Genomic DNA, 72,089 nt, shown 5'->3' with positions numbered 1-72,089 from the left:
CTTGCAATCCATTATTCTGACAACTGGTGGATCTGCATCTGGCGATAATATTACCTGCATTAGTAACAACAGAAATATAATCAAATAAACTCAAGCACAATGCCACATGAGAAGCTCAAAAGGCAAACACTTTCCACAACTGCACAAAATAAATATAAAAAAAATACAGAATAGTTAAACATTTGACAAAACCATTGATTGGGAAAAATGAGCTCCAAGACAACGGCTACTGATAGCGAAATTACTAGAGTCAAAGAAGAGTATCACCTTGGGTAGAGCACTAAGAAAATCAAAAAACGGTGAAGGAGATCCTCAGCCTGACGGATGGAAGTAAAAAATGCTCAGCATCTTCACAGAGATGAAGTTAAGGAAGAACTAACGACCACAGATGTCAGAAAAGGGGAAAACCTAACAAAAGAGGAACACCTAAAATTGAGAGGTAAGATAATGGTTAAAAATAAGGCAAAGACCAAAAACCAAACTTCCAAAGCAATACCTGTACAAGACCATGAAGGGTCAATTTTGCCTCGTTATCAACATAAATTTCCATTGGCTGAAAGGAAGAAATGTCACAGTAAAGCATATTAGGAGCCTTCCTGAAGGTAATGGAATCCAGCACGAAATGAATGATGGATGAACATCCCTTCAATTGAGATTCCGGTCCATTTGATGCCTCCTTGCAGATATTCTAACTCACAAGAAGCAAGTCCACTGTTGCTCAACATATATACTATTATGTAACCAAAAGGAGCCACAGGTAAGACATCCAGCATCAACCCCATTAAAAACCCACACTCAAGGCCTAAAGTAAACAAGAAAATAACTAGGGATGTGAACAAAAGAAAAAATAAGGTACCGAAGAACGAAGAAACTATCCCCACACATCAGACCTAAAGACCGATCTTTCTTCTGCCACTACCCATCCCCTATCACATTACATACTTAGGTAGAATATTGAATAATGGGCATAAACAAAATGCTTTTGTAGATGTACTTACAATATGTATATATTTATTGCTTTACATTTGTCACTTTGTTCAAATTATGTTAAAGACTAAACTATTTTTCTATTTTTGATATGGATCAATTGATAGTTTTATGAAGAACTTAAGTTTAGGTCAAGTAGTTGAGATCCTTGGGTTTCATTTTTTTTTTCAAACATTCAAGTGATTATACTCCTTGATTTCTAAGAAATAAATTGGGGGAGATTCTGAGTTTGAATTTATGGTGAAGCATCGAATGTTTATAAGTAGTAATTTAACTTACTACTAACTAATTAACTAACCCACTAATTTTGACACCCGGAAAAAAAAAATGTAATTTGATATTTTTAATTTTTAATTTTTAATATTAGTTTGGTGGTGTGTGTGATTTTGCAGCGGTTCCATTGCCATCTTCATCTTCATCTTCATCTTCATCACCTGGAAGGTAGCTGTAGGGCAGGTGGGAAGCTATGGTGGGTATGGATCTGTGACTATGGAGAAAAGTTTTAGGGTAAGTTACACTATACTATACTACTCTCTAATCTAATACTAGTTACTGACTCACTCACTGAATACAGGTTGCCGTCGTTATGTAGTTGGGTAGCCAGTGAACACAAAATCATGGTCTACTTATTGTCTTCCTCTCTCAACCTTTACAATTTCCTGGTTTGGCAAAAAGCCAACATGAAATTTGTACATCTAGTGTAGTTTATATGCATCATTAAAATAAAACTTTGTCTCTCCAACCAAGATTTGTGATCATCAAGAAGCAGAAGATCAACATATTTCTTCAGCAAACACGATATCAAATATGGATTGCACTGCAACGAAAACATAGCAATTAGATGAGAAATATTGTGAATTTGCAGAAAATCAATTAACAGTAAGATGGTGCTAAAGACTGCAGTTAAATAAAATAAAATAAAAAAAGATATTTGTCACCAGATAAATTTCACCATTTTTTTCACCTACGTGGATCTACACAACAAACACCATATGAACACGTACGACACACCCCAAAATAAAATGGTACCCCCATATACGCATGGCGTTTGTTGTATGGATCCAAATAGGAGGTTAAAAAAAAGTTTATTTTGGTGGGTGGGGGGGGTTTGTGGGGGGAACAAGAAGAAAATAACTACATAGTTCCTCAGCTTTAATGACAAATTTCAACAAAGGCCAGCATAGGTGATATGCAAATTATAACTGGAACCAGTTGTTTTATATGTATAGAAACCCGTAGGCCAAGAAAATTCTCTAGGAATCAGCATAGTGGGACAAATCAAATTTCTAGTCATTAAATCAAGTTGCTATAAAGTTTCCCAACTCAAATGAATTGCTAAAAACAATCCAAGAAATTATGAATACAAAAAGGTAATTGAAGCAAAAACTCAATCCAACATATCGAGATTTTCTAGGTTTGATAATTTTCAAAATCACGAACTTTGACTTCACCTGATTTTATTATCATAATACTAGATGAACTGATGTAATCTTAACAGACTCAATGTCAAGCCTAGAGTTCCACTAGTGGACCATGAAAAGTAGTACATCAGTTTATTCTTTTGTTTCATCCCCATTTCTTCTGATTATCTTACTTCCCATATCTTTTAGTTTATTTCTCAATTTAATCAATTTCATGATGGCTTTAAATCTGAATTGTTTCTTGCAAACAGAGTTACATAATCTTTTGCTATTGATATTCCAACTCGTGGACATTCTTGACACTGAAGTTCAGTTCAGTTATGGTTTTATATAATTTTCATTGCTTCGTTATTAAATAGTCTGCATACCTTCCTCTTTGGGGATGTTTGGTTGATCAACCAAGAGTTGCTGGAGAGCACCTAGATCACTGCCACTGCAGTGATAAAAATTCAAGATATAGCACACTAAAAAAACAAAACAAAACATACTCCATTGAGAATAGATGGTGGAATGAGAAGAAAGAAACCCTAGTCTCTCGCTGGCATGAAATAAATAGAGGTTATGAACAATGAGATAGTAGTAGTGCATGTGATGAATGTTATAAAAAAATCAATTACATTTCTCAATTTAAGTGATGTGCAACCCATACTAGCAACAATCCAGGAATGGAGAAAAGAATATGAAATGGCTTTTTAATTATAAATGTGCACTGAATCCAAATCAATTTAACTAAAACAAAAGAATACAAAAGTCTTTGTTTCAACTCAATGTTCTGCCTACCCAAAAACTATCCATAGCCATCCTAAATTCCTACTTGCAGTGGGGAGGGGGAAAATGTAAGACATTGAGTAGTGAGTAGTTTCCATACTCTGATTGGTGCATCTCGTAAATAAGGCTTAGCCCATCCAGACAATCTGCTAGAGATGGTTTTATACCAATTCGTTGTTGTAGCTGTTTTGGGGCCGCCTGAATAGATCCTGCTTTAACCAGCTGTCTACCATCACAAAGAATTTTATTGAGAAAGAAAACGATACCATGAAACTCTTCCCTGGAATAGTTCACAATAAACTAAAAAATTCATACATTTGTCGATGAACCCAATAACTTGAGTACTTCAGAAGTCAATGAGCAAAATCGCTCTTGGTTGCAAAACAATATGATCAACATTATCATGATCAAGAATACATAAAATATTTGAAATGTATCACATATCGTGAAATACATCTACTCTCTAAAAACAATGACGATTTTATTCAAGAGTTGATTTGAGAGCATTAAATCATTTCTCCATTTACAAAGCCTTCAAGGAGAGTATGCAACCATTAAAAATTTTGTTCCTATCATTTCAAAAAAAATGCTAAAACTAAAAGCCCCAATCCCAACTTGCTATGCTTACTTTCACAAAATAAAAACAAAATCATCACCATAAGTTCAAAAGTTGCGATTTTTTTTTCTTATCCAAAATTTTCTCAATAAATTGCACAAAGCAAAAGATAGAAACCCAATAACTTACATAGTCTTATTCATGGAAAGCAAGATAATGCTATACTCGCTTTACCAAAATATAAACAAAATAATCACCATAAGTTCAAAAGTTGAGATTTTTTTTCTTATCCAAGATTTTCTCAACAAATTGCACAGAGCAAAAGACAGAAACTCAAAAACTTACAGAGTCTGATTCATGGAAAGCAAGATAGATTCCAAAGATTCCATCTGCTTTCTCAAGACCAAATCTTCAATGCCAGCAATACATTTCAAGGCACCATAGTTCTTGAGATTTTGGATAACCTGTAATCAAACAAAAACAAAAAACAAAACACAAATTATAATATGAAGAACAATTCATAAGCTATTTCATATTATAAGTATGTTGTGGTGAATTAGAAGGGGCATGTAACCTCTGAATGTTAAAAGATGAGTTCCGGAACTGGGAAAGCAACCTAGATTGAAGTTCATCCCATCGACTCATCTCTTCTTTCACTTTTCTAAATTTTTGCTGATATTTCTTCACCATACCTTCCATCCTCACCTACCCAAAATTGTAAATCTTCAATTGTTTCCTCTGCAAACATCCAGATGATACTGAAAATTCGATCATATTACAAACATAATTATTAATTAATAAAATGGGTTCCACATTAATAATTAATCAAAAAAAATTAAATCAAATCAAACAAATGAAAAATAACATTAAATGAAGCATGCATCAAATGCAATTGCAATTAAATTTTTATTTATTTTTTATCCAATATTTTTTCAAACCACTCATGCTAAGCATAATAAAAAATGTTTGAGAATCTAAAAAATAAAAAATTAATAGGAAATGAGACCAATCAGAACCAGATTTTATAGAAGAAGATATTAATCAAAAAAGGAAAATGTAAAAAACAACATTTTGAAAAGAAAATGGAAAGAGAAATTACATGGAGAGCAAGTTGACTGGAAAGAGAAATTAATGCCTTTCTTCGTCCCTCATTCTGAGAATAGAAGTTCCAGAGCGAGAAACAGAGATAGAGATATTCGCGGAAGTCAAACTGGAAGTAGAGCATGAGGGGAGAGAGGGGTTGAAGAAAGATTAGGGCTTGGTCAACGAAGTTGGTGAAGAGACGACGGGTGTCGGAGGGAAAGTTGGAGGGAGGAAAGAGAGGGTAGTCGAAGTTGAGAGAGGAGAGAGAGAACCAGAGGTTTCGCCATTTGTGAGAGAGACAGGTGGTTCGAATGGCATCAAGAGTGGAGAGAAATGAGAGGATGAGGAGGAGGATGAGGTCCAGGAAGTCATTCAGGTTAGGAACGGTGGTGGAGTCACCGGTTGTCTCCGCCGCTCGCCGTCTATCTCTCGAGAGGGGGGGTAAAGAACAGATAAGGGATTTTTGGGTTTGAGAGATTGGGGATTTTTTTGCTTTTGGGGGCGGGGGAGCGGGAAAGCTAAAAAAAAGGGGCGGGAACCAAAAAAAATAATATATATATATATATATATTTTTAAGGGTTAAAAATGAAATTTAAATAACAAAATAACACCATCTAATTTTTTATTTTATTTTTTTTTGAGATTGGGGTTGCTATCGTCAAAAAATTTTATTTTTTGTTAAAATATATATTTTTTCTAGTTAATGAATTTTTAAAAAAAAAATTTCTTTTTTTTTTTAGTTATGAAGATTGAAAATTTATTTGTTTCATTTTTATTTTAATGAAAAAAAAATATTATTATTTTTTATTTGGTAGAAGTAGGGGCAATATTTTAATGAAAAATATTTTCCACTAAAATAAAAATTAATTTTCTGTGGTCAATGAAAAATATTTTTCTGCTGCCCATTTTTTTTGGTTATTAATAATTATGAACTAATTTTTTGTGGTAGAGGAGAGGGAGCGGCAGTAGTGGTGTAGGTGGTGGACAAGAGATGATGGTGTTGGTGGTGGTGGTGGTGGTGGTGATGGCGAAGGAGATTAGTGGTAAAGTTGTGGTAGTGGTAGAGTAGATGGAGTAGCAAGGGTGAAGGAGAGGTAATGGTAGTAGTAATGGCAGTAGTTGTAGTAGAGTGGTGGCAATGGTAGTAGTAATAATGGTAGTCGCAGAGGTGAAGTGGTGGCAGTGGTAGTAAGGTGGTAATGGAATGACGTTTGCAGTAGTGGTGAATGTGGTAAAGGAGATAGGTGGTGAGAGAGAGAGAGATGAGTGAGAGACAGATAGAGGAGAGAGAGAGAGACAAAGACAGTAGAGAGATAGAGAGAAGAGAGATGAGTGAGAGAGATATAGAGAGATGAGTGAGAGAGACATAGAGAGAAGAGAGATGAACAAGAGAGATAGAGAGAAAAGAGACAGAGAGAGATGAGAGAGATAGAGAGACAGAGAGATGAGCGAAAGAGACAAAGAGAGAAAAGAGATAGATGAGTGAGAGACACAGAGAGAGAGAGAGAGACAGACAGATAGACAAACAGACAAAGAGAGAAGAGTGATGAGTGAGAGAGAGAAAGAGAAGAAAGAAAGGAAGATGAAAAAATGGATGAAAAGATATAGACAAAGAGAGAGAGAGGGAGAGAGAGAAAGAGCGAAAAGAAATAAACGAGAGAGAGAGACAGAGAGAGATGAGTAAGAGAGATAAAGAGAAGAGAGAGAAAAGAGAGACAAAGAGAAAAGAGATATGAGAGAGATAAAGAGAAGAAAGATGGACGAGAAACACAGAGAGAAAGAGAGATAGACAGACAGACAGACAGAGAAGAGTGATGAGTGAGAGAGAGAAAGAGAAGAGAGACAGAGACATAGAGAGAAATAAAGAGACAGACAGACAAAGAAGAGTGATGAGTGAGAGAGAGAGATAAGAGAGACAGAGACACATAGAGAGAGAGAGAGAGACAGAAAGAGAAGAGCAAGAGAGAGAGAGAAAAAAAGAGCGAAAAGAGATAAACGAGAGAGAGACAGAAAGAGAAGAGCGAGAGAGAGAGAGAAAAAAAGAGCGAAAAGAGATAAACGAGAGAGAGACAGAAAGAGAAGAGCGAGAGAGAGAGAGAAAAAAAGAGCGAAAAGAGATAAACAAGAGAGAGACAGAAAGAGATGAGCGAGAGAGCGAGAGAGAAAAAAAAAGAGAGAGAAGAGAGACAGAGAGATAATTTTTATTTTCTTTCCATTATTAAGGTTGATTTGTTTCATATATATTTTAATGAAAAATATTTTTACTAAAATAAAAGTTAATTTTCTGTAGTCAATGAAAAATATTTTTCTGCAGCCTATTTTTTTTTATTACTAAAAATCATGAACTAATTTTTTGTGGTAGAGGAAAAGGAGCGGCAGCAGTAGTGAAGGTGGTGGATAAGAGATGATGGTGGTGGTGGTGGTGATGGTGATGGCGAAAGAGATTAGTGGTGAAGTTGTGGTAGTGGTAGTGTAAATGGAGTGGCATGGGTGAAAGAGAGGCAATGGTAGTAGTAGTGGTAGTGGTGGTAGTGGAGTGGTGGCGATAGTAGTAGTAATGGTAGTCGTAGAGGTGAAGTGGCTACAGTAGAAGTAATGGTGGTGGTGGAATGATGTTTGCAGTAGTGGTGAAGGTGGTAGAGAAGATGGGTGGTGAGAGAGAGAAATGAGTGAGAGACAGATAGAGGAGAGAGAGAAAGACAGAGTGATGAGCGAGAGAGAGATAAAGAGAGAAAGAGATATAGAGAGAGACAGAGAGAGAAATAGATAGAGAGAGACATATAGAAAAATAGAGATAAACAAGAGATGAGAGAGACGTATAGAAAGAGAGCGAAAAGAGATGAACGATAGAGAGAATAGAAAAATAGAGAGATAGACAGAAGAGAGATGAGCGAGAGAGACAGAGAGAGAAAAGAGATGAGAGAGATAGAGAGAAGAGAGATGAACGAGGGAGACATAGAGAGAAGACAAATGAGAGAGATAGAGAGAAGAAAGATGAACGAAAGACACACAGACAAACAGACAAACAGATAGAGAAATAAGAGTGATGAGTGAAAGAGAGAAATAGAAGAGTGGTGGTAGTTGAATGGCATTTGCAGTAGTGGTAAATGTGGTAGAGAAGATGGGTAGTGAGAGAGAAAGATGAGTGAGAGACGAATAGAGAAAAGTGATAGAGAGATAGAGTAATGAGTGAGAAAGAGACAAAGTGGTCGCTAAAAGTGCATTTTCTTGTAGTGGATCGATAAATCGATAGAGAGCTCAATAAATAAAGAAGACAGATAATTCAAAACTCTGTTCAAAACTTAATTCAAATCAATTTTTTAAAAATTTTAAATATTTAAAAATTTTAAATATTTAAATATTTTAAAAATATTTTAATTTTGTGAGAGACAGATAAAGAAGAGAAATAGAGAGAGAGAGAGAGACACAGAGATAGAGTGATGAGCGAGAGAGAGAGATAGACAAAGTGGTTGCTAAAAGTGTATTTTCTTATAATGGATCGATAAATCGAGAAGGAGCTCATAAATAGAGAAGATATGAGTAAGAGAGTGAGCAAGGCGAACATAGTGAGGGAGAAATAGACAAATAGACAAGTAGACACAGAGAGAGAGAAGAGTGATGAGTGAGAGAGAGACATGGAGAGAGAGATAGACAGAAAAAGAGATAGAGAGAGAGAGAAAGAGAGAGATGGAAAGATAGAAAAATAGAGAGAAACAAGAGATGAGCGAGAGATAGACAAAAAAAGAGAGAAATAGAGCAAAAAGAGATGAGCGAGAGAGAGACACAGAAAAAGAAAGAGACAGAAAGAGAAGAGAAATGAGCGAGAGAGATAGAAAGATAAAAGAGAGAGAGAAAAAAAAGAAATGAGAGAGATAGAGATAAGAGAGATGAGCGAGAGAGACAGAGAGAGAAAACAGATGAGAGAGATAGATAGAAGAGAGATAGGCGAGAGACACAGAGAGAAAATGAGAGAGAGAGAGAAACAGGCAGACATAGAAAGAGAGAGAGATAGAGATAGAGAGAAATGAATGAAAAGAGATAAAGAGAAGAGAGAGAGATAGAGACAAAGAGATAGGAAGATGAAAAAATGAATGAAAAGACAAATGTTATATCAAAATAGTAAGACGACATTGTTTTTTTTAATTTTTTTGCGACAAAAAATACCGTTGAATTTATTCAAACCATTTTGTGACTGTATATATATGAAGCTATCTCAAAACCACAATCACCAAAATCTTTTAAAAATTCACTAAATACCAAAAATACAAAAAAATACCATAATTCAATACGTTTTTTTTTTTTTTTTTGTATTTTTATGTATTTATTAATTTTTAAAAATATTTTTTCATAAATTTTTTATTTTTTAGATACATCTAAGTAAGGTACATCTAAAAAAAATATTTAAAATTTTAAAAATATTCACTAAAAAAAAAAACACGAAAGCCACTTTTTGTGACGGTAGAAAATGCCGTCTCAAAAAAGTAGAGTATTTGCGACGGCACCATTTGCCGTCTCAAAAAAGCAGAGCATTTGCAACGGCACTATTTACCGTCTCAAAAAATTAGAGTATTTGTGACGGCAGAAAATACCATCGCAAATACTCTCATTTTTTGAGACGGCAAATAGTGCCGTCGCAAATGCTCTGCTTTTTTGAGACGGCAAATGGTGCCATCGCAAATACTCTGCTTTTTTGAGACGACATTTTCTGCCGTTACAAAAAGTGACTCTTTGAGACGGCAAGTGTGCCGTTGCAAATAGTTCCATCTCATATACCCAGTTTTCTTGTAGTGGATTGTTTTCTTGAGTCACAACTTCAATACTTGTGAGAGAGGAGACTCAAGTGCGAGATAGAAATGAGGGTTTGTAGAGGGTGTCTTTTCGGGTCACGACTTTAGTATTTGTGTGTGTGTGAAAGTAAGTGATTAAGGTGAGAGTGATCTCTTAGTTTCTGACGACATTTTAATAAAGAGAAATAATTAGTGATAAAATATTTTCGTCTCAAACTCATATGTTCGTTTCCTAATCAACAAAAATACAAAAACAACGTTGTGTGGGCATGGAGAATTTATTGGTGATGAAATATTTTCGTCTCCTTCAACTTAACCTTATGAGACGAAAATATATTCGTCGCACAATCACTCAAAATGCAACACGACACATGGAGAATTTATTAACGACGAAATATTTTCGTCTCCCAAAACATATCCTTCCGAGACAAAAATATATTTATTGCCTAATTAACAGAAAGATAAAATGAGCATGAAGAGTTTATTGGTGACGAAATATTTTTGTCTCCCGTAACTTATCCTTCCCAGCCGAAAAATATATTTGTCACCAAATAAATAAGAAAATGAAACGACATCGTCTAATAAGTTTCGAATTTATTGGTGACGAATTCCTTTTGTCGCAAAAAACTTTAAAATTTGTGACAAAAATGTTCGTCTCCAATGAGCTAAAATAATTGGCGCCAACAAGAAAAAAAATTGGAGCCTCTTTTTTTTCTGATGAATTTATTTTTTCGTCTCCTACAGTTTTGAGAAGAATTAAAAGAAACGACAAAGTAATATTTGGTCATGTTTGGATTACATTCTAAACGAAAATAAATTTTATCACCAAATTTTAAAAATTAATTATTGAAAACTCCATACTAAACAAGATAATGTTTTCTATTAATTTTAAAAATTACAATTTTTTTATTATTTGTTTCTCTGTAACTTTTCTCACAAAAAAATAGCTACATTAATTATTTTTTATTTTTTATTTTTTATTTTTTTTGTGGAGAGAGGTTTTGACCTTTGATTTTTTTGAAATGGGTGTTCTAGACGGAAAGGGCAGAGTTGGTTCAGACAATGAGAAAAAGTACTTGCGTACATAGGGTGCCTTATTGGATAATAGCTTCAATGCTGGCATGCACGAAGGGCTTAAGTGTGAGACAGAAAAGAGGGGCATTTGCGCGAAATAGAAGAAATGGTTTATAGAGTGTCTTCTTGAGTCACGACTTCAATACTTGTGAGAAAGGAGTAGACTCAAGTGCGAGAGAGAAATGATGGTTTGTTGAAAGTGTCTTCTTGGGTCACGATTTCAAGGTCCGTGTACATGAAAGTGAGTGATAAGCGTCAAAGTGTATCTCTTGGAGTCACCGTTTCAATGCTTCGAAATACAAAACCATGGCATTTTAATAAAGAGAAATGAGTAGTGATAAAATATTTTTATATCCTTCAATACCAGAACAAAGAATTTATTATTGGTGATAAAATATTTTTGTCTTCCACAACTTAACTTTATGAGATGAAAAATATATTCGTCACGCAATCAATTAGAATTTATTAGTGACGAAATATTTTCGTCTCCCACAACTTATTCTTCTGAAACAAAAATATATTTGTCGCTTATTTAATAGAAAGATGAAATGATATTGTCTGCATGATGGAGTATTTATTGGTGACGAAATATTTTCGTCTTCCATAACTTATCATTCCCAGACAAAAATATATTTGTCGCCTAATAAATGGAAATATAAATATGCAACGACATTGTTTAATAGGTATGGAATTTATTGGCGACGAATTACGCTCGTCACAAAAAAAAAAATATTTTGTGACAAAAATATTCGTCTCCAATGAGCTAAAATAATTCGCGCCAATGCAAATGAAATTGGTGCCTCATTTTTGCACACGAAATTTTGTTTTCGTCTCCTATACTTTTGAGAAAAATTAAAACAAACGTCAAAATTAATATTTCGCCATCTTTGGCTTAAATTTTAAGACAAAAAAAATTCGTCATCAAATTTTGTCACAATAGCCTAGATTTCTTGTATTTTGTTATTGATTTTAAGCATTTGGTGACGAAATTTGGTTTTTCTCTCTAAAAATAATACATTTGGAGACGAAATTATTTCCTCTCTAAATTTTTTTACAATGGTGACGACAAATTTCATCTCCAAAATGGCGCCAAATCTTCCACCAAATTTTCCAAGGGCGGGAAATTGTTTTGTGACGAAAAATAAAATTTAGAGACGAATAAAATTTTCGTCACCTATTGTTTTATTTGATTTTAAGCATTTGGTGACAAAATTTGGTTTTCGTCTCTAAAAATAGTACAATTGGAGGTGAAATCTTATTTTCATCACTAAAACATGTATATTTGGAGACGAACTATTTTTTCGTCACGCGTTTTTGTCACCATAGACTTTTTTTTTTGTTGTAGTGATTACACTCTTCTCTCACAAAAAAAGTCAAAAAAGTCAAAAAGCTAAAAAACCTTTCCAAAATCAAGCTTTTTAGCCCAGGCTAAAAAAATCAAAAAAACTAAAAAGTCAAAAAGCCAACCCACTTCCCAAACCAACCCTATGCTTTCAAAGGCTTAAAGTCAATAAAATTTTTAGATGCAAATAGGACCAACCTTTTCACATGTTTAGAATGAGTGCATTGCAATTTTAGATTGAGTTGGTTTAAGTATATTCAAAGAAAAAAATATTTCAAAAAAAAAAATAATAATAATAATTTTCCTTGAATGAAGATGAAACACTTGGCAAGAACGGAAAAAGATTGCAACGAAATTAGCTAAAATAAAACCTAGATAATGAAAAGTTTCATGAAATTAATTCAAGGGTGATTGCATAACACACAATAAAATATTATCAATAGTGAAAAATCTTCATGAAGACTTTTTATAATATTTTTTTACGATACCTAACATTATTGTATTATTATTTGTTTTATTCAATTTTGAGGTTAGCTTCCTGATCCCTTTAAAGTGCCAAAACGTGAATCTCACTATTGTCAAGGTCAAATGTTTATTTTTTCTTTTCATGATTTATCATTTTCTTTCTTTAGAGGTCATCACAAAATAAGGCTTCAACAAAAAACATGATATTAAAAAGACAAGTGCATTAAGAAAATTGCTTTATGCTTTTCTTAAAAATAAAAAAAATAAAAAATTAGTTTATGAGAATTTTTTTTTTTTGTTGAAAAATATCTAATTTTTTCACTTCATTTTCTTTATCTTTTCCCTTTTCTTTCATTTAATATCTAAACACAACCCAAAGAAATTGGAGCTTTGACATGTTTTTTTTTTATCAATTAAGGGAAAAAATTGAGGTCATAGAAAAATGAAAAATGTGAAACCAAAAAAGGAGAAGAATATTAACATCGGAGAAGAAAAAGAGATATTTGCTTCTATCTTTTTTTTTATTTTTATTTTTTTTAAAAAGAGTCTTCCCACTTGCATTAGCAGAAAATGGGATGGAATAATTAGGTGGGAAATTAAGTCCATGCTTCTGTCCAGTCCGGGATCGGATTGGACCGTGCTGTTGGGCTTATGGGGGCCCACAACGGGTCTCGTTTTGAAAATCTGAACCGTTCAATGTGTAGAACTCGTCGAGTACTACATGCCTAAGAAAAATCACATTGATTGGATATCGATAACTATGTGATCAAATCAGTTTTTCATCAACCGTTAATTTTTTTACCGTCCATTTTTTTTTTATACAAAACTGATTTGATCACATAGCTATCGATATCCAATCAATGTGATTTTTATCACGCATGTAGTACTCGACGAGTTCTACACATTGAACGATTCAAATTTTCAAAACAGGACTCGTGGTGAGCCCCCACGGATCCAATAACACGGTCCAGTTCGATCGGACTGGACAGAAGCTAGACTCGGAAATTAAAGTCGGAGAATTAAATTGTATGGTACAAGCACTAAAAAGAAAACAGCAATACATGCCTAAAAAAAATACACTAAAAATTATTCATAATGTAAATTGTGTAGATCTAGCCCTTAACACACTTTCCCAATAAATTTTGAGATAAAATTTTGGGATTTGTATTTTCGAACATTAATTTATTTTTCCCTCTTAGCCTTTTTTCCACTACCTGTTTGAGAACATGGCATGGATTATTCACGTCTCTTTTCAGCCTACTCAAATTTCAACTTCTCTCCTATCAAACAATTTGATAGAATTTAATATTACCCGACAACTTTTCAAATTAAGAAATTCAATTTTTAATTTTTAAATTGCACATCACATTAGGATGACTTTCAAATAAAATCACCAAATCACTTGGTTAGGTGAAAAACATCCTAAACTTGTACGAAAGGAGGTAATTTCCTAAAAAATTTCTACTTTGTGGTGGAACACCAATCTTGACTTCAAAAAGGTTATGTTGGCAATGATAGGTGGATCTGGTAATTTGCATTTTGATAAATGTGTCTCACATGACATTTTTATGATTAAATAATATTTTATTCTGGTTGTTGTTAATGTGTAAATAATTTTAGAAAAATCAAAATTAATTTGATTTATAGAATAGTAACTCTTAATTTTTTCTTCAGTTTCATTGTCAAAATATTTGCTCATATTTATGTATTTTTATTCATTAAACTCGGACATTAATATTTTTTAAGATGTTGAACATTTTTACTCAAAAAAAAAAAAAAAAAGTACTTCTATTTAATCTAAATTATTTATATATATATATAACTCCTATTCCCCTAATAACTTTATGCCTCTAATAAATCCAATATATCAAATATGCATGAATATATTTATTTCATATTCTAACAATTTTATGAGGAACATTGATCCAAAATCTACCGTGGAACAAAAAGCTTCTCAAAAAATTATGAAGTTGTAAAATATTAATTATTAGAGGATCAATTTAATTCTAAGGGATTGTTTGAGATAACCTAAATAAGTGCACAATTAGTGTTAGTGGGAAAGGATAGTAGCAAAGTCATCGGCAGAGTTGTATGATTATAAATATATACTTGAAACCTTAGAAGTAGTCTTTTAAGTAGAAATAGGATCAAGGAAATGACTTGAATAAGAAGTATTATCTTTTGCAGTTCAATTAGGTTCTATCCTTGATTAGGATTTAATCAATACTTTACATGTAAATAAAAATAAAAATAAAAACATCTATTCGATTGCGCCTGACACCCCGTGCCAATTTTAGCCTCCCACATAATATGTAAACATATTACAATGAAATATAACTTATATTTGTGACCATTTATTCAAACACTAGAAAGGAAACCAGGATTGTGTTATAGATCTAGCTCCACCAATGTCACATTCTTCATATGATTACATAAATGAATCTTTATCATATTTTTTTAGTAAAATTCACATTAGTAAAAACACATTAGACCTATTACATTTGTGTCGAGTGATTAAAATAAAATAAAATAAAATAAAATAAAAAATCTCGTAAAACCTGATCAGTTCTTGACTTGCACTTGCCTAAATTGCATGTGTATGATATGTTCCTGCAAAAAACAAGAAAACCCAAAATTTAGTTTTTGAATTTTGTAAGTTTATTGTAGTTGTGAAGGATTAACCTTGGTTTTGATTATGAGGTTTTTAAATCCCGAAGTTTGTTTACATGGTTTTAGTTCCATCTTTCCTTGTATTTAACACGTGGCATGCACGTGAAGACTGAGATTTCTCACGAGGCTAATAGTAATAACATTCTTCTTCAGCTTAAAGTCTAACATTGACAACTCAGACATATCATCTAGGCCAAAATATACATCCACATTTCAGCAATGTTTTAAATATAGTTATTAAAAGCAAAAATGCTATGGATCCAGATTTTGGTTTCAGACTTTTCTGCATGAAGTGTTTGTGGCAGAGATTGAATTGTGTAGTGCGAGTATTGAATGAATCTGAGTTATAAATTGATATTTTTAGATAAAATTCAAAATAAAATATCTGAAATTGTAGCATTACTGTATTAAAAGTATTGAGTGGTATGTATTGCAAAATGAGTGATGCAATTAGAAAAAATATATATATGTTTAAAGAGAAAACAGTCAAATAAATGGTATTGACTATGATTCCATATGTATCACCAACAGTTCAATACTATTGTGATTTGAATAAAATTAGGGACACCAATTTTTTTGGGAGTGAGTCTCACACCATATGATGATGTGAGCTTCACTGTCACAGAGTAAATAATAGAAAATAGTATGTCTTTAACATCACTGATGCGATTTTTCATTCTTGTTACTTATACTAGGTTGTATCACTATCAAGATACTAAAAAAATGATATTTATCAAGTGACACATAATTAAATTAACTATAAAGATCAATATGCATCACAAATCAGTCAATATGAATACACATACAATTTTCATTCTTATCAATATGTCAAGATGTATCAATATTGGGATTCGAGAGATTAAAAAGTAATACATATCTTGTCGGTTGATATTTTTTTGAAACTTTAATGTAAAACCTTGATGTTGATATAGTTGTCCTGCACTGCACCTGCACACAGAGAGAGAGAGAGAGAGAGCTTAGAGATTGAATATGCAAGAGAAAGAGAGAGAAGGAAACCCTTCAGTCCAAGAGAAGACAGGCATAATCGAACTCAGCTCCTGCATCGATGGATCAAAAACATATCCATGTCGAACTATCCGATCATAGTTTGATATATGTTGATGAACCATCGAGTCAGCAGCAGAGATCGGTCACACAACTATCTTCATTAGACTCAAGAGCCTCCTCCTCCTACCTCTTTCTTACCCACTGACGAGAGAGAGAGAGAGAGAGAGAGAGAGAGAGAGAGAGAGATATGGGGATGATAGGAGAGAAAGAGAAGGTCCTTTTTAATGGATATGGAGATGGCAAAGTCAGTAACCGTCCCATAATTCTCGCATGGTTTGAAGGGGAACTTTGCTATCTTGTCTCGGTAATTTCTATCTCCACCTCCACACTACCCCCAGCAAGAACAAGAACAAGAAATTATCACCTACTAATAACCAACTTCGGAGGACTATTTTAAATTACTTCTTTTTCTTCGTACCTGATACATAATATTATATTATGAGCCATGTTATTCAAATTCAAAAATTAGATTTATTTTTCAAATCAAATGATGTGACAGTGTATTAAAATATCTAAGACAAATTTTTTTCTCATATCTTTTCTAATTGTTCACCAATTATCTTATTTACACTTCATTACATCTAGAAAGTGAATTTATATATCAATTTTTAAATAGTTGAAGAGGTCATAGTGTAATTAACCCTTGATAGCCTACTTTATTTGATATTTGTCAAGGGTTAATTACACTAACATCTCTCAATTATTAGCGAATATCAAGTTACTTCTTCACTGATAAACTTGTATTTTTAACTTCTTCAACTATAAAAATATATTATTTTTCTCACTTCACACTGTCTTTCGAAGGGAGACATTTGTATGATTTTCATAATTGAAGGATTAATATGTACAAGTTCGTAAATGAGAGAATAAAGTAGCTAATAATTGAAGCAGTGTTGGTGTAATTAACCCTTTAAAAAATAATATTAATAATATGTAGACTAACCATGTATTTATGTTTATTTCGCAGGAAAATATTTTTTAGGAGATTTTTTTTTTTTTTTTTGAAAAAGTATTTTTCTATATTTAATTATAATGTTGACAATGTGTCCTCATGGTTTGTTTGTGGTGATAGTTTTAGTGTGGTTGTGATGGTGCTGATGGAGGTCATTTGGGTGGGGGTGATAGTGGGTTCCTGTATTATTAGTGAAAAAAAAATTTTTTTTTTTGATGAAAACAAATTATAAGAGTTTCTAAATTTTAAATTTTATTTGTAGGTCAGAAATCCGACTCTCTTCAATTAAGTGTCTTTCTCCATTAATTTATTTAGAGTTTTTCTTAGTGTATTGGTTTTTTAATTTATCATATGAGTGTGATAATGTATTTTTAGAATTTCTTTTATATTATTGAATGTTCGGTTTCATGATATTTATCAATTAAAAAAAAAATCTGATAAAATAATAAAAAAAATTTTAAATATGGATTTTGAATATAAAGGATTTTGTACTTAAACAAAAGCATTTTCTTTTCTTTTTTTGGGTAAGTAGAAAGAAAAAACAACAGCTACCTATGTTTATTAATTCCATTTAATTATGAGATAGTTTCCTCTCCATATCTCAGTTCTCTATATTTTCCTATACTCCTTTTACAGGGCTCAATTATAAACTTCTACCGATAATCCGAATTGTCTACTTTGTAGATATCACAGCAAAGGTTATTCATGTAAAAAATTAACTTTATTGAATAAGTATAAATAGCATTTTATTTAAAAAAAATGAATAATTTAAATTTACAAACACATTTGTCATTTATTTTATAAAACAAAATGTAATTTTTTTCTTATATTTATAAATGTCAGGTGAAATTCATTTGTTGTATGGATAACTTTTATTGTAAAATCTACAAGATGACGTTTTGAATCATTAAATTCAGAATTAAACCCCATAAAAAAGAATAAGAAGAGACACAGAGAGATAGAGATACGAAGGAGAGTGCATCCCTTTAATTATACCTTATAAAAACAACAACCCATGTACTTGAAGCAATGTGGTACTTTAAAGATATGATTCGAATTCTTCACACAACAGGACGTGAAAGGCAATTGTAACTGATTTAAATTAATATTCTTTTTCAGAAACGAAGCATCTTTTGAGAACGCATTCAAAACACAATTACATTCGTTAATTATAATCAAATTGCGATGTTGATCTTTTGAGAAAACATCCTAAGATTCTTGGTCTGACCTTTAAAGAGACAGTAAGTTGTGGTATGATAGTGGGGTTGACTAACATTTACAGACAATGGTTTCAGTAGTACAGGAAAGCCATTGATGGATGAGTAGGAAATACAAGACAATTGATCCCAGCCACCGACATGCCAATTCATTTTCTATTTGAAACAGATGAATACTTTATTAAACACACTTGATTACTTCTAGGGTTTTCAATTCTTGTTTATGCCTGACTTTCAAATTTCTTGAAACTAGGGGCTTTGTAATTATTAATCTTTCCCAAAAGTAATTTATTTTTATTTTTATGGATACATTACATTTTCGTTTTTACAGTTTAATTTAAATTTTACTTTAGTTTTTTCATTTATTTATTTATTTTTTATAATTTCAATTTGAATAATTTAGTTTGTATACTTTAAGTCCAATTTTACACTACAAAAAATTAAGGTTTTAGAAATCAAAATTTAGGGACAAAATTATTTTTTAGGGACTGTTGGCTATATATTTTGTACAAGCCAATTACAATTCGACGCGTGGCAAAATAAGAATAATATGGGAAGACTATTTAAGTCTTTGATCTTGATCGTACACGTGGCAATTAGTATTGGTTATTACGAGATCTGAGTAGCAGTTGATCAACAAAGAAATGTAAGGTGATGTGGCTTCAACAGTTACTCACATTTCAAATTCAAATTGAAGAGGGAAGTTTAACTGCAAGTAATGGCATAATCGAGCTAATCTTGAGGCAACATGATCAGCGATCATGGAGGAGCAATTCGACGGTTAGAAATGCAGTTCGATGGTCATCCTTGAGCAGTATAAATAACTGAGAATGCCCTAGAAAAACCCCCCAGACTCAGATCAAAAAAACCAGTCTTATTATACTTATTTCAGTTTTACATTTCCAGTCTTACATTTTCTGTACTTTAAATTCCTGCACTGTGTAGACACCCCATTTTTGACCGACCTTAAGACTCGGACGTCATCGACTGAGCACTCGGTGATGGTGCATGTTGTGCTCGTTTTGAGGTTTCAGAGTTTCGACTGAGAGCCTTACCCCCGAACCTCGGGATCCTTTTGTGCTTTGCCTCGGTTTGCGAATCAGGTCTTGTTTTTTTCTTCTTGAAAGGAGGGAGAGGTCTCGTAAACCATCTCTCAGTGGCCGTAGGCTACTTTTCGTGGTCGTAGACCACTATTCCCATTTGGAGACCAGTTTCCGATTTTCAGAGTCGTCGGCCGTGTGCCTCGGTTAGGGACCACTTAACTACCTCCGTGTGCTTCGGTTTTTGACACACAGCTTGTTTCTTCTCCTTAGAGGGACATTGTGGCCCGGGAGACCACCTTCGTGGTCGCACGCCATTTTCGATGCTTAATAGTCAGTTTTCGGGGCCCTCGACTGCGCGTTTTGGCCCCCGAACCTTCGTTTCGCATTTGTGTGGGTTCATTTTGGGCATGGACCCTAGTTTCATGGTTAGGAAGGTGGTAGTAGGTGGGAGACCACCTTTTCTTCTTGGAGACCACCTTTCCCCGATCGCCTGATTTTTCTTGTTAGAGAGCTGGTCTCCCTCACTTTTGGGCCACAATTTCTGGTCTCCCATACCACCACCGAGTTGCATTCACCCGGGAGACCATCAATATGGGTAGGCCGACCACCTTTGATGATTGACGTTTTTGATCCCTTGGTCTCCCTCACCTTTGAGCTATAATTTCTGGTCTTCCACCATACCACTGAGTTGCATTCACCTAGGAGGCCACCAATATGGATAGGCCGACTACCTTTTCTTCTTGACCCTTTTGACCCCTGGTCGGCCAACCAGGGGGAGTGGTCGGCCGACCACCTGAACTGGTCGGCCAGCCTTCTGCTTTTTTGTCTCAATGAGTTGAAGCCAGCTGTGCCAGCTGGAAGCCTCAGAATACATCCTCCATACACGTGTATGGAGGATGTTTAAGCTAGCTTTTAAGCTTCTTTGAGAAGCTTTAGACCTTCTCCTCTATAAAGAAAGAGCCCCTCTCCCATTGCAAGGGTTGAGAATTTTGTTTAAGGCTCGTGCATACACATCTCTTTGTATTTATCTCATTTAGCTTCAAAGGTTGAAGTTCTTAGCTACATTGCCCTACACCTCCAAGCACAACACCTCCACTACCACTCTAAACACCTTGGAGCTGATTTTCAGAGGTTGAAAGCTTGCTACATTGGTCCAGAAGCTGTTGGCCCTCTTCTCTATAAGGGTAACACTCCATTTCCCTCTTTTTGCCATTATTTTGCTTCATATCTTAGCTCTATTTTCAAGCATTTTTGGGCTTCGTCATAAACTGAAAAAAGTCTTGTTTTGTTCTTCTAAACATGTTTGTTTAAGACCTTTTTTATATTGGGGGTCATCTACCCCCTTGCATGCTTCATTTCCTCATGTTTTGAGCTATGCATTAGAGCATTTGTATTGGCCTTGGTTTGGCCTTTTAGCCATTGAAATTCAGTGGATTTTCAGTGGCTAACATGTGTCTTTGAGCTTCAAAATCAAAGAGGGGTGACCCTCTCACCCCTTGTTCTCTTTACTAGCTTTGTTGGCCTTACAAAGGAGCCCCTATTTGCATATTTCAAAGCCATGCTCCAGGCCATTTTTGATGAGTTTTGTGACTTGCATGACCTCTGTCCAGAGGTGGTTTTGCCATATTAAGTGTCCATTATGCATGTGTAGAGTAACCCCCTTCAAGGCCATTCAAAGGGGCTTTTACTTGCATGCTTCCTAGCCTCATTTCAGGCCCTTTTTGGTGAGTTTTAGGACTCTCATAACCTCTGTCCAGAGGTGGTTTTGCCATTTCGTATGTCCATCCACTACAAGAATTAACATTTTTGGCAACAAAAAAATTGGTCGCTAAAAGTCTATTTTTGGTCGGCAAAAGTTATCCGCGACCAATTTTTTTTGTCGTTAGTTTGGTCGCCAATTGAGGGTCCGCAAAAGTAATTCGCGACCAAAATTGTCGTTGGTCGGGAAAAGTTACATTTGCCGACTAAATTTTTGGTCGCTAAATATTTATTTACTGCGACTAATCCATTTTGTCGCTAAAACATTTTGGTCGCGAAAAGTTGCCTTTTGCCGACCAAATTTCTTGGTCGCCAATTGTCACATTCCACGACCAAAATTAGTTTGGTCGCCAATTGTGACATTTCGCGACCAAAAATTTTGGTCGCCAATTGTGACATTTTGCGACCAAAATTAGTTTGGTCGCCAATTGTGGCATTTCGCGACCAAAAATTTTGGTCGCCAATTGTGACATTCTGCGACCAAAATTAGTTTGGTCGCCAATTGTGACATTTCGCGACCAAAATTTTTGGTCACCAATTGTGACATTTCACGACCAAAATTAGTTTGGTCGCTAATTGTCACATTCCGCGACTAAAAATTTTGGTCGCCAATTGTGACATTCTGCGACCAAAATTAGTTTGGTCGCCAATTGTCACATTTGATCGCCAACATCCAACAAAATAAACCTGTAATTTATAATAATCCATCCAATTTATTCAATATAATCTGTAATTTGCAAAAATCGTTCAAACCAACAAATAAATTGAATCATGAACATTCAACAAAATACATAGATCAACCATTTCTGAACCTGTTTAATTAAAATCAGCAACTATTATAAGTTTTCATCCACAAATAATTCCAAACTACATATTTCATCTAACATAAAAATTTAAGACATAACAAATACTTGTTATTATGTTTAAAATTTTTATCCATGTACATCAACCGAAAAATATAACTAGTAGTCTACTAAATATTTTCTATACACACCCATCCAAAAATATAACTACTAGTGTATCCAAAAATATAACTACTAGTCTACCCTTTTTCTACCCATATCGAATCTCTAATCTCCTGGACTGATAGTCAGTGCAGTTTGAACAGGAAACAAGTTCTTTGTAAGTGCTGGATGCAGGAAACCATCCTTCCAAATCATACTTCTTTGCAGCTGTATCATTCAAAGCACCGGAAACAATAGCCACAATTTGATAGGGTAGTTTTAGCTGCAATAGAGAGAATTATATCATACTTGTAGAAAAGAATTTTTGCATAATTAAATAGAGAAAAATCAATTCGTCATTAGCAGGAGCCCATATATAGGACCCTCGAATTTCTTTGGCGTCAAGTGGCAGACTTTTTAGCATTAACCAAACAAAACAACCAATTCCAAAATCACTCATCTTACATGACATTACAAAACCTGGCAAGATAATCTATATGAGTACTATAAGAAACATTATCAAGCATCTCCAGATTAAAAAAAAATGAATATAACGAAGAAATAACCAAAAATTATACACATCATTCCCCTACAATTCTGAGGGCAGGAAAGCTCTATACCGTCTTGTAAAACTCTTCTGAGTTCGTTATCATTTCCTCGTGCATGTCCCAAGAGTCATATATGTTAAACCTATTATATGTGATTTAAAACAGTTACGCATATATAAGGTAAAAAAGAAGCATAAAAAAATTAATTTTGTGAACCAAGTGGATCTAATTGGGCTGATCAAAATTTTGTGCCTTGTTAATTGCCTTGTTAAGAGTCAAGGAAGATTTCTCCTTCCTGGACTATGACCTCCAACTCACAAAATATATATATAGAATTGTTTGATCTAAATTCATTCTGAGTGACATTCATTTAGGTCACCCTTAATGAATCTATCACATATTGAATTTGTTTGCCTATATTTCTAAAAAATAAAAAAATAAAAATTTCCGTGCGCATATGTGAACTTGGATTGTCATAATAGAATACTTAATAGGAAATGCTAACCATCGCCATTGGATGGTGATTAATGTTCATATATGTGTAAAAATTATATTAACATATATTAACATATATTTTTTGTTTTTTTATTTTTTGTAGACATTAAACAAAGAACTATAAAGATAAACGTTACAGTCCTAAGATTTTAATTCCCCCAAATTAGAGCTTTGTTCACCACTCAACCCTAACACGCCATATAAAAACAGAAAAAGAAAAAGAAAAAGAAAAGATGACGACGGTCATTATGCTTTGTACGGTTTGTTAGAATCAACTGGAATGAAATCGCCATTTCATCATAATGTTATTCTCATATTTGGTTCAATAAAAACTATAAAATATATTTGCAAATAGAAGCAGTATTTATCATTATAAATGAATACTTATTGTTAAGGAATGACCATTTCGAAAGGACAAGACCAATTCTTGGCCAACATGAATATATGATATCCAATATATGGACCATTTTTAAAACCCCAACCTTGAGAACCTTAACAATACACAAAACAATCTGAAAACACTAAAATGAATATAAACCACCATTTGCCTATCTTATTTCTTATACCACATGCTTAAAAGAATTCAAAACACTGCTTGCTAAACCAAAAGAGTATTTTGCCCTTACCAAACATGTACAATTTTTTCTCTATTCTATTATATTTATATACCATATATTCATAAGCATGAAGAGAAAAAAGAGATATTTACTCCACTTCTTCAAAGTTCTTTTTAGAGCTCTAGACAGGATGATCTTGAAAAGGAGCTTGGGGGAGATTAACAGTGTGCGGTTTGATGTCTCTACACCGCATGGAAGTCAAGAACTGACCAGGTAGCTCTTCCAATAGACTCTGAACAATTGATATCTATCCACCTGCAGAAACACAAAACAAAATTTACAAGATAAAGTGATAATAGAAGCACAACTGGCAAAAGACCAGAAAAGAAATTACTGGTGCATGGCGAAAACCTCCAAAATGAGAGAGAAGAAGAAACAGGTTATATTAGATGTTGGTATGGAAACCTAGCATCTTGTGAATTGCACTAAGGTCCCTTTTAGGAACAGAAATGGAGCTGACTTCCGTCATCATCTGAGTTTCAAAACCCAGTTCAGGTTTCTCCTTTTTACTCTTATGTATCTCATATTTTTTTACAAATAATTTACAAAATTACCTTACATTTTAGTTTTTTGAAAAAATAGGCGCAATACAGTATTTCTATATCTTAAATTACATTTATGGCCTGAAGTACCAACAAAAAAACCATACACCCAAAGTATTTTGCCCACCGGATATGTATTTTGCATACGCTTACCCATACCAGGTAACTACCTTGAACTTGTACAACAATATTTTAGAAGCACTTCATAAACAAAAATCTTGAGAGGGAATGAGAATCTCATTAATAGTAATATGATTGCTACTAATAAAAATCTTGTGTCATTGCATCAATGCTATTCAAGTATTTGGTTTCATTAGGAATCCTCAATGAGAATAATAAAATTTTAAATATTGTGAGCCCAATTATTATTTTGTACTCTTAAATGGTCAACATTCGTCTAGGAATGTGAGATTTCCCATAGGAAAGTGGGGGAATCAGATTCCTATTAAATTGGGGAGTGTGATACTTGTTGAAATTGATAATTAATAATCATTTTCCCATTTTGATGTGTTCCAAACACTAGAATCATGGGAATCTGGAATAATATTCCCATTCCCCCTCTCAAACTTTGTCATCCAAACCTATCCTAGAGGTGTTCTGAGCTTAACAAAAGAAAATAAATACCAGAAATACTAAACTCTCATGAGCACTAAAAAGCCAATTGTGATAGATTCCAGTATGTGTCCTGCCCAAATGTGGCCAAAACTCTAAACCAAAATATTCTACAGACTTTGAAATAGTAAATCAAATTAAGTAAGAACTCACCATGTACATCACGCATTGGAACAAACTGTACAATGTCTCGTGTAGCTATCCTCCCTGTAGAACTCTCCAATCGATGTCCATTGTCAACATCAAGGATCTGTCAAATAATGAGAAATTATACCACACCAAACATTGGAGAGAATTTCTGAGGAACAACATTTCACATTTTCAAGAAACGAGTATGGTACTGTAATTACTAATAGAAAAGAGTCCAGGAGTATGTAATGCAAATAATTTGTTACAGAAAACAAGAATATACCTCCATTTGTTTGAAATCTGCACCACCCACTCCAACAATAAGAATGGATAGGGGTAGATCAGATGCCATTACCAAAGCATCTTTAGTTTCTTGGAGGTCAGTAAGGACTCCATCCTGTAGAATTGTTTCAAAATTATTGTATTGCAAAAATAAAGAATAAGAAAAAAGGAAAAAATAGAAAATGAAAATTTATCATTCACCGTTATAATAAGCAAGACAAAATACTTGCTGCTGTCCTGGGAGAGCGAACGACCAGCTATTTCTGCAGCAGTGTTGATCACTTGACCGAATAAAGTGGGTCCAGCAAGTGCAACGTTCCTCAAAGCACTACCATAAGCAGCCATGATGCCTTCTATTCCTTCAACCTGTAAAAAGAAGACGGAATTGACCATCACCTCTGTATATATAAACGGCAGGCCTCACAGATTTTTATGATTTCATTATGGACAATAGCATCATTATCCACATAAATCAATAGCTGGGAAGAGAAGTGCAAGTAGCATACTGCCACTGAAAATTAAGATTACCTCCCCATGTGTGGGTCTGGTATTACAACATATGAAACATACAAGTCAAAGAAAAATGAAACAGCAAGACAAATCTGCTCAACATAGCAATTCAAAAAGTGGTATCCTTTCCTTTAGTCTCTGGCAGCAGATAAAAATGAATATAACATAAGCTTCCCTATTTTTATTTTATTTTTGTTTGTATCTACATAGAGTTACAAAAGATAACAATTGTAAGACAATTTATATGCTAAAGTGAGACAATACTAAATTGTATTCGAAGCTCTTTTATGTCATTAAAATCATATGTAACAGACAATTTAAATGCTAAAGCAAGACATACTAAATTGTGTTTGACACTCTTTCATGTCATTCAAATCATGTATAATAGAATCGACATTAAAAACCTAACGCCTTTCTAAATGAATGCGGTCGAGTATATTGTTGATTTCACCACCACATTATTCTCCTCTCTACATGTTAGGACTTGTAATAGACACTTGTTATGAGAAATTAATTTCTTTTATTATATTTTGTCCAAAATAATTTAATTTATAAAAATAAAAAAACACTAGAGGGGATGGCCTTTTTTTTATTTATTTATCTAATTCCCATATTTCTAAAGTCTGTATAAATGGTCTGTGTTAAAGTGATATTGACCAGCACAACAGGTCATAAATATTTCCAATTGAATACACCACATAAAATGCAGGGACAAAAGTTGATGCCATAACATTTTCACTTCAGAGCTGAATAGTTGAGAACTATGTAAGACGCATGATAATAACGAAAGAAATAATACTCCAATCCACAATCTCTTTGGTAGGATGGACACACTAAGGATCTACCTTAACATGAAATTAGAGAAGATATCAAAGAATCTTATTGACGTGTGAAATCAGAGAAGATATCAAAAAACCTCATCAACAAACATGAAATTGATTGCCATAACTTTTCTTCTTACAATAGACATCATATTAACTGCTTCATACCTGCTTCATACCTTCTTTGTTCTGGCTATTACTATTAACTTGAAAAATTAAACAACATAATGACTAGTATACTTGTTGGCCTTCAAAAAACATCCCAATTCATTTATTCTTGAATCAATACCAGAGTTTCAAAAACATTGGTTCACTACACTTGGTTCTTTAGCATAAAAACTGGACTAGCAGTTAATCAAAAAAAGAACAAGGGGAATAAACATAGGAAGACTTTCTGAAGATATAACATCAAGCAGTAATTAAAAGACAAGGACATTACAATAACTCTTAATTCCTTGCAAAGAGAATTTTACCTCAAAGCCACTTGCACCTCCATTTAAGTTAAAACAATGAGATATAGAACCGTCATATGTTCTTCCACCAAAGCCCCAAGCAGGAAAGCGTCTATCAGAATCATAAAATTGTATGACCTCCCCAACCTCCATTATGGCCTATAAGGAGTTCAGTCAATACAATATACAACCAAGATGTATTTCTACTAAATTCAAAAAAAAAAGACTGCATGAAACACAAATGCAAGTGTGATACTTTGGATGTTACAATATTTATTTATTTATAATATTTGTAATATCATTATATAATTTTCTATTAGACTGGATTGTACTGTTGTATTTTCTTCTTCCCCCTCGTATATTTGAGGCATCCCCTCTTTGTATATTATGCCAAAAAATTTACCCCAAAAAGTGATGTGTGGTCCAGATTCAATTTTTGTATAGTGGGATCCACACTTAAAATGAATCTCAACCACATAATGCACTTTTTCTGGATAAATTTTATGGGTCCCTACCATTTCTGTATAATATTTACTCATTACAAGAATGTGGGCACCTATATTCCACACAAGGGAATCCACTTGAAAGAAAGGATCACTACTTATAGTGCCTTTCTTATTAGTAAGATAGGTTGCTTGAGCCAATCCTTAAATCATTGTAGGAAGGGGTATGGGAGTCAACCCCTTGACCAATCATTTTGGGCTGGCACTGTCACCTCTCGCACAACAAGGTGTGGTGGTTATCCCCATTGGAAAAATTCAAGAGTCTATTTTAATTCTATTGAGTGCAACAGCCATAAAAATATCAGTTATGCAACTTATGCTAAGATCACACTATAAGATATCTCCGATCTGACTAAATTATCCTGCTTGGTTGGACTAATTATGCCAGTTATATGAAGAAAAAAAGATATCCCAGATTTGAGAACATCCATGGTCACACGACCTTACCTGCTGGTAAGCATTCAACCGCCCAATAGGATCAATGTAGTGCAAGGAATCTGGATTTCGAGGATTTCCATTCGAAGCTGGAAAAAATATAAACTTCAGTGTATGAAACAAGCAACTTGCAGTACAAAGTAATTATTTTCTTCTTCTTCGGGCTCCATAAAGTAGTTTTATAGAATGTTGAAAGTTGATTACCAGTAAAATCAACAGCTACCATGAAGTTCAGCTCAAATCCACTAGAAATATAATCAAGAAAACTGTACAGTTTCTTCTCACAAAAGCCATCAACAAACAGTTGGCCCTTTAGAACCTATACATAGATAAATACCAGGGCTTTTGGGCATCAGGTACATGTAATGTGTAGCTAAAAACTATTTCCAAGTAAGAAACAAATACCTTGTCATGAGCACGGTTACGAGAAGATGGAAAAATAAAATTCGCACCAATTTTTTCTTTTTGAAGTTTTTCTAGATCTGCCACCGATTTCTGAAGTTTACTGTCAACAACAAACTGCAGATTTAGTATGTATGACCCAGCCAGAATGACTAAACGAAAATATATAAAACAAGAAACTTAATTGGAAAGAGAGAATTGGAATAGTTACCCGATAAGTACATGATTGCCATTGCTATTGAAATCAAAACACTCAATAACTAATGGGTTATCCTGCACCAAGTGAATTGTCACCAATCAACATTTAGGAAAGAAAAATTAATCGTTACCTTCATTTGCATCATCATAGCATATTGGTTAATATAAGTGGATTCTGAACACAGTTTTCTTTTTGGTTAGAATGATCTCTGGTGGGCATTTCATTTCCAAGTCAATAATGCAAAATCCTAAGGGTCGTTCCATTCAGGCAGTTCTTAAGTTCCTTATTGAAACAAAGACACAAGAAAACCACAGATATCAAACCTAAAACAAGGCCTAGCCACTGATCAGAAGAGGCTCACAAGCTTACCTTGCTTCCAAATTGCTGCATAGTCAGACATACGGGCTTCCAAATTGGATTCAAGTTGTTGTTGACAACTTTTGTTTTGCAAATCGGAACAGCACCTCCACTCTCAACAATCCTAGATATTCTTAAGAAAGGATCCTGAAAGGAGTAAAAGGAAAGAAACAAATAAGAGCCAAAAAACCTAAGAGTAAAAATAGAACTCATATGCACAGCTGCTTCATATACATACACTTTTGGAAAACAGGTCCTTGTTGTCCAAGTGCGAACAGCGAAATGTTATCTCAACAGCATTCCTTGAAGCAACAGTTTCCTCAGCATGGACAGTAAGTGTCCCCAAGATTTTCAGACCTCTTTGCCCATTTTTATTATGAAGATTTAGGGTCAAACTTCGACTTTGTTTAGTCACTATCTGCCATGAGTTAATAGAGGGGAATTCAGACACATACTGGTGTAAGCCCAGGAATGTGACAATCTCAATTTGTTTAAAAGAAAAGAAAAGAGGGAAGTAAAATTTATTAGCCTCCCGTATATGAAATTTGCAAGAATTTTTCAGATAGAATAATCACAAGGAAATCCACGTCCAAATGCTGATGGTCGCTAAAAGTCTATTTTTGGTCGGCAAAAGTTATCAATGGGCAGTGATTATGAACCATCATCATATATTCTAAATTATTTGGTCTTTTTTTTTCTTTACTTGTATTGATGTGACCTGAATTCTTTTCTTTTTTTTTTATTATTATTTTTATATTCATATTGCATCACCAAAATTCACTATAAAACAATCAAAACCCACAATAATTGAAATCATCCATTTGATTCTAGGGTCCAGATGATACAACAAAGTAGAGCTGAGGCTTAAGGCAACTGTGCATGGTTGAGTTGGAAAGCAAAAACAAATTAAACCATACTAAATTAAATATATATTTTCTTCTAATTCCAAGCAACCCCAACAGAGAAAAATCAAAAACATTCGAAAACCCAACCATAAGAACAAAAATTACCAATTTAATCCTAGGGTTTTAATGAATCTCAAAAACCCATCAACTAAACCACAAATTGCAAACAACCCAACAGAGAAAAACAGCAAACATGCAAAAAAATAATAAGAATAAAGTTAAGAAAAAAAAAACACAAGAAAAAAAAAGAAATACAAAGCAGAAAAAAAGATAGCATCAAAGAATAATAATATGAATTGAAAAGAATCAATCTTATCAATTCAATCAGAAACATTGTTCCTACAGTGCAATCTAATAAGAAATAACGTCAAATAAGCAAGAAAAAAAATCTTTAAAAAGCCCTAGCAATCCAACTAGAAGCTAGAGATATAATGGTTCTCCTCCCCTAGTTCAAAACTCAATAGAAAGCAAATAGAATTGCAGGTTATGCTATGAACCTTTGACAAAGAAACAAATAACTGAAACGAAGGAAGTACAAAGGAAATAGAACAAAGATTCAGATAACAAATTGAGAGAGAGAGAAATAGAATATAGAGCAAAGAGCGGACAAATCTACCTGAGCTAGAATGAAGAGGCGATGGTGTAGCACAGCAACGGTAAATGGCGAAAACCTGACGGTCGACAAATACCTATGCGAGTGTGCGATTGTGAGAGGGAGAGAATTTCCAATCGTGAGAGAATGGCTGTGCAAGGTGAAAATCGTGGAGATAGAATAGGGGTTTTACCTAGCAGCAAAAGAAAAAACAGAGGGGAAATTGGGAGGGACGGTAAAAAACAAGGTCTTGTTTGGTTTGAGTTCAACTTTCTATTTTATTAGACCATCTCCAACGGTGAACCAAACCTGGCATCAAATTTAAAATTTGGTGAAAAAGTCACTTTTTTAAGCTCCAACGGTTTCACCAAATCGATATCAAATCCAGAATTCAGCAAAAATGGTACCAAACTGAGTGCAGGCGAAGCATTTCACCAAAGCACTGTTCCTAACCGTTGGGATTAGAGGAACGGGTCGACCATCCGGTTGACCAACCGGTCGCCCCGGAGAAAGTTCAGACCGTTCACAAAAAGGTTCAAACCAGTCAAAAAAAAAAAAAAAAAAAAATTTTGCCTAGGTGGTCGACCACCCGGTCGACCGGCCGGTTGACCACCCGGTCGACCACCAAAAGTTCAAAAAATTCAAAAAAAAAAAGGTTCAAACAGGTAAAAAAAAAAAAAAAAATTTTTTTTTTGCCGTTACCGGTTGACCGGCCGGTCAACCAACCGGTTGCCCAGCGCAAATTTGATGAAATGGATTTGATGTTGAACCGTTGGAGCGCGAAGTATCAAATTAAGGAAATGACCCATTTTCGACTCAGATTTGGTGAAACATTTGCTACATCGTTGGAGATGCTCTTATTATTGTTGTTTTTACTCATCCAAAACAAGCTTTCTACTCTTTTTAAATATATTTTAAAATTAAAAATTATTCATATACTTTATAAAATTATATAACATTGATAAGTACTTTTGAGTTTATTTGGTTTCAGTTTTTTGAATTTAATTTTTTTAAAATTGAGTTTTTTTTTAGTTAATATTTTTAAATTTTAATTATTTTTTTAAAACTTTTTTAGATGCACCTTACTTAGATGTATCTAAAAAGTAAAATATTTGTGAAAAAATATTTTAAAAAATTAAAAAATACAAAAAATATACTAAATTTTGTTTTTTTTTAATTTTTGATATTTAGTGAATTTTAAAAAAAATCACAAAAATTATACTTTTTAATTGTATTTATGTTAGGTGTGTCCAAAAAATTTCATTTCCCCCCTCCTGGTTGTTCAAATTTCCCTTCCAAACTTGTGGCGACCAAAAGACCAAATTAGTCGCAGAAAAAGTACCTTCACCGACAAACTTTTTTAGTCGCCAAATCTCAATCAACGGCGACTAAAATATTGGTCGCTAAAAATACAAATTTGGCGACTAATTTTTTTTGGTTGCTGAAAATAAATTTTTGGCGACCAAAAATTTGGTCGCCAAAAAATATGTGACCTTCCGCGACCAAATTTGTAGTTAGTCGGGAAAAGTATACCACTTTCTGCGACCAACTCATTTTTTGGTCGCCAAAATATAACCTTCTGCGACCAATAATATTTGGTCGCCAAATGTCATTTTTTTGCGACTAAAATTTTTTTGGTCGGCAAAAGTGGTCGCCAAATGTGTAAATTCTTGTAGTGATCATGCATGTGTAGAACAACTCCTCGCATGGCCTTCCAAAGGAGCACATCATTCTTGCATGCATTGACTGAGTTTCAGTGGGGTTTTAGGCATTATTTGGCATGGCATACTTCTTTTTTTGGCTGGTTTGGTGAACTCTCATGTGCTTCATATAGTTGTAGTTCAAATCATGGTTCACTAGCTTATTTTGCATGCTTTGTTGACCCTTGATTTTAGCACTTTTTGGCCTTGCCTTAAACTGATTTTGTGCATATTTTGGACTACTCTAGCTCTATTTTTGGGTCTCATGGTTGAATGATGCTTGTTTTGCATGCTTGTAGTTCAATACACTTGCCTAGCTTTGAGATTTGAGGTCTATTGCATGCATATACTGCGGTGTTTTCATGCTTTGGGGTCATTTTGCATCATATTTCAGAGCCTATGTGAATGCCATATCCTTATGTTTTCTTCTCTTTAAGTGTGCTTGAGAGTTGTGCATGAATGCCTTGTTTTCAGACCATTGAATGAGCTTCATTTTCATGCACTTTGAACCACCATTTTGGACCATCTTCCCACTGTTTCAGACCTACCTAGGGTCTGTTTGGGGTTGGTTTTGCCATTCGTGCATTGCTTTGTGTACCTCTAGTGTAACGCACTTCACTAGTTTCGGTATTCGGGCCATCTAGTATGCATTGGGTAACATATTTGCATGATTCGGGACCATTGTACATCATGTTTCAGAGCTGGAAAATGTATGCTTGTATGCCATATTTCATCCTTTGCCATGCTTAGTTAGAGTTGCATGTTGTGCCTTAGGATCGGTCCATTACATTCGTACATGTTTGCATGTATTTCGGTTGTCTCATTTTCATCATATGGCCACTGATGTGAGTCCATCTTGCATTGTGTATGCCATTTTAGTCCATAGCATTGCATATGCTAGATTGCATGTTAGTGCATTGTGTATGCCATGTTACGTCATGCGCATTGTGTATGCCATCTTGGTCCATAGCATTGCGTATGCTAGGTTGCATGTTAGTCGCATTGTGTATGCTATCTCATTGCATTGTGTTTGGGATAGGAGTTAGCCCAAACACGGGAAACGAGGGACGTTTCGTACTCAAAGTGACGAAACGTGTCTCAATTCTCGGTCGCCGACACTTCGGATTACACATTATGGAGTCTAGGCCTTGTTGCGTTTTTATGTGCATTCATTTCACATTGAGTCGTGCAATTCGACTCCTCAGCCATCATGCATTGAGATGCGTGATTGGTGGCACGATGATCGAGGTGTGCATACATATGTGAAAATACTTTGCCATGTCCCTTTCTTGCTCTCTGTTGTAGCAAACCAGAAATTTGCAACCTTCTAGAGCTTTGCACAGCATTTCGAGATTAATTGCAAACAGAGGCAAATCAGGGCATTGCGAGGAATTTCCCGATGAGGTGACTCGAGCATGCATGCATTTTTCATCATTCGGGGCAGAGCTGAGGCAGTCCATAGACTTGCATGCTAATTTATTTGCTTTCCTAGTTAATTTGTTAATTAATTATGGTATTGTAATATTTAATTATTTATTCGGACTGTAATTATTTATTCAGACTGTATTATTTATTCGGACCCTCCGAGCGATGGCACAATTGTAATAAGTGTGCGTGTGTGTGATGTATGTCTTCCAACACCACGTCTTTCTCCCTTTTATTTACCAGCTTATGATGGTTAGATTAGGGCATGTTTCAATTAGCATACTTATGCTTGCATGTTTGCATCATTCATCTGTATTGCATGCACCGGGCTTGGCGCATCATACTAACTGTATTGTATTTCAATTCCAAGTTGACTACATGTTAGCTGTAGCATCTCATATGCCATTCTTAGGATAGCCGAGCCTATTTCTAGTTGCATTTTGCATGTGTTGCATTAGCCATCTTAACATGAACTAGGATCATGCATATGATTACTAACTAGTTTCTGTTTCGGCTCGGAGTACTCGGTGAGTGTTTATGCTTTAGTGTCCTTGCATGTGTGTGAGTGACTGCCATGATAGCATGCTTGCCATTAGGCTAACTGCTTATGTGATATAACTGCCTGAATGCCTGTGGGTGAAGGTTGGATCATCTGGATTGGAACAATTCATCAATTGTGAGTTTTAAGCACACTTGAGAGTGGCAAATCATCATGTTTTCTAAGCCCACCTGAGGGTGGCAAATCCACATTTTAGCCCACTTGCGAGTAGCAAACCATTTTCAAAACAAACATGAGATGTTTTGTTCCAATTCAGGCGAGCCAGTCTATACTTGTATGCTGTGCGCATCACATAGTAAATCTAGGCTAATAAGAATGCATAATGTTTTCAAAACTCGATATCATGGTTAGTAGAGGCCGATCTTTGATCGGGCGAGCAGGGGTGCTCACGAAGTGACTTTTCCCAATCGTACCCAAGTTCCCGAGCCGAGGCAACTTTGGTGATGACGGACACATGGCCTTCGGCACGAGTCAGGGTTTCCTAAATTCCCCCAAAATAAAATATTTAAGTGGCGACTCTGTATCTGGCAAAGTAGTCTATGTTTGGCATTTCTTTCTAAAAATCTGTTTTCCAAAACGATTTGTCGGATTTGGACTCTTTGATGATTTATCAGTCTTGCATTGCACTCTGCGAGATTAAATACAGGACCGTGACATTTGAGTCCTGAACTGTAGTGAGCCCATATGAACAAAACGGGATTTCCCTCTCGGGACGTCCAGGGACGTCTACAGTTTCTGGCGACTCTGCTGGGGAGTTAGAGAACTTGACTCGAACTCGTGATATCTGGTTTTGATTACACTTATGTGTTTCTTTGCATTGCATTTGTATTGGTACGCCTAGGACACCGTGTTTGCCGTATGCTATTCCTGAATGGTTTGCTGGAGGTTTGCTTCGAGAAGCGTACCATAAGGCTGACCGGTTGCGGGCTCTGCCACAACGGGAACATAAACCCCGATTTTACCGAGGCACCCTCTTTGACCATTCGGCCTAGTGCATATCGAAATCCATAGTGACCATTCCAAAGCTAGGACAGGTTGCTTATCCGATTATAGGTTGTTTGAAACCGCTGTGTGCGTAGTGAAACCCTAGTTCCTGACAAAATAGGACAGGGAAACCCTACCCCAACATAGGGGTGTTTTGGCTCTCACTTGTTTGCTATGTGCTTTTAGAGTGTGTCTCTACAGGAATGCATGTATCAGTTTACAAGTCTGGGTATCAGGCCTGTGGGAATCACCAGTTCAGTATTTTGGGAATCAATTATCTACGGGTATCAGATTTAGTTTTTGGGGCAGTAATTTGGGGAACAGTGATCAGTGGTTGAATATAGTTATCCAGCCATGCCTAGTATCTGTTCTGGTGAAATTAGGCTGAGATGCTGACTGTTTTTCTCTTTCAGTTCAGAGACTCAGTTCAAAGCAACCAGTGTGCTCCTTTGCTGAGGCAAGGCAGGAAAAGGCTCACCGGTTCATCTGATCCATCAGTCACCAATCACGTCACCTCCGTTCAGTTCAATGGACTTATGATGACACAGAATTTAGAGGAAATGGTGGTTATGGCAACCACATTAAACCAGGGAATCATCATACAGGGTGATACCGACGTTGAAGTGCCACACCCACCTAGGTCACCTGCCGCACATCCGATCTGGGAACCCCAGTTATTTCAAACCCGTGAGCCCACCACATCTGAGTTGATGGGAATGATTGGTGACCTTCAGAGGTCTGTGGCTGATCTAGCCTACGGAATGTTGGCTTCGCCACCAACCACATCGTATACCGGGAACTTCATGCCGCAGGAGCCCCCGCTACTGGGGCAAATTGTAATTGAGCTCGGCCAACCTGAAGCTGTCTCAAGCTCCGGCAATGACATGTCAACAGCAACTGGACTTCGCACTAATCAAGCAACCCAAACCTCCCACCAAGCTGTGGCTAGTGGAAAGAACAAGGAGAAGGTGGACACCGATCCATACAAACAACTCATGTGGGCTGTTGAGGCTTTGAAAGCCAGAGGACAGAATAAACAGCAGGTGCTCATTGTTGCTGTAAAAACTGTGGATGACACTTTCCCCACTCAGAGTGAGAGCAGTTCAAGCCAAGGGAAAAATCGGGAGAAGAGCCATCGTACCAGAAACGATCCTTTGAGCTCTAATCCTGCACTCGGAGGAGATCGGCAAACCAAGCCAGCACTTGCTGACCCTTTCGCTAGTGCGTCCAGCAAAAGTCAGCAAACCTTGAAGTATCCGCCCCGAGGTCGTAGGGTCTTCCATGCCCTCTACATGCCTTTGTCTAAGGCCCTTCAAATCCTCGTCGAAAAAGGGCATCTCAAACCCCTCGAGCCTCGGCCTCTCCCAAGTCTCCTTCCAGCTAAGCATGATGGTACCCAGTACTGTGCATACCATCAACCAACTGGTCACAGCATCGACAACTGCTTCCGTCTTCGCCATGAAGTGCAAGATTTGATTGACAATGAAGTCATCCTCCCGCTAAGCTCGGCAAAGTCTATCACTACCGGGTTGGTGGATTTCGAGGATAATGCAAGTATGTGATCAAGGGTTGGACCACCTGCGGGCGGCGCACGGTTTACCTCGGATGTGGCGTATGGCACGCACTATTTTGAGCATTTGCGAATGCTAGTTTTGTAGTTTCTGACTTGGGTGTTGAGTCAGTTCTATAGTTTTATTTTGAGTCTGTCTCATTGTCTTGAGTCAGTCTTTTTGATTAAGGGTCTGTCTTTGTTGTATCGAGTTAGTCCTATTGTACAAAGGTCGGGTGATTCCGAGGGTGTTACCTCGGGCATCACCATTTTGTTTTACGTTTGTCTTTTCGTTTTGTTTCGAGTCTGTTTCTGCCTGGAGCCAGTTACACCAACGAATTTGAATGGAACAGCAATAATTTTCACACTCTTGCATTTGCTTCTGCCTTGTGCCGGTTGTGCCAGAAAATCTAGGATGAATTGATGGAGCATCTCACCTGCTCTTCTACACCTTTAAATCATTGCATTGACCTAAGTTTTTCAAAAATTTTTCTAACACGATGTGTTGAAAACAAAGAGGAAGGAATTCCTCGGGATTTGTAAAAATTTGATCAACTGAGAGAAAGAGAGGCATGCTAAGCCCTTAATGATTGAGATCATGTTTGTTAATGTGAGTACTGAGAAGGATCCTGGCTTGATCCAGATTGGTTCCGCACTATCTTCAGCGCGAGCGATTAGTCGCTTTCTTAAAAGATTTCAAAAAATGTTTTGCTCAGTCCTGCGAAGACTTGTGTGGAATCGCTCTTGAGATTGTACAGCTTAGGATCGCTCTCAACCCCAAGACTCGACCCTTCACTCTCAAACCTTGAACTTGAAATTCAGAATGTTCAACGGCCAACTACAATGTGAGGCCTGTGTGGCCAGATTTGAAGCAGCCCATGAACTAGGGGCAATGAGGTCAGAAATAATCAAAAGGAAGCTTGCGAAGCTAGATCAAAAGCCCTCGAACTAGGGACAAAGATGTCAGATGTGCTCGAAGAGTCAAAAAATTGGGATGTTTCTCAAGCTAACAAAGATCAGCAAGAATGCCAAATCCCAGAAGGGAGGAAAGAAGAAAGTATTGCTGAAGGATAACTGAGTTCCTACCTACAACACTAGGGGTAGATTCAGCCCCCTTTTGGATGGACTCCTGCATCGTCAGCAAACAGCAGCCATTCTCCTGGATTCAGATGACTTCAGGATCTCAAAACCATTTGACATGGACAAAGCTACACTTTTACCCTTGAGAGGCTCGTTGGGCCGAAAACCCGGAAAGGCGACCCAGGCAAAAGTTAGAGCAAGAAAAAGAAGAAAAAGAACAAAAAAAAAAAAGAAAAAAGAAAAATGCAAAGAATGAAGAAAAGAAAAGAAGAAAAATGAAGAAAATAAAAAGAAAAGATGAAAAAGAAGAAAAGAAATGAAAAGAAAAGAGGAACAAAGCTCGCAAGGTTGAAAACCCGGAAGGGCGGCCTTGGCAAAAGTTAGAGTGCAAAAGGAGAGGTTAAATACACGAGTGTACCTTAACCCCGAACTACGTAAGGCTTGATTCCCATCTTTGGGATACGTAGGCAAATTCACTCTGAAGTCCAGCCGTAAAACATTTCAAATTCGACTGTGTCCATGTGATGGTTCTGGTCATCTTTGTCTTCTCTGTATCCGAGAATTTGGTTGTAATTGTCACTGTGAGGACTGGTTGCCATGTGCTGTGGCGCTAGTGAGGACTGGTTGCCATGTGCTGCAACGCTATTCAGACTAGGGGCAACTTTCCGTTGCCATACAGTGTGCCGCGGTGCTATTCAAACAAGGGGCAACTTTCCGTTGCCATGCAGTGTCCTTCAAGCAAGGGGCAATTTTTCTTCGGATCTGAGGTTGTGCATCTCAAGAGTAGGTTCCATGCTCGTTGAGCTATGGTCGTTTGCAAAAATAGTTTTTGAGAATTTTTACCGAGGTTGACTGATTTTCTCGAAAAGTATTCCCTTTTTCAAAACTAGACCATTTCTTGGACCCAAAAAAGGAAAATTTTCAGTGCTCATAGCCTGACTAGCATGATTTTAAATCAGAAAATTGAGCAAGTATGTTAGTCTAACTCTCATTTTGGTCAAAATTGTTTTAGTAGAAAGCCAAAAAATAAAAAATGGTCAAAATGATGAACTAGGGGCACAGTTAGTCAAGTGTCCTGTCTTTTCCCCATTGTCAATGCATTTGCCAGAAAGGGCACAATACTTGCCAAGAAGGGCACTCTACCTGCCAGAAAGGGGGCGCAACTGAAGCTAACAATAAAGGGCTGAAAAGCTCTCTCATCCTCTAAGCAGTGAGGTATCATATCAAGTGCGAGGCACGAACTGGAATGGATCAAGATATTCCACTCCCTCATCTAGATAGATCTGATCAAGTCCAAACTCCCCAGCAGAGCATCGTCAACCAATGTCAGCTGCAGATTTGCTACATACCCAGTCTTAGTGCAACCCCTTTGTGGGAGGAACTCACTGGCTGTGAGCGGAAGAAAGAGAATCTAGTAGCATGCTAGGGGCAAGAGCCCGCAACTTCATGCTTACCATCAACCACCTAGGGAAGGGATACAAAATGAGAGATTGAAGAATAGAGAGATGTGCACTGAGAGAAAAAGTGAAGAAACAGGGTTTTTTTCAGAAAAACAGAGCCTGAGGGCCGAGTGATGTGAGAATCACAAATGAGAAAGGGTGGGAAACAATACCCGGAGAAACTGGCTCCTCGTGCACCAAGAGGTCTCTTACCTTTGCAACACAGCTGAGTGTAGTGTTTGTGTGTTTTTGTTTGTCTCGATTCTTGTTTTGAGTCGTTTGAGTGTCAATAGATGTGTTGAGGTTGTTTTTCCTTTGTTGAGTGGTGTTTAGGTCGTTCCACCTTTGTTTTCTGTTGTTGAGTCGTTGTGGCTGTGGTCAGTTGTAGGCTCAATACTCGGTTGAGAACCCTTTTCTCATTTCAATTTCAAAAATGAATCGTTTTGTGCTTAGAGTGCCGTGCCGTGCCGTTCTCCACATTTGTGCAAAACAAGATTTTGTTCTTTCAAAAACCGTAGGGTTCAACCCGGGTCACGTGGGAACAGTAAAACCAGGACCTATCTGAAGGTATGAAAGTTTCGGGCTGCAAAGCAAAAGAAAAAAGGGAAAATGTCGGGCATCTGAGTTGGTTTCAACTTCTGCAAGTTCCGTCGTCGCATCCTATATGTTCAGAATGAGCTGTGTGTTCAAAATTAAAAGGCTACTGTGTTATGAGTCGTGTGTTCTGATCGGGCAGAGTTGTGTTATGAGCTGTGTGTTCAAAATTAAAAGACTAATGTGTTATGAGCTGTGTGTTCAGATCTAATAGTGTTATGTTGTGAGCTGCATGCAAATGAAAATGTATGAGCTGCGTGTTCAGAATTGAAATGTGTGAGCTGCGTGTTCAAAGTGAAGTGAATGAGCTGTGTGTTCAGACATGAAAATTTATGAGCTGCGTGTTCAGAATTAAGAATGAGCTGCGTTCAAATGAAAATGTATGAGCTGTGTGTTCAGAATTGAAATGTGTGAGCTGTGTGTTCAAAGTGAAGTGAATGAGTTGTGTGTTCAGACATGAAAATTTATGAGCTGCGTGTTCAGAATTAAGAATGAGCTGCGTGCAAATGAAAATGTATGAGCTGCGTGTTCAGAATTGAAATGTGTGAGCTACGTGTTCAAAGTGAAATGAATGAGCTGTGTGTTTAGAAATGAAAATTTATGAGTTGCGTGTTCAGAATTAAGAATGAGCTGCTTGCAAATGAAATGAATGGGCTGCGTGTTTAGGAAAAATTCAAAAGTTTGGGCTGCGTGTTCAACTTTCAACAAGTGTGTGCTGCGTGTTCACAATCAAAAATGGGCTGCGTGTTCAAAAATTCAAGAGTTCAGGCCGCGTGTTCAACTTTCAAAAACTGTGAGCTACGTGTTCAACTTTCAAAAACTGTAGGCTGTGTGTTCACTACAAGAGTGTGGGCTGTGTGTTCACCATCCAGAGTCTAGGCTACGTGTTCAACATTCAAAAACTGTGAGCTTCATGTTCAACTTTCAAAAACTGTAGACTGCGTGTTCACTACAAGAGTGTGGGCTGTGTGTTCACCATCAAGAGTTTGGGCTGTGTGTTCAACATTCAAAAACTGTGAGCTGCGTGTTCAACTTTAAAAAACTGTGGGCTGTGTGTTCACGACAACAAGTTTGAGCTGTGCGTTCAGATTTCAAGAAAGTGTGGGCCGCGTGTTCACCGCAAGAGTTTGAGCTGTGTGTTCAGATTTCAAGAAAATGTGGGCTGCGTGTTCACGACAAAAGTTTGAGTTGTGTGTTCAGATTTCAAAAATGTGGGCTGCGTGTTCACGACAAAAGTTTGAGCTGTGTGTTCAGATTTCAAAAATGTGGGCTGCGTGTTCACGACAAAAGTTTGAGCTGCGTGTTCAGAAGTTCGAGTGCTTGAGCTGTGTGTTCAAAATGCAAACCGAATGCTGTGTTATGGACTGAGTGTTCAGATTGAGCAGTGTTATGAGCTGTGTACCCGAAAATGAGCTATGTGCCCGAAATAAGCCGTGTGCCCGAAAAATGAGCCGTGTGCCCGAAAAACGAGCTGTGTGCCCGAAAAATGAACCGTGTACCCAAAAATGAGCTGTGTGCCCCCAAATGAGCTGTGTGCCTGAGATTTGCCGTGTGCCCGAAAAAATGAACTGTGTGCCCGAAAAATGAGCTGTGCGCCTGAAACGAGCTACGTGCCCGAAAAATGAGCCGTGTGCTCGAAAAATGAACCGTGTGCCCAAAAATGAGCTGTGTGCCCGAGATTTGCCGTGTGCCCGAAAAAATGAGCTGTGTGCCCGAAATGAGCTGTGTGCCCCCAAAATGAGTTGTGTGCCTGAAATAAGCTGTGTGCCCAAAATGAGCTGCGTGCCCGAAATGAGCTGTGTGCCCGAATGAGCTGTGTGCCCAAAAGAGCCGTGTGCCCAGATAAATAGAGTGCTGTGTTTCGAGCTGCGTGCCAAATGAACAGAATATTGTGTTGTGAGCCGCGTGCCAAACGAACAAAGTGTTGTGTAGTAAGCTGCGTGCCGAATGAATGGAGTGCTATGTCGTAAGCCGTGTGCCATTACTTGCATTGTGTATACATTTTATCGCGCTATTTTGCGCATCGCACTGTTTTGTGCACTTTACTTGCATTGTTCATGCATTTTATTGCACTTCTTTTGTGCACCTTCCTCACACTTTTTGTACTTTGTATTTCACTCGCACTATCTTGTGCACTCGCGTTGTCTAACGCATCGCGCTGTTTAGCGTATCGCACGGTTTTGTGCAGTTTACATTCGCGCTATTTTGCGCATCGCACTGTCTTGTGCTTTGCATATCACATCGCGCTATCTTACACACCTTACCTACACTTGTTAGTGCATTGCATCGCGCTATCTTGCGCACCTTACCTGCACTTATTAGTGCATTGCATCGCGCTATCTTGCGCACCTTACCTGCACTTGTTAGTGCATTGCATCGCGCTATCTTGCGCACCTTATCTATATCGCACTGTTTTGTGCATTCGCCCTGCTCGTACTGTTTTGTACACCTTTAGCATCGCATTATTTTGTGCATCTGTTTAGAACTGTTTTTTGCATTCACTCTGCATCGCACTGTCTCGTGCACCCTCTGGTCTAGGAGACCTTAAATCCCCTAAAGGTGCAATTCCTTTGGTGTTTGTCGTGCCCGAACGACTTCCGGTGGTCTGGTATAGCCACTTGCCTGTGTTTGCGGTGAGTTCCTAGGAGACCAACTAAGACGGCGGAAACTAGAGTTCGAATGGCTCTTGCGAGAACGCAAAGGTTCGGGATTTCCGAGACTAAAGTCTGGTTTAAATACCCAGAGGTATATCCTCAGCTTGAAATCTGTATGGCAGCCCCATAGATTGAGATAGCATGTGTATGCACCTCAATTCTGGATACTAAGCCAACCTAGTTTGTCACCTTGTTGGAGAATAGGGAAAGCTACGACCACAGTCAGGGAGAAAAGTAGTACATGTGGTTTAACCGGAAAGAATGGGAAGATTCCCACATCAGCATGAGGTAAGACATTGCTGAGGAAGGTCATTGCCGATTGCCGCTGTAAGGTACCTTCACTTCCTATCTATTGCATCACATTATGTTTATTGCATTGCATATAGCACCCATCGCATGCATCCTTTCCATTTTAAGCCTGGTCTGGCATGTACCCATATTTTTCACGTTGAAGCATGGTTATGAGATTTTGTGTACGCACCTATTCCACCGATGGAATTGTGGTTTGAGGGTGACGGCACTATTTCTGTGTTAGACGTGGTTTGTTTGTGTCCATGCCTTTCCTACGCAAGATACGGTTTGGCCGCGCGCCTTATCCATTGCATTTATTACATTGTATTGTAGTGTGTTGCATCAAGCATTTAGGATCATGATTTTTCCTCAGCAGATCATTCCTTACTTATATCATGCCACCCAATTACTTGTATCTTGTGTTCCGTCTACACACACATAGTTCTGCATGTGTACGAGCCTATTCCACTGATGGGATTGTGGTTTGAGGGTGTCGACACCTTTTCTATGGTAGATGGATTTTGCATCTCCATCATCTTTATGATATTTGTGTGGTTTTATACTACTTGTGGTTTGATCATCTCAAATGCATTGTATATCATTTGCATTGTTTCATTACATTGCATTGCATAAATTTTGAATTTCAAATCGGCTTAACGTAGCGTATAAGTCCAATTTTCAAACCGGCTTTGCGTAGCGTATAAGTCCAATTTCCAAACTGGCTTCGCAAAAGCGTATAAGTCCAATTATCAAACCGGCTTTGCGTAGCGTATAAGTCCAATTTTCAAATCGGCTTCGCATAGCGTATAAGTCCAATTGTCAAAATCTTCTTGCATGTCTTTTGCATTTTTGCCTCTACCTGCGGGCACATATCTTTGTTTATCTCGCTATTTGTCTAAGTCTTCGGCCTTGTCAAAAATGGGTCATCTCTAGGCTTTGACATTCACTTCCGTCACTTATGACTTCCGAGTTCTGTCAAAGAGGGGCAACTGTAGACGCCCCATTTTTAACCGGCCTTAAGACTCGGACGTCATCGACTGAGCGCTCGGTGATGGTGCATGTTGTGCTCGTTTTGAGGTTTCGGAGTTTCGGCTGAGAGCCTTACCTCCGAACCTCGGGACCCTTTTGTGCTTTGCCTTGATTTGCGAACCAAGTCTTGTTTTTTTCTTCCCGAAGGGAGGGAGAGGTCTCTTAGACCATCTCTCAATGGCCGTAGGCTACTTTTCGTGGTCGTAGACCACTGTTCCCGTTTGGAGACCAGTTTTCGATTTTCAGAGCCGTCGGCAGTGTGCCTCGGTTCGGGACTGCTTAACTACCTCCGTTTGCTCCGGTTTTTGGCACACACCTTGTTTCCTCTCCTTAGAGGGACACTGTGGCCCGGGAGACCACCTTCGTGGTCGCACGCCACTGTCGATGCTTAATAGTCAGTTTTCGGGGCCCCCGACTGCGCGTTTTGGCCCCCGAACTTTCGTTTTGCATCGGTGTGGGTTCATTTTTGGCATGGACCCTAGTTTCATGGTTAGGAAGGTGGTAGTAGGTGGGAGACCACCTTTTTTTCTTGGAGACCACCTTTTCCCGGTCGCCCGATTTTTCTTGTTAGAGAGCTGGTCTCCCTCACTTTTGGGCCACAATTTCTGGTCTTCCATACCACCATTGAGTTGCATTCACCTGGGAGACTACCAATATGGGTAGGCCGACCACCTTTGATGATTGACACTTTTGACCCCTTGGTCTCCCTCACCTTTGAGCCATAATTTCTGGTCTCCCACTATACCACTAAGTTGTATTCACCTGGGAGGCCACCAATATGGGTAGGCTGACCACTTTTTCTTCTTGACCCTTTTGACCCCTGGTCGGCCAACCAGGGGGAGTGGTCGGCCGACCACCTGAACTGGTCGACCAGCCTTCTACTTTTTTGTCTCAATGAGTTGAAGCCAGCTGTGCCAACTGGAAGCCTCAGAATGCATCCTCCATACACGTGTAAGGAAGAGCCCCTTTGAGAAGCTTTAGACCTTCTCCTCTATAAAAGAAGAGCCCCTCTCCCATTGCAAGGGTTGAGAATTTTGTTTAAGGCTCATGCATACACATCTCTTTGTATCTCTCTCATTTAGCATCAAAGGTTGAAGTTCTTGGCCCCATTGCCTTACACCTCCAAGCACAACACCTCCACTACCACTCTAAACACCTTGGAGCTGATTTTCAGAGGTTGAAAGGTTGCTACATTGGTCCAGAAGCTGCTGGCCCTCTTCTCTACAAGGGTAACACTCCATTTCCCTCTTTTTGACATTATTTTGCTTCATATCTTAGCTCTATTTGCAAGCATTTTTGGGCTTCATCATAAACTGAAAAAAATCTTTTTTTTGTCCTTCTAAACATGTTTGTTTAAGACCTTTTTTCTGTTGGGGGCCATCTACTCCCTTGCATGCTTCATTTCCTCATGTTTTGAGCTATGCAATAGAGCATTTGTGCTGGCCTTGGTTTGGCCTTTTAGCCACTGAAATCTAGTGGATTTTCAGTGGCTAACATGTGTCTTTGAGCTTCAAAATCAGAGAGGGGTGACCCTCTCACCCCTTGTTCTCTTTACTAGCTTTGTTGGCCTTACAAAGGAGCCCCTATTTGCATGTTTCAAAGCCATGATCCAGGCCATTTTTGATGAGTTTTGTGACCTGCATGACCTCTGTCCAGAGGTGGTTTTGCCATATTAAGTGTCCATTATGCACGTGTAGAGTAACCCTCTTCAAAGCCATTCAAAGGGACTTTCACTTGCATGCTTCCTAGCCTCATTTTAGGCCCTTTTTGGTGAGTTTTAGGACTCTCATAACCTCTGTCCAAAGGTGGTTTTGCCATTTCGTATGTCCATCATGCATGTGTAGAACAACCCCTCGCATGGCCTTTCAAAGGAGCACATCATTCTTGCATGCATTGACTGAGTTTCAGTGGATTTTTGGGCATTATTTGGCATGGCATACTTCTTTTTTTGGCTGGTTTGGTGAACTCTCATGTGCTTCATATAGTTGTAGTGCAAATCATGGTTCACTAGCTTATTTTGCATGCTTTGTTGACCCTTGATTTTAGCACTTTTTGGCCTTGCCTTAAACTGATTTTGTGCATATTTTGGACTGACCTAGCTCTATTTTTGGGTCTCATGGTCGAATGATGCTTGTTTTGTATGCTTGTAGTTCAATACACTTGCCTAGCTTTGAGATTTGAGGTCTATTGCATGCATATACTGAGGTGTTTTCATGATTTGGGGTCATTTTGCATCATATTTCAGAGCCTATGTGAATGCCATATCCTCATGTTTTCTTCTCTTTAAATGTGCTTGAGAGTTGTGCATGAATGCCTTGTTTTCGGACCATTGAATGAGCTTCATTTCCATGCACTTTGAACCACCATTTTGGGCCATTTTTCCACTGTTTCAAACCTGCCTAGGGTCTGTTTGGGGTTGGTTTTGCCATTCGTGCATTGCTTTGTGTACCTCTAGTGTAACGCACTTCACTAGTTTCGGTATTCGAGCCATCTAGCATGCATTGGGTAACATATTTGCATGATTCGGGACCATTGTACATCATGTTTTAGAGCTAGAAAATGTATGCTTGTATGCCATATTTCATCCTTTGCCATGCTTAGTTAGAGTTGCATGTTGTGCCTTAGGATCGGTCCATTGCATTCGTGCATGTTTGCATGTATTTCGGTTGTCTCATTTTCATCATATGGCCACTGATGTGAGTGTGGCTGAGGTCCACTCATATTGGTGTAAGTCCATCTTGCATTGTGTATGCCATTTTAGTCCATAACATTGCATATGCTAGATTGCATGTTAGTGCATTGTGTATGCCATGTTACGTCACGCGCATTGTGTATGCCATCTTAATCCATAGCATTACGTATGCTAGGTTGCATGTTAGTCGCATTGTGTATGCCTTCGCATTGCATTGTGTTTAGGATAGGAGTTAGCCCAAACACGGGAAACGAGGGACGTTTCGTACTCAAAGTGACGAAACGTGTCTCAATTCCCGGTCGCCGACACTCCGGATTACACATGATGGAGTCTAGGCCTTGTTGCGTTTTTATGTGCATTCATTTCACATTGAGTCATGCAATTTGACTCCTCGGCCATCATGCATCGAGATGCGTGATTGGTGGCACGAGGATCGAGGTGTGCATACATATGTGAAAATACTTTGCCATGCCCCTTTCTTGCTCCCTGTTGCAGCAAACCAGAAATCAGCAACCTTCTAGAGCTTTGCACAACATTCTAGGATTAATTGCAAACAGAGGCAAATTTGGGCATTGCGAGGAATTTCCCGACGAGGCGACTCAAGCATGCATGCATCTTTCATCATTCGGGACAGAGCTGAGGCAGTCCATAGACTTGCATGCTAATTTATTTGCTTTCCTAGTTAATTTGTCAATTAATTAGGGTTTTGTAATATTTAATTATTTATTTGAACCCTCTGAGCAAGGGCACAATTGTAATAAGTGTGCGTGTGTGTGATGCATGTCTTCCAACCCCACGTCTTTCTCCTTTTTATTTACCATCTTGTGATGGTTAGATTAGGGCATGTTTTCATTTGCATACTTATGCTTGCATGTTTGCATCATTCATCTGTATTGCATGCACCGGGCTCAGAGCATCATACTAACTGCATTGTATTTCAATTCCAAGTTGAATACATGTTAGCTGTAGCATCTCATATGCCATTCTTAGGATAGCCGAGCCTATTTCTAGTTGTATTTTGCATGTGTTGCATTAGCCATCTTAACATGAACTAGGATCATGCATATGATTACTAACTAGTTTCTGTTTCGGTTCGAAGTACTCGGTGAGTGTTTATGCTTTAGCATCCTTGCATGTGTGTGAGTGACTGCCATGATAGCATGCTTGCCATAAGGCTAACTGCTTATGTGATATAACTGCCTGAATGCCTGTGGGTGAAGGTTGGATCATCTGGATTGGAATAATTCATCAATTGTGAGTTTTAAGCCCACTTGAGAGTGGCAAATCATCATGTTTTCTAAGCCCACCTAAGGGTGGCAAATCCACATTTTAGCCTACTTGCAAGTAGCAAATCATTTTCAAAATAAACATGAGATGTTTTGTTCCAATTTAGGCGAGCCAGTCTATACTTGTATACTGTGCGCATCACGTAGTAAATCTAGGCTAATAACTGGAATAAGAATGCATAATGTTTTCAAAACTCGATATCATGGTTAGTAGAGGCCGATCTTTGATCTGGCGAGCGGGGGTGCTCACGAAGTGACCTTCCCCAATCGTACCCAAGTTCCCGAGCCGAGGCAACTTTGGTGATGACGGACACGTGGCCTTCGGCACGAGTCAGGGTTTCCTAAATTCCTCCAAAATAAAATATTTAGGTGGCGACTCTATATCTGGCAAAGCAGTCCATGTTTGGCACTTCTTCGAAAATCTGTTTTCCAAAACGATTTTCCGGATTTGGACTCTTTGATGATTCATCGGTCTTGCATTGCACTATGCGAGATTAGATACAGGACTGTGACATTTGAGTCCTGAACTGTAGTGAGCCCATATGAACAAAACAGGATTTCCCTCCCGGGACGTTCGGGGACGTCTACACTCTGCACTTCGTTCATAGGAGTAGTTTCAAGTAGATTGCTATTGTAAACCTCTACGAGGCTGAGTTTGAATCATTGTAAGTTTTTTCATGTTAATGAAATATTTCAACTGTTCTTCATTTAATTGTTATTTTGCTTAATTCTCCTAAATCAAGCCACCAGTAAAAGTCCTTTTCATAGAGGCTGAAAGAACTAAAACACAATCGTCTGATAATTGGTTGGCAATTAATTTTCTGTAAAGACTGATTGATCCTTACTGGCACGCTCGCAATTACAATAATACCCTTCGAAAGCCAAAAAGCCAACATATATTTTTGGCACGCCCGGTGGGACTATTTGAAATGGTTAGACGTAGGAGACAAGGAGAAAATGAACGCTTGGAAGAAGGTGTGGAAAGAGAGGTAGAGATACCTAATCCAGAGGATAATGTGATAACACATCCTGTGGAAACTCCCATTTTATCAGAACCTATGGTCGAACAGACCAGCACTTCGGAACAAGTACCATATGTTCGTAATATTGGACGAGACCAAGGAATTGGACCATCCATTGTCCCATCTACTCAGCCAATGAATCCATGGGGTGGCTTAATAGATGCAATGGGACAACAATTAATGAACACAATGGAAAGGTGGGCAACATCCTTTTTGGATCGAATGAATAACCACCAATTAACAAACGTAAGACACATGGAGGAAGTTTCGAATGTCCCTCAGCAAAGATTGGCTAGATATAAACAGCCTATGCAAGTTAATGGACATTCTAATAGTCAAACTAGTAATCAGAACTGTGAAAGACCATCACTTCAATCTTGGTACGAGCCTATTCCGAGGCCTATAGCAGGTCAAAATGCCTCAGTACTTAACAGTGAAGCCTTGCAATTTGGTGGATCTGGCCCAGTACAAGAAAATGGCATAAGAATGGTTCCAAATCCCATGTTCGAAGCCATACTTGGCACAAGGAGTTTCACTAATCCCTTATTCGAATTTATACCCGGGGGGTTGGAAGGTTTTCCTGCAAATGGAAGAGACACAACACCAGTTCTAGTACCTTTCGCAGGATAGGCTCAAAGGGGTTACCCACACCCCCAACAGCAACCTGCACCGCAGGGATAACCAGTCCCAAATATACCACCTTATGGAGCAAGAGGACCACAGGCACAAGTTTACCTACCAAATCCTGTGTTTGCCCCTCTAGTGGTGGTTCAGCAGGCACAAAATATGGTCTCTAGGGACCAAATTGCTGACATTGTTAGAAAGATGTGTGGACCAATGGCTCGGGGGGTCCAGACTCCAGTGTACAGGAAACCGTACCCAGAATGGGTGGAGAGGGTACATGAATACCCAAGAGGTTTTAGGATACCAGATTTTGCCCTTTTTTGTGGGAATGGAAACCAATCAACAATGGAGCATATTGCTAGGTTTGCTGCTCAATGCGGTGAATTTACTAATAATGACTATATGAAGCTAAGGTTATTCTCAAATTCCTTAACTAGGGGAGCATTTGTATGGTATATTAACCTTACACCTAGCTTTATTCAAACATGGCAACAAATGGAAGAGCCATTTCATGCCCAATTCTTCCAATCGGAGCCAGAGGTTTCCATGGCAAACTTGACAAGATTGAGTCAAAGGCCTGATGAGAAGGCTACTCAATTTATTGCCAGATTTAAAAGGGCTCGAAATAAATGTAGAGTCATCCTGCTAGAGCCAGAATTCGTGAGATTGGCTCAAAATGGCTTAGAGTTTAGGCTTCGAAAGAAGTTTGACTCGACTGAGTTCAGAGACTTAGTAGAACTCACCTATAAGGTGTCTAGATATGAAGCATTACTAAAAGAAGAACAAGATCGAAATAATGTATCGTACAAGACATATTATAGAGATCCTAATTATGAGATCGATGCAGCAGAGACTGTGGGAAGAGAACCTGTGATCTGTGAAGCATTGATTCATAAAGATATAATAATTGACTAGCAGTTTAAAAAGAAGGACCTTCACAGGAAATGCTCTTTCGATTTAACTAAGGCAGATAACATTTTTGATCATTTGCTTGCGGCCAACTTCCTTAAGTTACCAAAAGGGGTTAAAATTTCAACTCTTGATGAACTTAAAAGAAAAGTATATTTTAAATGGCATAATTCTTGGTCTCACTCGACTAAGAACTGTATTATTTTTTGAGACAGGATCCAAGAACAAATTCGGAAAGGATGTTTGAAATTCCCAGCCAAAGCTGAAAAGGCCATGGGGATCGACAGTAATCCATTTCCAGAAATTGGAGAAGTGGCAGCCAATGTCATTATGTCGGACTTTCAGAACCTGTCTTTGAAAGAATTGGAAGAAGTCAATATGCAGATGCATGTGGCCAACCAGACAGCTGTCAAGAAAGACACTAGAAATCTACCAGCTATTGGACAAGGTTTCTCACACCAGAGGGAAGACTTTGATGAAGAAGCACAGGATGATGATTCCTTAGAAGCAGCTGTGATGTAAAGGATGTGTCCTAGGTGTAGACCAAGCTACAAGTGGTTGAAAGGACTTCCAATTGATGGGAAGCAATATTACAAGGATGTGCAGAGACGTCCTAAACCAACCAATGCTTACAATAAAAGGCCATATCCATCTGGTGTTAGGCAGCAGCCATTGAGGATTGAACCAACAGCTGATAGAATGTATTCAAAGGGCAAGAAGTCTTTACATGAATCCAGGCCGCCTAATTATTACAAAATGGAGAGCAGTCATTCTGAGAGGAGACTGGAGAGAGGTTCAGTTTATGGGATCAAAGCCAGAGATTGGCTCCCTAGACCAGCCTCACGCAGGACAGAAAGTGGATACCTTCGTTAAAGGCCTAAGTTAGGCCCAAAGCATGAAGTCAAGGCCAAACAGTGGCCTTCACGGCCAGCTTCGAGGGTGATCTCAAAGGAGGAATGAAGCAGTTCAACAGCTGGGTCAGTAGGTTCGTGGGTACCTGGAGTCCCAGACTGGTTTGTGATGCAGAACAAAACTAAGGAAGTGTCAACCCAGAGAGAGGTTGTTAGAAACAAAGGTAGGATGGTCAAACCTCCTTTGGTGGCTCCAAACAATTGGGTCTTGCTTAAGCACCCAAAAACAAAGGAACCAGATATGGTCCTCGTAATTTCTAGATCACAAAGGAGAAAAATTCAGCGTAGGTACACTTAGTACCAGCAAGACTTGAAAGAGAGTGGAGAGAGTTCTTCATTGGTACAGACAGAAGGAAAGAAGGATCCAAAGTCAGACCATACTCCAAAACCAACTCTACAAGGCAAAATGGGTTGCAGCAGAGAACAATTGGCCAAAGTTCACTCTGAACTAAAAGTCAGAGAGAAGTCCAGTTTAGCAGGATTGGAGAAGGCATTGACGGAGAGTGACAGCGAGACAGAGAAAGAAGTTGGCTTGGGCCAAAAGAAAGAAATGGTTGAGGAAGAAATGTTCGAAGCCTTCATGGCTGAACAAACATTTCTGGTTGAAAAGCCAGTCGTGACAGACCATTTGAAGGATGTTGAACAAGGTAGCCAAAAGGAGAAACAGACACAGCCAGCCATTCAATTTGGCTCAGTGTCAGTGAACATGGTACACATATTACCGCATGAATTCCAAGCTGGAGATGAGAATCAAGAGGGGCAAGAAATCGACCTAATTCCAGTCTCTAGTAAAGACTCACAAGTGAGTATGGTGCAAGATAATTCCGGAATGGTTACCCCAATGGAAACTGAATATGAGAGTAAAGAGGTGGTGAGTATTAACCTCTCATATCCTTTTGAGTATCCCTCGAATTCTATGACACGACATATCAAGCCTTTGTATATGAAGGCCTTTTTCGATGGGATACAATTGAACCGAGTCTTGGTGGATAATAGGGCAGCGGTGAACTTACTACCGAAATCTTCCTTGAAGAAATTAGGGAAAAGGCATCCCAGGTTAATCCCAACCAATACAACCATTGCTGGTTTCGCTGGAGACAGACAGATGGCTCAGGGAATTCTACCCATCAACCTGAGTGTGGGAACCAGGGACTACATGACGGCGTTTTTCGTGATCGACAGTAATGCTAAGTACAATGCTTTACTTGGTAGAGATTGGATCCACACTAACAAATGTGTGCCTTCCTCTTTGCATCAGAAAATAATGATGGCCTTGGGCAATAGAGAGACAGAGGAAATTGATGTAGATCCTCAACCTTTCATAGCCTGCGCAGACTTCGTAGAGGCCAAGTTGTATATTGAAGGAGGGACACCACCCAGTATACTGAGAAAATCTGATGGCTCAGCCAAAATGACGGCTGATGAGAAAGTGACACACCTGAAGCACTTAGTCCAGGAGAGTACTGACGAAGAGGTTATCGTTAAAGATGACAATGATGCCTGGTTGTAGGCAAAGAGATGAAGCACCAGAATCCAAGTCTTTGGCTCTAATTAAGTTTTCAATATTGGATGTAAAATCAATAGTCCAGAAAGTGTAGGAGCAAGAGAAAGAAGCCATGATAATTGGCTACAAGCAGGAGCAGCAACAAGCCAGAGTTTTGGCCCTTGATAAATACTGCGCATTGGACATTGAAACAAAAGTCCAGAAAATACAGGAAGAAGAAGCCTTGTGGACAGACTTTGTCTATGAGGAGGAGGTTAAAGAGGTTGAATCAAAGAACCTGGGAACAGATCATAGCAAGGAGATTGCTTCAAAGCCAGAAGGAATCAAAGAAGGAGCTTCAGTAAGTTCTCAGATACAAGGCCCCTTGGAAGAAATAAATTTAGGGGAAGGATCTGTACAACAACCCATTTATATAAGTGCTTGGTTGAATGCTCTTGACAGGGACCGGTTGTTGGTTATTCTGAGGAGATATAAAGATTGTTTTGCATGGTCTTATAATGAACTACCAGGATTGGATAGGTCATTAGTGGAACATAGGCTCCCTATGAAGCCTAACTTCAAGCCATACAAGCAAAAGCCAAGAAGAATGGGTCCAGAAGTGATTCAAAAAGTTAAGGAGGAAATTCTTAGACTACTCAAGGCAGGCTTTATTAGGACAGCCAGGTATGTTGAATGGCTATCTAATATTGTGCCTATAGTTAAGAAGAATGGTAAAATGAGGGTATGCATTGATTTTAGAAACTTAAATCTAGCAACTCCAAAAGATGAGTATCCTATGCCTATAGTAGATTTGCTAGTAGACAGTTCAACAGGGCATCAAATTTTATCAATGATGGATGGGCACTTTGGTTATAACCAAATCTGCATTGCAGAGGAGGATGTTCACAAAACAGCATTCAGATGTCCTGGAAATATTGGCACGTTCAAATGGGTTAAAATGCCATTCGGTCTGAAAAATGCTAGGGCTACATATCAGAGGGCTATGAACACTATCTTTCATGACCTCATTGGAGGATATTTAGAGTGTTATATTGATGATATTGTAGTTAAATCCCAATCCATGGAGGAGCATCTGTTTCACTTAGAAGCAGCTTTCAAAAGAATGAGAAAGTTCAAGTTGAAACTCAATCCTCTTAAGTATGCTTTTGGCGTATCATCTAGAAATTTCTTGGGCTGTGTAGTACATAAGAAGGGAATACAGATTGACCAGAATAAAGCCAAAGCCATCATTGAAGCCAGACCCCCATCAAGTAAGAAGGAATTACAAAAATTTCTTGGACAGGTTAATTTTCTTCGAAGATTCATTTTTAACACTGCAGGGAAAACTAAAGTATTTTCTTCCTTGTTAAGGTTAAGAGATGAAGAGGAATTTGTATGGACAGCAGAGCATCAAATTGCTTTCGAAGAAATCAAATCCTACTTTGCCAACTCTCCAGTGCTAATGCCACCAAAGGGTGATAAGCCCTTGAAGTTGTACATAGCTGCAGCAGAAGATTCATTAGGAGCTTTCTTAGTCCAAGACAATGAAGAAGGCAAGGAGCAAGCTGTTTATTACCTTAGTAGGTTTTTAAATTCTTGTGAATGTAAATATTCAGCTGTACAAAAGCTGTGCCTTGCATTATAGTTTGCTGCAATAAAATTAAGATATTATCTTTTGCCTACAACTATCTTGGTAATTGCAACCATAGATTTGGTTAAATATATGTTATCTAGACCTATGTTGAGGAGAAGAATTGGCAAATGAGTATTAGCCTTGTCAGAATTTCATTTAGAATATGTTTCCCAAAAGGCAGTAAAAGGACAAGTTTTAGCCAATTTTTTGGCAAACCATCTATCTCAAACAGAGAGCCAAGAGATAATGGAACTTGGTATGGCTAGTGTTGAGCCATGACAAATGTGGGTCGATGGATCGAAAGCTAATGGCCTAACTGGAATTGGTATAGTGATTAAGTCACCACAAGGAATAGAAACCACACATGGTTTCAGAGTGGATAAAATTACTTGTTCTAATAATCAAGCTGAATATGAAGCTTTAATAGTGGGATTGGAAATTCTTATTGGATTACAAGTTCATGCAGTTGACATATTTGGAGATTCTCAATTGGTGGTTAACCAAGTAAAAGGGATTTTCAAATGTCAAAGTATAAGCATGTTGCCATACTATGTTGTTGCATTACATCTGCTTTCTCAATTTCAAATAGCAAATGTAACTCATGTCCCAAGATTCTTAAATAATAGAGCTAATGATGTGGCTCAGAAAACTTCGAATTTCAAGAGGAGGGATAATACTCAAAGGGACATAAGCCAAACAACATACCAGAAATCTATACCACCCTTAAATAAAAGGAATGTGGTCCTGGAAGTCAATCATAATGACTTACAGGAACAAGATTGGAGGTATCCAATAACGCAGTACTTAGCTGGCCCATCCTTGAAGGCCAGTAGAAAAATTAAATTGCAATCTTTGCAATACATCATATATAGCAATGCTCTCTACAAAGGGGGAGGGGGAGATGGTTTATTGCTGGAATGTTTAGGCCCAAAAGAAGCATTAACAGCTATGGCTGAGGTTTATAAAGGCATCTGTGGTGCTCATCAGCCTGGTGTGAAAATGAGATGGTTACTTTGAAGGCATTCCTACTATTGGCCAACTATCCTTAAAGACTGCATAGAATATGCAAAGGGTTGCCAGGCATGTCAAAAGCATGGCACAATAAGGCATGTGCCCATAACTGACCTGCATGCAGTAGTAAAGCCTTGGCCATTCAGAGGATGGGCCATGGATATGATGGGGAAAATACACCCACCCTCTTCGAAGCATCATTGTTTCATTTTAGTGGCTACTGATTACTTTACCAAGTGGGTCGAAGCTAAGCCATACAAGGCTGTAGACCAGACTGAGGTCATTGGATTCATCAAGGATTTAATCCATAGGTATCGCATCCTACAAACTATAACTATTGATAATGGAACTGTGTTCGATGGAAAAATAGTAAAGTCTTTTGTGGCAGAGTTTGGAATTAGCCTTGTTAATTCCACCCCCTATTATGCACAAGCCAACGGCCAAGCTGAATCATCCAATAAGTCCTTGAAGAAAGGAATACAAAAGGTTGTGGAAGACAATCCTAGGGATTGGCATAACCTATTGTTGGATGTATTGTGGGCTTATAGAACTTTCCCAAGGTCAAGCACATGAGTTACTCCTTATGCCTTGGTGTATGGGCATGATGCTATGTTGCCTGTGGAAATTAATGTTAAGTCTTTGAGGGTAAGATGCCAAGACCAGCTAGATCCTGAGCAATACCATCAGACTATGTGCTTGGAATTAGAAGGAATAAATGAAGCTAGAATTCTGGCATTAAATAGCATTTTCTTTCAAAAGAAGAAAGCAGCCAAAAATTACAATAAGAAAGTCAAACACATTGGCTTCGATGAAGGTGATTTAGTATGGAAGACAATGTTCCCAATAGGAATTAAAAGCCATAAGTTTGGTAAATGGTCACCTAACTGGGAAGGACCGTATCAAATTCATAGAGTCATGCCTTTCGGAGCATACCATTTGAGAAATTTGAATGGATACATACATCCCAAAAAGATTAATGGCAGATATTTGAAGCCTTATTTTCCAACTCTTTGGGAAACACAAGGAATAGAATAAATGTCAAGCAAAAGAACACGAGTACTCAAATGATAAATCAGAATTTGTTTTTTCATAAAGAGTTGAGTACATTTTGCCATAAATTGGCCCAAAAATCATTACAATGTCTTAGTTGTTCTTTTACAACAGATTTCCTATTGTTAAATTATGAAAACAACTGAATAGCTGCAGTCATTTCTTCCTTTCGATCGGCTAATCCTTGGTTGGTGATTTGCAGTTTGATGTCAGTTCAGATTAAGGCTTGGTTCACTACAGATAGCTCCTCCTCAAGTTGAGTTTTCCTCTCCAGTAGTTGAGTTCGAAAATGGGAGACAGAGGAATGTTGTTCCTTTAGCCCTGAGACTTCAGCATGTACTGTGGAAACAAAGCTCTAGTCTCTCACTAGTTTCTCCTCTGCAGCCTTGGCAACATGGCAAATGTTGATGTAGAAGTCGATGGTAGTTGCTGCCTGAGATAGATGATTCGAGACATTCATGCCGGACTTCTCAACAACTTTGTAGCACTGAAGGAACCCATTTCTTATTATAGGCCTTTGTAAAGCCTCAAAAGGGATCCTTGAAGAAGAGATTAATAATTCCAGGCAGGTGTCTAAGTCCATTAGGGGTTTAGAAGGCTTGCTACTAGAGGAAGAGGAGCTTTCAAGAATTTCTAGCAAGGAGTTAGCCAAGACTAATGGCTCAGCTTCATCATTGGCTATTGGAGAGGTAGAGGGTATGTCGAATAGACTGGCTAGTCTTACTTCGAAGATATCTACCTCATCCGTAGACATGAGGGGCGCAGAGAGAGCTGTGGTGGAAGGCACAGAGGACTGCATAGAGATAAGAGAAATGGGTGGAGCATATTCAGCAGTCTTTATGATCCTGGCCACCAATAAGTCAAAGGAAGAGGGGCTGGAACAAGGCAGAGGTAATAAACCATGAGTTGGAGAGCTGCCAGTACCCTTTATAGGGGAATCAATTACCATCAGAGATGGAGTAGCAGTTGGAATTTCCTTGAAAGAAGGAGGAAGAGCAAGGTTCGAAAGAGAACCAAATTGAGGTGGGTCAAAGGTCGGATGGGGAAGATATGGCGTCAAACCAAAAGAAAGGAATTTAGGAATGCTTGGTCTCAAGGAGGGTACATCAAATGCAGGCTTGGGAAATGGAAGGATGATTTGAATAGTCCTCGCATTCTGCAGCTGATCAACTTCAACTGAAACTGAGGGAGTCCTAATTGGAAGAATAAGCTCAGTAGTTGTTGCTGCAAAAGGAAGAAATGTAAAGTAATGTCAAGTTTCAATACCAAAATTTGACAAGGAAAAATAGCAGAAGCATAAAAGAAATTACTTGTTTCAGAAATGATAGCAGCAATAGGAGAGCTTCGAAGGGAATAGTGCTCAGCAATATGTTGCCTTCTTGCAGTTTCCCTTTGGATTGCATCAGCTGCAACTGCTTCATCTCTTAAGAATTGCTGCTGCCGTCTCTTCTCAGCTCTCTCAAAAATAATTATGGCCTTAGAATGCTCTTGTTCTATTGCCTTAGCAGCTGCTTCATGAACAAGGTTCGACCAACTCAGAAGGAGAGACAGTCATCTTCTTTCTCTTTTTTCTTTGTACTGATGTCTCATGAGTGGGATCTTCAATCGAAAGAGAGACAATCATCTGTTCCCTCTTTCTCCTCTGTAATGGCACTTCCTGTTCTTTCTCAACCCTTTCTTCTTCAACCTGCGATTCAGATTCCTCAGGGGTGAGTATCAGCTTCCTTTTCTTTTTCTGCTTTTGTTTGTCCTTGAGAGTAGCTAGGATTTCAGCCTTCTTAGGAGATTATTCTTGTGGAGACCCTGCACCAAGAGGTATGAATGTAAAGGAAACAAACAAAAGAGTTTAAAGGAAAACCTGAAAATACTTATCCCTCTTTGAAGCAGCTCTGGTAACTCTAGCAGGAGAGGATGAGGCTACAGAAGCAGTTTTGCCAGCTGTGGAAAGAGAGGAGATGTTCTCAACTGTTGTTGATTTGGCCTTCGAAGGCACTCTTAACCCTATCAGTAAGTCATGAGGGTGTACGGATAGGCGCACTTCCATATTGGCTATCCACCAATTTTGAAATCTTTTCAGAACCAGGCCAGAAGGGAGAAAGGGGATAAATTTGAACTCACTCATTTCTTTCAACAGTTTGAATATTGCTTCTTCCAGTTTTGATTTGGGTATTCTCAGGTCTCTGGTTGTAAGATGGACATTCGAGAGACTACAGAGTGGAATGGGAATCCCCTGAGTTAACCCAAATTGCCTGGCAAATTGAGAAGGACAGTACACCTCAGCTATACACTTATAAGCTCGAGGGTTTAAAGTGCCAATGAATAGCTCTCTTGGGAGCAAAATAGAAGCCCACATGCCTTTGTGGGGTGGGGAAGAGCACTCTTTATCAGCTAAGAATGTTTGTAGCCAAGCAGGTCCTTTGTTGGCATCAAAAGGGCAAAAAAAGGTAGCAGGTGGAGAAATAGGAAGTTGGTGAAAAAAGGTGAAGTAGTAGGCAAAGGAGGCATGATAAAGAACAACTCTGGCATATTTTTCCCCATAAGTGCTAGGGTCCTGAACAAGGAATCTTAAGCATTTAGGATGCAAATCAGTGAAGTAAGCAAAGAGCCAGAGTTGGAGCACCCAAAGGGGACCCCCTTGGTTCACATCAAGAGGTTTCTCGCAAAATTGGGAACATGCTCTATAAACATGGCCTAAGAGATAAGGAGCCAGGGCTATGCGTTTTTTCAAAACAAGTGCCTTCGAAAGTGGAGCCAACTCAGGCATAATCCTCTGAGATGATGTACAAAAGAGAAATTTGCATATCCAGTACAAAATGAAAGAAAAAAGTTCTCTATCTCTTACAGGACCTACCTTTTTATTCTCAGCCTTTACAAAATCACTGTAAGAGGAGTTTAAGGGTGAAAGGGAGAACTTGACAGGAAGGTCTGGGTAGCCGGGAGTAAATGGAGAGCCAATGGGTGAGAGCCCTAAAAGATGGCAAATATCAAGAATGGTGGGGGCCATCATGCCACACCGAAATTGGAAAAAATTGAAAGCCATGTTCTCAAAACAAAGAGCAGCAGGAATCAAGAAAGGGTCTTCAGGAATAATAAACCTGGAAATACGAAGGGCATCGAGAATACAGAGCTCTTGCAAGTCGTCTTCTCGCGCGGGTACAACTCTGTCATACCATTCTTCCCATTTAGTTCTCAATGTCGGCCAGCAGCGATGAGGTCGGGTCACCCTCCAATTTCCGCAGTCAAGCCCTCCTTCATAGAGAAGAAAATGGTCCTCCAAACGAGGGTATAAAGCTGGAAGTTGAGCAGGTACCTCTCGAAAGATGGGACCGAAGACGTATTCTTGTTTGTTGCTGTGACGAGGAATGAAGACGCGGGCGTCTATGGCGCTTGACTCATCAGATGTTAACTTGGAGATCTCTTCATCAATACATCTTTTCAAAGCCATGGTTGGGCTTATACGATCACTAGAAAGCACTTTCAAAGAAGAAGAGTCCATTGGTAGCAAGCAGCAAGGAAGAGGTAAGGAAGAGGGGGTTAACAGAGGAAAAGGGTTTATGTTTTAAGCGAGCGAGTGATTTCAGAGCACGAAATAAAAAGGGTTTTAAAAGAAAAACCTTTGTGTCTGGAAGATATGTCGCGTAATTCGTTAAGTACTAAAAATACAAACACGAAGAACTTCCTCCAATATTGATACTTTTGGAGGAAAAAACACATCCCAAATGTTGAAGCCAGCTTCGAAATATAATATTTGGCTTCGAAACCAAATTTTGGTGCCAAAAGTCAAATAATAAACGGCTTCGAAACTAAAAAGCCAGCTTCGACAGTGCAGCCCTAAAAAGGAGCTTTCATATTTATGAGAGTATGGACTGTTATTCTAGGGAAAAATGGTCAATTTAAAACTGATTGATCATACTGACCATGACCATATGTTGGTTATGATCGAAACAAGCTTTAAGGGGTAAGATTGTTAAATTCGATGCATCAATTTTAAATGAAAATCAACAAAAATTGTTAACTATATTCCATAAATTGGACAGGTTCATTGTTGGTTCTTTTAGTGTTTTATTTAAAACAATCGAGTCCAAATTCGAAGGATAAGTCTGTTCAGTTCGAAACTCTGAATTTGCTTTAAACACAAATGGGGACAAGATCAAACCATACCAAACAAAGAAAAAGTCTTGGTGGTATTAAAACAAGAGCAATTACATTGAATGTCCCTATTTGGGTACAAACTCAAGCTCATAAAAATAGGGAATGGAATAAATAACAAGATCATGAAATTTAGTCCAACTATGATCAATGAATTTCTATTCTTTCTTTATTCTATCCTCTATTTCTTCTAACATTGGCTGCAAGAGTTGATGTGCTCTCACTTCGTAAAAGAGCTCTTCAGCCTTTATTTCGAATGTTGTTTCTCTCAATCCTTGTTCCAATTTGTCTATATCCAAGTCATCCCAGTATGCAGAATCTTTATTCTTGAAATCATTAAATTCTTCAATGAAGTTCTCTGCTTCGTACTAGGCATGAACTCGAAAGGACGAGAGTTGGTCTAAAGATTGTGTGGTAGCCATAGAGGTCCGATGCCAGTGGGGAAGCAATGGAAGATGGTCCAAAAACATGTGAAGCTCTGCTTAGGCGAGGGAATTGAGGACATGACCCCGAGTCAGAATATCACAAGCCCATCGAAGGTTCTTGAGAGGGACTTCGTCCTCAAGAACATTGAAGGGCAAGTAAGAGAAAGCTGCGAGCAGAAGTTGAGCCTGCTTCCGCTCAGCTGGAGTAGGGGAAGGTGGAGGCTTGTAAGGTGGAAAGATCTTATCTGCGGAGAGGGCAAGCCTCAATCTCTCTGTCCAGCAAGGATTTGGCAGAGGGGAAGGTGTGGATGCTTCTATTTCAGGAGATGGAACAAGGGCAGAAGGAACAAGGGCATTAATATAATCGAGTTAGTCAGAAGAACAAATCTTCGCCTTCTGGGCTAAGAATGATAGATTGTACCCTTGTGCCTCTTCTAGGCGTCGGGCGGCACGCACTATCTTTGTAGGTATGGAGGATGTATACCATGCCACAAGTAGATTCTCCTCCAAACTGCGTCGATGGTCAATGGGCACGTAGGGATAGACCACCGAGCTTCGCGCATAAGAAGGGAACTCTAAAGGGTCAGTAAATTCGAAAAAGTAATGGTTGATTCGTTCCCCCAAATCACAGGCCTCAGGTTTCGACCAACTTGTCCAGTTAGAAGCCCGGAAGAGGAAGAAGTCGCAGCCTTGTCCCATATAGAGGGTTGTGAAGAAGAACTTCCCATGTCCATATTTACAACTTTCTGAATCAAAGGATTGAGAGCAGTTTGTTCGTAGTCAAAGGGTGAGTCAGAAGAAGAACTTCCCATGTCCATATTTGTGAATTTCTGAATCAAAGGATTAAGGGCAATATGTTCGAAGTCCAAGGGTTGATAATTTGCAATGGCATCCATGATCTGAATATAGAAAGGTGGGTAAAGGTGGCTAATTAATGCAAGGAGGTTCTTTCGAAGAAGAACAAAATCATCATATGACTCTTCGTGTGCTCGATCAATGGAGGGAAAAATTGATTCAGCCATAAAAAAGTATCAGTCTGTTCGAATACTAAGGTGGTGGGGGTGTTCAAAAGATTAAAGGAGAGTTTAATGTAGATGATGAATGACAGTTGCATTTCTGGGAGAATACAAAACCCATGCACGTTCTAAGACGTGGGAAAGAGACCTTGATCCACTAATATCACCAAGTATTGGGTATATTAGTGCGGGGGGTAATGTTGGCTACATATTTTGTACAAGCCAATTACAATTCGACGCGTGGCAAAATAAGGATAATATGGGAAGACTATTCAAGTCTTCGATCCTGATCGTACATGTGGCAATTAGTATTGGTTATTACGAGATCTGAGTAGTAGTGGATCAACAAAGAGATGTAAGGTGATGTGACTTCAACAGTTACTCACATTTCAAATTCAAATTGAGGAGGGAAGCCTAACTGCAAGTAATGACGTAATGAAGCTAATCTTGAGGCAACATGATCAGCGATCATGGAGGAGCAGTTCGACGGTTAAAAATGTAGTTCGATGGTCATCCTTGAACAGTATAAATAACTGAGAAGGTCCCAGAAAAACCCCCCAGATTCAGATAAAAAAAACCAGTCTTATTATACTTATTTCAGTTTTACATTTCCAGTCTTACATTTTCTGTACTTTAAATTTCTGCACTGCACTTCGTTCATAGGAGTAGTTTCAAGTAGATTGCTGCTGTAAACCTTTACGAGGCTGAGTTTGAATCATTGTAAGTTTTTTCATGTTAATGAAATACTTCAACTGTTCTTCATTTAATATTTATTTTGCTTCTTTCTCCTAAATCAAGCCACCAGTAAAAGTTCTCTTCATTGAGACTGAAAAAACTAAAACGCAATCGTCTGATAATTGGTTGGCAATTAATTTTCTGTAAGGGCTGATTGATCCTTGTTGACACGCTCGCAATTACAATAATACCCTTCGAAAGCCAAAAAGCCAACAGGGACCAAAAATTTTGTTGTGAAAAGTGTTGTTATTATATTTTTAGCAACAAAAATTGGACATTAGTGATGAATTATTATCTTTTTGAGACCAAATTTTTTGTCTTAAAAAATAAACCATTTTGAGACCAAATTATTTTGTCCTTAAAAGTATATTTGTTAGTGACATTTTCAAAATTTTGTCGTTAAAAGCCTTATTTTTGACTTTTCAGGACGAACTTTTAGCAACTATTCTCATGATAATGAAAATTGATCCCTAAATATCTTTTGCAATATAATTTCACTTTTAGATATCAAAATATTTGGTTTCTAAAACTCTTATATATTGTAGTGTTGATTTGGTCTTTCATTGAAACTAGATATTAAATTTAACGATTTTAAGATATTTGTCAATCGTTTAAAGTCTACATGTAAAAAAATAATAAATAAATAATGAAAATTGGGACAAAAGAACTAAATTGAAATTTAACTTAAAGTGTAGGGATTAAATTGTTTAAATTAAAATTATAATTATCAAAATGAAATTTGAGTTAAAATAGAAGGATGCAAATTTATTTATTGAGAAAATTTTTATTTGACCCTTCAAAAATATTCACTTTACTCCTTTAAGCTATCAATTTGAATAATTATTATTATTTTAAACTATTGATGTTAGTTCACCTTATTCTAAATCCATCTACAAAGTTAATATTTTTTACGGACTATCACACCAGCTGGCAAAACAAAAATATTTTTCCACACAATTTTCTTAATTTAGTAGTAATAGTTTGTTATGATTTTGTATTTTATTGAATATTTTCAAAATAATTAGTTGTATTTTGTTGCATAATATCATAATATTTATCTCCTTGTACTACTGGAGCAAAGTCTATAAATACCCTTAATTAACCACGTGTATGATGAGAGATGTGATGTATCATCAAAAATATTAATATCATTAACAATTTGGGTTTAAAATGAATTAATATCAATAGTTTTAAGAGAATAATTATTCAAATTAATAGTTCGTGAGAGACAAAATGAAAGAGAAAGAAAAGAAAGTATGAGAAGCTAAAAAGTGCTAATATCATTTTCCTAACTTGCCAATTCTATGTTGAGTGAGGCTATACAAAGGTTAAGGTCTCGTTTGAAAATTTGGTTATTTTAGTTAATTTTTTTAATTATTTTATGAGATGAAAAAAAATATATATATTTTGAATAATTTGTGAATTTTTTTGTAGTTGAATAAATGATTGTGAGAGAAAAAGTGATTGATTTATGAGACTAGATCCTCTTTTTATTACAGGATTGTAATGGAAATTTTTTATTATATCATTTAAGGATTGTAAAATAATTATAAATATTTATTATTATTTTAAATTTTTTTAAAAAAATCATTACAAACCCCCTAATAATGTAAAAAAAAAAAAAAAAAATCATTACAACATTAGAATGAAAAATATCACAAACGGTCAAAAAGCACCATTTAGCAAATTGGTCAAAAATTGGTGAGTTGGATATGAATAGTGCATGAGCTTGACCCGGCCCGTTTTCCATGACCAATCCATTTTTCTTGTTTTGTTCATGATTCCCTTGAAATTGGACAATAAATGGAAATCTATTAAATACAGTTCAAATCATAGTCACAAATACAAAATTAGACTCATGCCGAACCAAATTCAAAGTAAACATACAAATGTACCCATGTCAGCAACCACAAAGATCTCCACCATCTCAAAGAAGTCCACCTCAGCAACATCAACATCCACCACATGACATACCAACATATTTCTCATGTGACCAAAAAAATTTTGAAAAAATTCTTTCAAAAAATGTAAAAAAGGCTGCTCGGTGAGTGTTTTTATGAAAAAAAGTCTACTGTGCCAAACTTTGGACCAAGAAAACAATCAAGACATATAATGTGTGGTGTGGGAGAATATTTTGTGAATGACAGTACATGTGTAAGGTGGTATCGGAGCGTTAACTGAGGTGCCACGTGGCCTGATCACGCGGCCGAGATGATCTCGACCAGACCGAGGTTATCTGCAGAAATACCGAAATTCGAGATAAGCAGATAAGGGACAAGAGTCCTGAAACAGAGGAGGATCTCATTCTGGATAAAGATAAGGCTAAAAAAGAGTTTATCTCTATCTAGATGAGGGTCTAGGATATGCATGAAACCTGAGTCCATTGAAGTAAGGCTTCTAAAGGGATCAAGTCAGTGCTGGTTATAAAAGTATGGCACCCTCGTGGGTTAGTGGTATGTTCTTTCTTTTGAGTTAAACACTAATTGCTATCTGTGAGAGATATTTGAGTACTGACTTGATCGTCGGAGTGGCCCCAGGTGAACGAACCACCGCCGGATTCTCATCTTCTTGTGCAGGTTGGTGGAGTTAATCTATTCTGTCGGTATGCTCCAGCGAAGTTCCCCGTTTGGTTGTGTGGTTGGAAATCAACACCCATAATTTGGCGCTGTCTGTGGGAACTTAAGGAGAATAGATGGCCAATGACGGGTAGAAAGAAAAGATTGGAGATGGCATCCACACTGAGAGTGGTGAATATACAATCCTTAACACAAGAGTGGAAAACTGTGATGAAGGAGCACAAGATCTAAATCTTGTACAGAAGGACATCGGCAAGGAGGGTAACGCCTTGAAGAAAGCAGGTCAAGATGAGTATTATAACGAGAGCGATCTCCAGGTATGGAAGGATAGATGCTTGAGAAGGGACGGCGAGATGAAGGGAATGGCCAACAAGTTGGCAGATCTACAATCGGTTGTCAACTTCATGATGCAGAACAACATCATGTAATCGCCGTTTTCGTTGCAGGACACGCCGATGCTAGAGGCCAAGACTGATGCCCAAAAAGGGGGGCAGAAAACAATCCCAGCAGTCCCGCAGCATGACAAGGAAAATGAGTCCTCACATCGGCCTTCATGGGATATCGGACGAGGAGAGTTGATCTGAAGTGACTTATAGAGGACACCTCGTACCAGGAGAACATATGTCAAAGAACCCCGGAATATCCAAGCGAAGGGCCTATGTTTTAACATGATGAATGAAGAGAAGTCTAAAAGGACACATAACGACATCGGGAGTAGCGCACCAAAAAGACTGAAATCTGTTGACAGCCGAGCTCTTGGTCAGACTAAGGAGGATTTGAGGGACTACCTCCAGAAGAAGCGGCAGAATGCCGAGGTCACGTCTCCCGTCAAGCCAAGAACGTCGTTCTCAGTAGAGTTGGATAGGTTTGAGGCCCCAAAAAGGTTCCATATGCCGAGGTTCCAAATTTATGATGGTAAGTTCGATTCGAACCTTCGTGTTGGCTAATATTTGAATTCAATGGCTTTGTATACCGGGAACGAACCATTGCTGTGCAAGGTGTTCCCTTCATCCTCTAGGGAAATCGCATCGGATTGGTTTCAAAAGTTACCGAAAGGAACTGTAAGAGTTGGGAAGGCCTGGTCGAGATATTTGTGGCCAGGTTTGTTACAAACAAGTTGCAGCCACTAAGGGTAGACTCCCTGATGGCTCTAAAAATTAGCAAGGGTGAAGGCCTCAGGGCTTATGCCAAAAGGTATTATGAGGTGTTCAACCGAATATTGAGATGCAACCAGGAATTGGCAGTCGTGTCTTTTAAGAATGGCCTGGAGGATGAATGCCCGCTTCGAAAGTCGCTGGCAAAAACTCTACAAAAGAGTATAGAGGAGCTCATGGCACGGATCGAGAAATATGCCAGAACAGAAGAGGATACGTCGGGAACGAAAGCGCCGAAACAGGAGAAGAGAAACGGCTCGCCGAAGCGAGACCGAGGTAATACTGGTTTTAACAGGCAGGAAATAGAACTGAGGGCTGCACAAGCAGTCACCAGCGTGTTCCGGATCCTGGTTTACAAAATTCTAGAAAGGATCAAGAACCAGTCGTATTATAAAGCGTCGGAAAAGGTCCCTGGTGAGTTCATAGGAAGGAGCCTTGGGAAGCATTATACTTACCACAATGAGAACAGACACCTGACTCAGGGGTGCAGAGCCCTGAAGACGCACTTAGAAGACCTAGTCAGATAGGGTCACTTGAGGGACCTAGCAGATGAGGCCAGAACAAGAAAAGAGTATGCAAGGCTTCCCCCTACACCAGGGGCACCACCACTGCCACAACCACAACAAGCAGAACCTCGAATGATCAATGTGATTCAGTCAAAGGTTAATGAGAATGATATGTGATGAGAGACCCAAAAGGTGAGACACTTATAGCATGTGTATCAGGTCCAGCAAAAGAGGCCTAAGACAAATGAGTACCAAGGACTGATTGTAACCTTTACTGACGCAGACCTGGACGTGGTGCAGCATCCATACAACGATGCTTTGGTAGTGACCCTCGAGGTTAGAGAATACCAAATAAGGCGCATTCTGATCAACCAAGGTAGCTCTTGTGACATTATGTATGTCAGATGTTACAAGGAGCTTGGCCTTTACCAAGATGATTTGGAACAGTTCAACAGCCCAATGGTCGGGTTCAATGGAACGTCGACATGGCCTTTAGGAGCAATAAATTTGGAGGTACAGACAGGTACCAGGAATGTTAGCACAAAATTTACAGTAATTGATACCTCGTCCCCGTACAATGCTATATTGGAAAGACCGTGGCTGCACGCAATGAGGGTTGTTCCCTCAACGCTGCACCAGTTGCTACGATTTCCAACTGAATAAGGAATCGAGGAAGTCAGAGGGAATCAAGTGCAGGCAAAGAATTGCTTTATGGTAGTAATGAAATCCAACTGCAATGTGCGAGAGGCAGAAAAAGTGGAAATCAAGGACGAGGACATAGAAGTCCTAGATGATGTTGGCAAAGAATTGGCCGAGAAAGTGAGGAAGCCTTGAAAAAATTCTGGTCCAGAAAAGGGATAAAGAGCGCTTCTTCCTTCTCAGTTCAGGCTTGACCGATGAGGAGAAAAGGGAGTTAGAGACTTTCTTACTGGCCAACATAGAAGTATTTGTCTGCATACCATATGAGATACTAGGCATTGACTTCGGGGTCATATGCCATATGCTCAATGTAGACAGGTTGGCTAAACTTGTCATTTAGCGAGTAAGGAGGCCGACATTAATGCCTGTTGAGGTAGTTAAGGAAGAAATGGACAAACTGCTGGAAGCCAAATCCAATTGCGAGGTGAACTACCCTACTTGGCTATCCAACACAGTGGTTGTGAAAAAAAAGAACGACAAGTGGAGGGTTTGTGTTGACTTCACCAGCCTGAATAAGGCTTGCCCCAAGGATAGTTTCCCACTGCCCAAGATTATTGATCAACTGGTGGATGCTACTTCAAGGCATGGGAGGATGAGCTTCCTAGATGCTTGTAGAGGATACCACCAGATAGCAATGTATCCCCTTAACGAGGAGAAGGTTTCATTTATCACCCCTAAAATGGCAGTATACTATGTAAGTAAAACCCTAGCAAGTGTAGAGAGCAAGTACTTACTCCTGGAGAAATTGACACTAGCCCTGGTGATGGCTTCACAAAAAATTAAATCACTACTTCCAAGCCTGTAAGATTGTGGTACTGACTGAGTATCCTTTGAAGTCCCTGTTTCAACAAGGAGATCTGACAAGCAGGGTAGCCAGATGGGTAGTAGTGTTGGGCCAATATGACTTGGAGTTTAGGCCTAGAACAATAATTAAGGGCTAGGTTCTGGCAGACTTTGTGGCCGAGTTCACCCTTGGTGCCATCCCGTATCGGACTCTGGTGAGCCACGGCTTAGGATGCCTAGGGGAGTAGGAAGAAACCCAACTGGGACCCAAGAACCCCACTCTAGCAAAACAGAAAATAGAAGAGAAACCAAAGCCCTGCAATATCTATATCAGCGACTTTTTCTGCCTGTTTGTTGATGGAAGTTCAAACCGTCAAAGAGAGGGGGGGCAGGTATAGTGTTAGTATCGCCAGATGGGCAAATAATAGAGAAAGCTATTCGTTTGGAATTCAAGGCCTCAAACAATGACGCAGAATATGAGGCACTAATTGCAGGGTTAAAGTTGGCAGCAGTAATGGAGGACGATGATGTGGTAGTCTTCTGTGACTCCCAACTTATTGTGAATCAGGCAACAGACGAGTATGCAGCCCGAGATGAACGAATGATAGCCTATGTTAAAGAGGTTGTCAGATTGCTTTCCTTGTTCCAAGATTGCCGTCTACAACAAGTTAGCTGAGATGACAACAGTCACATAGACGCCTTGGCCAACTTGGCTAGTGCAATAAAGTCGGGGGAGCCAAGGATAAACATGATTGATTACTTGACAGGACCAAGTATGGAACCTCTAAAAACAGAATATGAGGCACTGTGTGTGGAGAAGCGTCCAAGTTGGATGGATGCAATAGTGATGTTCCTTAGGGATGGCAAGCTGCTAGACGATTGAAAAGAGGCACACAAGACCAGATTGAAATCGGCCAGGTTCTGCTTGCTAGTAGAAGGCCAGATATACAGAAGATCCTTCATTGGGCCTCTATTAAGATGTGTACATCCCTCCCAGGTTGAGGACATTTTGTATGAGATTCATAAAGGAGTCTATAGAAACCACATTGGGGGCAGATCACTTGCTCATAGGACCATCATTAAGGGGTACTGGTGGCCCTGCATGCAGAAGGATGCTGAAGCCTATGTCAAAAAGTGCGAGAAATGTCAAAGGTTTGCACCTTTGATACATTAACCAACAGCATATTTGAACCCAGTATCCAGCTTTTGGCCATTTACCCAGTGGGGCATAGATCTTGTTGGATAACTGCCCCAAGCAATTGGGCAAAAGAAGTTTATCCTGGTAGCAACCAACTACTTCACGAAGTGGGTAGAGGCTGAACCCCTTGTGAAGATTCGAGATATTGATGTAAAGAATTTCATATAGAAAAACATCATCACTAGGCTTGGGATTCCAAGGGCAATAATAACAGATAATGGTACACAATTTGATAGTAAGCTAATCAAAAATTTCTGTGCAATGTACAAAATTAAGGACTACTACTCTACTCCAAGTTTTTCTCAAAGCAATGGTCAGGCAGAAGCATCCAATAAGACTATCTTGGATGGGATAAAAAAGAGGCTGGAAGGAGCGAAAAGGAAGTGGGTGGAAGAGTTGCCCAATGTACTCTAGACACATCGAACTATGCCAAGAAGATCAATTGGGGAGTCTCCTTTTGCCATAGTTTATGGCACTGAAGCAGTTATCTCGGTGGAAGTCGGCATCCCTGGAATTAGAACCCATGGAGTGGAAGATGGGACCAATGAGGCATTCTTAGCCCGAGATCTAGATCTATTGGAAGAAAGAAGAAATAAAGCAGCAATTCAACTAGGGGCATACCAACAGCAGCTTGCTAGGGCTTACAACAAGAAGGTCAACCCAAAAGAGTTCAAAGTTAGGGACCTCGTCTCAAGGAAGGTTGTAGGCAACAAGAAAGATCTTAGGGAGGGCAAGCTTGGCCCAAACTAGAAGGGGCCTTATAGAATCATCTCGGTTGCCAGCAGTAGGGCATATCGGCTTGAAGACACTGATGGCAAAGAGTTGCCAAGGCCTTAGAACACCTGCAATTTGAAGTTTTTTTATCATTAGTTTTTGTTTTTCAAAATTTATGTCATAATTTTATTAGCCGAAGTAATAATAAAATGCTTGTTTGATTTTTATGAATTTGAAATTTGTGCGATAGGACTGACTAGTCCTATAATGATGTTTTCCGAGTGAAACATGACGAATAACTTAGACTTATTATATGGCAGAGTTGAATTATACTTGCATATAATAGAGTTGAACTAAGTTGGCGATGTTTCTGTATGAAACATGATGAATAACTTAGACTTATTATATGACAGAGTTGAATTATACTTGCATATAATAGAGTTGAACTAAGTTGGCAATATTTCTGAATGAAACATGACAAATAACTTAGACTTATTATATGACAAAGTTGAATTATACTTGCATATGATAAAATTGAACTAAGTTGAATCAACTTAGACTTACCATAACGACGGAGTTGAACTCAGTTGAATAAACTTAGATTTGCTTAATATGTCGGTAGAATGGAACTAAGTTTGCTTTAGTTAGATTAACAAAGAAACCAAGGTCAAACAACTCGACTAATCTTTGTTTGAATCTAACTTCGGCAAAAGACCATAAACACATGATGTGAATTTAAGTGGAACTTAGGTTCACATTAGGCAGCAGGGAGCAGGAATGATAAATAAGCTTGAGAGCTTGACACTTGTTGGAAATTTAGAATAATTTACAAGTTGAAGTTAGCCGAGGTAAAAAGGGAAGGGATATCCGAGGTATTTATTAACTGAGATGACCAACTAGGTTGTCAAACTTGGAAAGGTTTGAAGGGTAAAAGGCGACAAGTACAAGTAGGGGTACAATACTTGTTGAATGTTGTTCAAATAAGTTTTTGCAAAGAAATGTTTTGAAATATTTTAAGTTTTGACCGAGAAAAACAGTAAATGTTTTTATCCGAGGTGAAACTTGTATTCCAACCTGAAGTGATTACATAGTTAAGGTGTACTTTGAAGAAATGCAAAAATATTCTAAGTATGGACGTATGAAAGGCATGAAAGAAAGTAGTAAACATATATAAAGAGAAACATCCAAACACTTAGAAAGAAAGGAAGACATGTGTTCACTTAAAGGAAACTCATTCAAATGTCAAACAAACAAGGCACTTCAGCTTGGCATAAAAAATTACTTGTTCAGTTACAAAAATGGCTCTTCGGCCCAACAAAAGCAAAATGAACAAAAAGTACAAGTAAAAGAAGAAGATCCTAAGCATTAGCCTCAATGTCTAATTGCTCAACCTTGGCTATTAGCGTTGTGTTGGCCACGGTTGGCAGTAAGGCTTCTTTTTTCACTGTTATCTCGAACAAGGTCTGATCCAAGCTCTTCTCGGTCGCCTAGACTTTGATCTCAGATGTCGTCTTCTTAGGAAGGCGCTTTTGGAGACCTCGTCCTCATCATCTTGAGTCAAGTCCAGGACTTGCTCATTTAGAGTGGGGGACTTGGCCCCAGCAACAGCCTATTGTTTTTCATCACCTTTAGCTTTGGCGTCATTCTCCTCGGCCTCGTCATCCGATCCTTTG

At 38.2% G+C, this 72,089-nt stretch overlaps 1 pseudogene across 1 annotated transcript; it reads right to left on the bottom strand.

Moving 5' to 3' along the window:
• Window positions 1-23,905: 23,905 nt before the first annotated feature.
• LOC114316967 (protein BONZAI 3-like) lies at window positions 23,906-30,725 on the bottom strand (annotated as a pseudogene). Its single transcript, XR_014356348.1, has 12 exons — window positions 30,561-30,725; window positions 29,278-29,457; window positions 29,052-29,186; window positions 28,695-28,756; window positions 28,487-28,586; window positions 28,286-28,400; window positions 28,094-28,170; window positions 27,165-27,302; window positions 25,562-25,726; window positions 25,362-25,475; window positions 25,103-25,199; window positions 23,906-24,050 (listed from the first exon to the last, which is right to left on the bottom strand). The product of XR_014356348.1 is annotated as a protein BONZAI 3-like (transcript).
• Between the last annotated feature and the right edge of the window lie 41,364 nt (window positions 30,726-72,089).

Source organism: Camellia sinensis, chromosome 15 (assembly GCF_055761805.1).
Source record: "Camellia sinensis isolate YWXY chromosome 15, ASM5576180v1, whole genome shotgun sequence".
In the NCBI taxonomy this organism is placed as follows: Eukaryota; Viridiplantae; Streptophyta; class Magnoliopsida; order Ericales; family Theaceae; genus Camellia; species Camellia sinensis.
Note: the sequence above shows the minus strand (reverse complement) of the source record. Positions and strands in the feature narration are given on the sequence as shown.